Here is a 60,732-nt window from a genome sequence, read left to right on the forward strand (position 1 = left end):
ATGGACATGCTGTACGAGATACAGGAAGCATGTGGGGAGGTGATGGGGTGCAGATTGAAGGGGGAAATATACGAGGTGACAATGAGGTGGGGGGAGGGGAAAGACAGATTGCTGGAGGGGGTGAGGGCACAAGGGGTGTTGTTAAAGGCGGAGGAGCTGATGGCAAACGAAGTGATGGTGTCGTTTCTGTACATGCCCATATACATCGGAGACAATCAGATATTAAAAAAGCTGAGTGACTGGGGGGTAAAGGCGGTATCTCCAATAAAGAGGAGATACATGAAGAACACAAGGGAGGGGATGAGGGTGGCAGACGGGACACGCTTCTTGAAGGTAGCCTTCAATGATAAGGTCACATCGCTGCCCTACTCAACACAGTTCAAGGTGGAGGGGGGTGCGGAATACGTAAGGGTGATACATGATAGACAGGTGGCGGTGTGCAGGAACTGCTTGAGGTCGGGGCACATCTTCAGGGAGTGTCCGGAAATAAAATGTTATAGGTGTGATGAGACGGGGCATTTTGCCAGAGACTGTACGCAAAGGAGACAGTGGGGGGGGGAGAGGTATGGGGGGCAAGGGAAGCAAAGGCCAGAGGAGAGGGAGGGAGAGGGGGGAAAAGAGGATGAGGGGGAAAAGAAGGAAGAGGAAGGAGAGGGGAATAAAGAAGAGGGGGGGGGGAATGGGAAATAAAGGAGAGGAACAGAGGGATACGGGGAAGAAAAGACAACATGAAGGGGGGAATGGGGAAGGAGGGAATGGTAAAGAGGGAAATGATGGGGGAGGGAGGAAAGAAGCGAGAATGGAGGGGGGAGGGGATGAGGGTGGAAAAGGAGGTGAAGGAGAATCCAGCAAAAGTGGGACGGAAGGGGAAGCGATGATGGAAGAAAAAGGAACTGAAGATGAGGTGGGAGAGAAGGAGAAGAAGGAAGAAGGGAAACGACTGGAGGCGGCGAAGGAAATGGAGGAAGTGATCGAGGATGAGGAGGAGAAAATGAATGAGAAGGAGGAAGGAGATGAGAAGACAGCAAAAGAGAAAGAAGAGGGAAAGGAATGGTCGGTGGAAGAAGAGGGAAAGGAATGGTCGGTGGAAGAAGAGAAAGAAAAGAAGAACGAGAGCCCTGCTGGAGTAGAGAATAAGAGGACAACGCGGTCAGGAACGAGAGGCGAGAAGGGAGCAGGCAGACAGACAGAGTCTCCTGCGCCGTTGCCAAGGAGAGAGAGGACGGAGTCTCCCAGGGAGAGGAAGAGGGGAGGTTCTGCTGGAGGAGTGGATAATCCTGTGCTGACGGAGGGATCGGGACGAGCAGCGAAAAGGACAGAACATCAAGTATGAAGGTCAGGAAAGTAAAACATTATGCACAATAAGCTAAGATGATGGTGTGGATATGCTCCTTTAATGGGCGAGGGTTCAAAGGAAAAGACAGAAGGGAAAGGGGCTTGTTGATGTGTGAAGCAGATGTAATATGTTTACAGGAAACTTACGGGGATACTAAATGTGTAGAGGATGTGGTGAAGGGTTGGGTGGGAGATGTGTTTGTATGGAGGGGAAAAGTGATGCTATTGGTGGGGGAATGTGCGGTGGTGTGAAATGGGAATGTGAAATGTGATTGGGACTACATGTTTTATTGATTCATGATTGGATCTAATAGTGATTTTTGAGACTGGAGTGGTCATTTATGTTTGTTTTTATTTATTGATTTGGGTGGATGCCTGGGGGTTTCTCCTATTGTTTGGGGACCTGTAAGGAGGGAAAATGCTATGTGAGGGGAAAATTGTTGTGATTTGGGTGAAAATGGAATGCAAAAGGTGATGGGGATTATATGCTTTTTTTATGCATGATTGGATATGGAAATGATAGTTGAGAATGGAGTGGTTATTGATATTTGTTTTTTATTTTGATTGAGTTGTGTGGAAGCCTCGGGGTCCTTCCTTTTTTGGGGATTGGTGAGGTGGACTAAAATGTTTTTAAAAATGTAACTTTGTTTATGTTTTTGATATATTAAAAAAAAAAAAAAAAAAAAAAGCGCGTCCGATCTCGGAAGCTAAGCAGGGTCGGGCCGGGTCAGTACTTGGATGGGAGACCGCCTGGGAAAACCCGGTGCTGTAAGCTTTTTGTTGTTAAATACAGGCACATCAATGGTGATAAGATACCATTTATAACCGAAAATAGCATGCTAAACGTGGGTAGATTAGTTTCAAAGGGCGTGGGGACTGTTTTAATTCAGTTTACAATCAAAATGGGTCATTCAGAATGTGATATTTATGAATAAATAGAACATTCTGAACAACATATGACAAACAGAGATTCCTATTAAAAGTTATCAATTGATAGCAAGATTTGACGAGAGTCAGATGAAGTTAAAGTTAACTTTTGGAAGAACCAGATAAAGGGATTAAAATGGATCAAATGGATCCCAAAATAGTGCCTCATAATGCAGGTAGAGTCCCCTGATAACTACCCTTGCATTCCTCCACAGGCTAAATAACTATAAGTGTTGGAAGAACCAGATAAAGGAGTTAAAATGTATCCCAAAATAGTGCCTCAAAATGCAGGTAGTCCCCTGATAACTACACTTGCATTGCTCCACAGGCTAAATAACTATAAGTGTTGGAAGAACCAGATAAAGGGGTTAAAATGGATCAAATGTATCCCAAAATAGTGCCTCATAATGCAGGTAGAGTCCCCTGATAACTACCCTTGCATTCCTCCACAGGCTAAATAACTATAAGTGTTGGAAGAACCAGATAAAGGAGTTAAAATGTATCCCAAAATAGTGCCTCAAAATGCAGGTAGTCCCCTGATAACTACCCTTGCATTGCTCCACAGGCTAAATAACTATAAGTGTTGGAAGAACCAGATAAAGGGATTAAAATGGATCAAATGTATCCCAAAATAGTGCCTCATAATGCAGGTAGAGTCCCCTGATAACTACCCTTGCATTCCTCCACAGGCTAAATAACTATAAGTGTTGGAAGAACCAGATAAAGGAGTTAAAATGTATCCCAAAATAGTGCCTCAAAATGCAGGTAGTCCCCTGATAACTACACTTGCATTGCTCCACAGGCTAAATAACTATAAGTGTTGGAAGAACCAGATAAAGGGGTTAAAATGGATCAAATGTATCCCAAAATAGTGCCTCAAAATGCAGGTAGTCCCCTGATAACTACCCTTGCATTCCTCCACAGGCTAAATAACTATAAGTGTTGGAAGAACCAGATAAAGGGGTTAAAATGGATCAAATGTGTCCCAAAATAGTGCCTCAAAATGCAGGTAGTCCCCTGATAACTACCCTTGCATTCCTCCACAGGCTAAATAACTATAAGTGTTGGAAGAACCAGATAAAGGGGTTAAAATGGATAAAATGTATCCCAAAATAGTGCCTAAAAATGCAGGTAGTCCCCTGATAACTACACTTGCATTCCTCCACAGGCTAAATAACTATAAGTGTTGGAAGAACCAGATAAAGGGGTTAAAATGGATAAAATGTATCCCGAAATAGTGCCTCATAATGCAGGTAGAGTCCCCTGATAACTACCCTTGCATTCCTCCACAGGCTAAATAACTATAAGTGTTGGAAGAACCAGATAAAGGGGTTAAAATGGATAAAATGTATCCCAAAATAGTGCCTCATAATAAGATTTGACATGGGCAAACAGGCTATTTCACAGGACACAGGCTATGTCAGACTTCCATGACATACACCGGGAAAATCACCTCTATGTGGCCGCTCACAGAGCCCCAAAACGCGGACTACAGACCTCCAGCATATCTCCCTGACATAAGTACTTACATAACCTCGAGCACCTTGGGACCCCGGGCCCCCGAACTTAAGCACTCCCCCACGGACTAAACCCAGATGATTACACCCTCAAGAAACTCGTTCCCCTGGTAACCTATAAGGGGGTGTATTTTGCGGTGCTTTACCGTCCGCACATCGGACTCCATAGTCGGCCTTATTCACAGCAGCACCCACCCTCCTGTACCGGATGTTCTCATGGCCCTGGTAATCTATAAGGGGGTGTATTTTGCGGTGCTTTACCGTCCGCACATCGGACTCCATAGTCGGCCTTATTCACAGCAGCACCCACCCTCCTGTACCGGATGTTCTCATGGCCCTGGTAATCTATAAGGGGGTGTATTTTGCGGTGCTTTACCGTCCGCACATCGGACTCCATAGTCGGCCTTATTCACAGCAGCACCCACCCTCCTGTACCGGATGTTCTCATGGCCCTGGTAACCTATAAGGGGGTGTATTTTGCGGTGCTTTACCGTCCGCACATCGGACTCCATAGTCGGCCTTATTCACAGCAGCACCCATCCTCCTGTACCGGATGTTCTCATGGCCCTGGTAACCTATAAGGGGGTGTATTTTGCGGTGCTTTACCGTCCGCACATTGGACTCCATAGTCGGCCTTATTCACAGCAGCACCCACCCTCCTGTACCGGATGTTCTCATGGCCCTGGTTACCTACAAGGGGGGGTATTTTGCGGTGCTTTACAGTCCGCACATCGGACTCCATAGTCGGACTTATTCACAGCACTCTGACCATAGTCGGCCTTATTCACAGCACTTTAACTAAACACATAAGGACATCCAAGTAAGACCTTACTTAGTGCCCCGGCAGAGGTGGGGAGGTTCCAGTCCAGTGCCCCTGGTAATATATGTGGTTAAACGAAGCTCCGTAATGTTCTGGACAACATCACATGGGCATTAATGAGCTTCTGCTTCAAACACATTTGGTGTATTTCCAAAAAGCAGTGAAAATACACCTACCAATCAAGTCCTGTAAAATAGCTGTCTGTGTTTATTTCCATCATTCATGCAAATGGGACCCCTGAGGATTCGGCTCTGTAACGCTTCGGTTCGGAAAGGCATCAGAATCAAAACCGCTGTTTGGAGAAACCGACCGCCAGGCCACCGACACTAGGCCGGGCCGGCAGAGGCACTCCAATGGCGGGTCAAATTCGTTGATAGACAGCTGACCCGTGGTGGGAACCGTGGTGGGACCCCGGCTCTGTAACGCTTCGGTTCGGAAAGGCATAAGAGGACGGAGCACCCGGCATGAGCCTCCAGCAGACCCCCCCGCGCGGTTCCCTCGTCCCTGTGGCTCTGTTTACGCAGGATCATACAGGTAGCCTGTGATGAAGTAGGGTCAACCCTATATCATGTGAAGCCACCCGAACGTTGATCCCCGGGGGAACCGGTGCCCGGAGCAAGGCCAATTGCTGAATGCCGCAGCCGACGAAGGCCGCTATGCAACAGTGGAGGGTTCGAGAAACGACAGTGTTTGCCGGGCGCACCGCGGCGGAGGTGAGGAGGTTCCAGCCCGGAACCTCCGTCCCGCCGCGGGACCCGTGGTGGGACCCCTGAGTCAGACGGTTCGTCTCGGCCACGCTTCATATCGGGCGGACCGGGAGGGAAGAGACACGCAGGGTTACCCCCCCCCCCCCACACAGCACACCCTCCCGGCCATCAGAGTCGAACCCGCAGTTCGGAGGAACCGACCGCCAGAGCACCGGCACGAGGCCGGGCCGGCGGAGGCCCTCCGATGGTGGGTCGCGTTTGCCATTCGATCAGTGAGAAATCAGGAAAAAAGTCTGACTTAACTTTTTGGAGAACCGTAGAAAAGGGGTGAAAATGGATAAAATGTGTCCGGGAATAGTGCCTCCTAAGAGTCCCCTGACAACTCACCCTACATTCCTCCAGAGTCAGAAAAAGTTAAAGTTAACTTTTGGAAGAACCGCAGAAAAGGGGTGAAAATGGTGAAAATGTGTCCGGGAATAGTGCCTCATAATGCAGGTAGAGTCCCCTGGCAACTCCCCTTGCATTCCTCCAGAGGCAAAATAAGTTAAAGTTAACTTTTGGAAGAACCAGAGAAAGAGGTTAAAATGGATAAAATGTGTCCGAAAATAGTGTCTCGTTATTCCGTGGAAACTCCCCTTGCATTCCTCCAGAGGCCAGTTCAAAAATTTCAAGTTTTGTAAGAACCGTGATTGGGGGTCCTCCGGGCAACAATTGTATCCGATCCAAAGTGCACATGCAGCGGATGCATTCCTCCATGATTTCCCCATCATGAGAAATAGGCCGTTTTTTTCTAAGTGCTCTCAAAAACCGGGTTTCCGATTTCGTGCAGAAGGTAGCTTGGAAAAGATGAATGAAAATTGTTAACGGAGGAGGGGAGGTCTGAATTCCCCTCTACGTTGAAAAGTGCAACGGGTCAGTGGAAATGTCTCCGGGGCTTCCGCCCGAAGCGCCAAAGGGTTGCTCCCCTCACCCGTTGGCACTTAGCCGTTTTTCGAGAATTTTTAAAAACGTAGTTTTTGATGAATTTAAGATATAATTGACCGTTTTATTTACTTTTTTTTGCTTTCCACGGGTGGGGGTGCACGGCAGGCCGCATATGAGCTCCCAAATTCGGCCCGGAACATCCGGGAATTGGGTCCATTTCATCCACATGTGACTCCCCCATCAAATGTACATGAAATGGACACGAGGAAATGTACATGAAATGGACACGAGGAAATGTACATGAAATGGACAGGAACTTCATTGTTGATTATTTTAACATGTAATTGACCGTTTTATTTACTTTTTTTTGCTTTCCACGGCTGGGGGTGCTATGCAAGGCCGCCGATGAGCTCCCAAATTCGGCCCAGAACCTCCGGGAATTGTGGGCTAAGCTCCATAAACTGACAAAGTCACCCAGAAATGTCACTTTAATAGCCAAAACATATATAATACAAATACATTTAAATAGTAAAAGGTACAATTGTGCTCCTAATTACCCGCAATTTGATTTATATAGCCCCATGATAGTGAATAGTGTTGAAATGCCTGATTAATATGTTTGTCATGCAGGTTCACTGCTGTAAGCAGGGTCCCACACTCACAGGCAGAGATCCAGGGTGATGCACATGGCTTTCTTACCCAGGAATTAGTGTGTGAATGCTGGGTAAAAGGGACTAGGAGGACCAGCAGGCTGTCACCCAGGCAGAGAGCTCTCTCCAGCACCTCACATGCTGTGAAGCAGCACTTGCAAGGAGAGGAGAGCTGGATCCAGGGCGATGCACATGGCTAAATCACCCCGTAATTAGTGTCTGGAAGCTGGGTAAAAGTGATGTGAGAGGACCAGCAGGCTGTCACCCAGGCAGAGAGCTCTCTCCAGCACCTCACATGCTGTGAAGCAGCACTTGCAAGCAGAGGAGCTGGATCCAGGGTGATGCACATGGCTAAATCACCCCGTAATTAGTAGCAGGCTGTCACCCAGGCAGAGAGCGCTCTCCAGCACCTCACATGCTGTGAAGCAATACTTGCAAGGAGATGAGCTGGATCCAGGGCGATGCACATGGCTAAATCACCCCGTAATTAGTGTCTGGAAGCTGGGTAAAAGTCATGTGAGAGGACCAGCAGGCTGTCACCCAGGCAGAGAGCTCTCTCCAGCACCTCACATGCTGTGAAGCAGCACTTGCAAGGAGAGGAGAGCTGGATCCAGGGCGATGCACATGGCTAAATCACCCCGTAATTAGTGTCTGGAAGCTGGGTAAAAGTGATGTGAGAGGACCAGCAGGCTGTCACCCAGGCAGAGAGCTCTCTCCAGCACCTCAGGGACGAGGAGGACCAGCAGGCTGTCACCCAGAATCCGCTAATCCCACTATATCCACGCACCTTCCTTGAAGCTGACATACCAATTCCATTGTGAGGAAGTGTGTCAAATGGCAGGAAGCATTCCACGTTATGCATCTCCAAACACAGAACCTAACCCTAACCCTAACCTTAACCCTAAACCCTATCCTTTCCTCCTGAAGAAGATACATTGTATTGAAACGTCGAGGAGACTACTTCCACTCACCTCCACTGAACGGTACTCTGTTTTAAAAATGTTACCAGTGCTTTTAAATACAAGCTTTTTAAACCTCTTTTAAATTCGTGCTAATTAAAGTTTTGAGCTTTTAACTGTTGTGTTGGGCTCTGCCCCATATGGAAGCTGTACTCTACAAAACAGACACTTCCTCTCAACTGTTGGGACCTTACACATTCCCAAAATCACCGCCTGGAAATCCAAAAAGGAGACTCCTACAACCATCCTACTTGGACCTGCAATAAGAAAATTACAAAGACTTCCAACCACAACCACCCGGAACGTCTTCACCAGGCCCCACTACAAAACCTACCCAGGTAAGAGCCCACACGGTTTTTAATGTTCAATTCCAGAACCCAGTATGTGCAGTTGAGTGGACGTGGAGAGTATGCACAGCCAACACATACTGATATAAACCACTACACACATAGAACACACACTGATATTATTAACTACACACATAGACCATACACTGATATTAACAACGACACACATAGAACACCATACCAGCCACTGGAACCAGCCACCAGAAATCTGGCCAAACATTACTTCACACTCATCCAGGCCACACATCATAAATACACCACAGACCAAGCCATAGCCACACATACCTTCCCCCCAGGTATGCTCAGACAAGTCACCATACTCTCTGCATTCATTAAACCATCTACCCCAACTGAGTACACACACACACAGATACATGCCAACACCATAAACTGGATGCATACCAACATGATCATACTGCAACAACACTACAAGAACACACTACATACACCCACACCCTCCCCATTTAACCCTCTAGCGTTCCAGATCGCCATAGGGTGGGCCAGAAAACGCTATGGCCCCAGGCTGACCCAGAGAACGGTAACCACTATACACAATTATTTGAACCCCTCCCCCTCTCACCTCCCCATCCCTTCTCCGTATCCTAAGACCCCCCACCCCACCCAGGGTATTTACCCCAACCTCATCCCCTACCCTGACCCCAAGACATTCTGCCCTCCTCAGGGCTCCTACTCTAACCTTGTCCTCAACCCCAAACCCCTCCAGGCCTCTCGGCAGCCATTGAGAGACCCTCCCCTTACCCCTTATCCTAAGCCTAAGGGACCCAGGTCTCCCAGCCCTAAACCTAAGGACCCCTCCCTTATTACTCCCACCCAGGAGTCTCCTCCCCTCCCCTTTCCACCCCTTCCCTCCCCTTCCCTTCCCTCCCATCCCCTCCTCAGCCCACTAGAAAGATACACCTCTTTCCTAAAAATCCTCTTCCTGACCCCCCCTCTCACTCCCTGATCACTCCCATCCAGGAGCATCCACCCCTTCCCTCTCCTCCCTTCCCATCCCCTCCTCAGCCCACTAGCAAGATACACCTCCTGTCCAAAAAGTTCCTTCCTAACCACCCCTCTCCTCTGTGTCTCCCCCCTACAGGCGATGCTGGTCTCCGGTCGGACTCGGCCGGTCAACGGGTCCCTTCAGACCACACCCAAAATCAGGGAGGGTTCGTGATGAAAGGGACTAAGAGGGTCACATGTACCCATCCAATAACCCACTCTGATCCCTCCCGTGGTCCGTCTCCTGGGCTCCCGTTGCCCGGCCAGCCATCTCCGGAGCTCAGCTCGCCGCAAAAACATGTTTACTGTCTAAATGACAATCCCCCAGGATCCCCTCAGCCTAACAGTCACAAGCACACAAGCTATCCCCTGGTTCCCCCTTTGCTTCCCCCTACCAGGACCAGCTCACCCCTGGAGCCTGGTTCTGGCTCCAGCAATGCATCATATTGGGAACCAGAGTCCTTGATTTCAGCTGACTTTTTGGAAAATCAGACCCCCATGATCCCCTCTCAACATTCACATTTTCCAGAATTGGTCCAAACACCTTAAAACCTCATATTTGAACCTATGTCGAATAACACTTGCATACACCCATCCACAGATCCTCAGGCCCGTGCACCCACTCTCAACCGAGAATCCAAAACCCTATCCCTAACCAAAACCTAACCAAAACCTAACCTTAACCCTACACCCTATCCTTAACCCTAACCCTAAACCCAAGATTTGGCACCCTCTCCTGGGCAACAGATAGTATATATATGTCCCTTTAACTGAAAAATGCTCCAATTTGCATCAAACTCGGTGGGCACCTGCAAGGGGGCGGGTGCAACGCACACACAAAGTGGGCTACAGTTGCCCACCCGCTGGAACGACTTATGGCCGTTTTAAGTTTTAAAACTCCAATTGCAGTAACAAGGAAGACCGCCGCCGGGCCCAAATCTCTCACACATTATAGCCGTGGGCCTAAACTATCACCCAGAGCAGGTCCCGTACAGATGCCCACCTCGTAGCCCCAGATATACACATTGTAAACGACACGGCTGGTGGTAATTAGCCCCTTAACCTAACCCTAACCCTAACCCTAACCCTGTAGTGTATTGATTTTTTAACCAGCTGTTCTTTGGGGGAAAGATTTGGCGCCCTCTGGAGGGAAACAGAGAGTATTTATTCCACTTCCACATTTAAAGGTCCCTTTAACTGAAAAATGCTCCAATTTGCCTCAAACTCGGTGGGCACCTGCAAGGGGGCGGGTGCAACGCACACACAAAGTGGGCTACAGTTGCCCACCCGCTGGAACGACTTATGGCCGTTTTAAGTTTTAAAACTCCAATTGCAGTAACAGGGAAGACGGCCGCCAGCCCCAAATGTCTCACACATTATAGCCGTGGGCCTAAACTATCACCCAGAGCAGGTCCCGTACAGTTGCCCACCTCGTAGCCCCAGATATGCACATTGTAAACGATACGGATGGTGGTAAATAGCCCCTTATCCTAACCCTAACCCTAACCCAGGGGTGCCCAACCAGTCGAGGGGAGATTCCCAGTCGATCGCGAGATGTGTCTAAAAATAGAACAACAATATTCAGTTTTATCGTTAATGTCCTATAACATAATCTTCCTGTGCCAGAATAATGCACTTGAACGCACCAAAGCTTTGTGATTGGCCGGCGTGACCCCATGTGTCGGGGCGTGGCTTGTGGCTTGTGGGCAGTGGGCTGACGTGACGTGACGTGGCAGTGGGCAACGTTCGCTGACGTTGTCCGTGTCAACAGGAGTGACAGTCCGCACACACACAAGACCGCAATGTCAGAAGCAAGAAAGCCCAAAATATATCATTTTCACTCCGAGTGGGAGGATGATTATTTGTGTATCTATTCCAATTCAAAGTCCATCTGTCTCATCTGCAATGCGAGCGTGGCTTTATCGAAGAAGGGTAATTTAGGAGCGGCATTTCAAAACAGTGCACAAACGCTACGAGACGGAATTCCCTCCTGATTCTGCCCTACGCTCCAAAAGGGGAGGGGCCTGAAAGGACAGCTAAATGCACAGCAGTCCATTTCCACCAGGCCCAACAACAAGAGCAAGGCTGCTACCAGAGCATCTTATCGTGTCAGTCACGTTCTGGAGAAACACATGAAGTCTTTCAAAGACGGCGAAGTTGTGTAAGAAGCATTCCTGGAGGCTGCTGACGCGCTTTTGGGGGACAGTAAAAATAACAGTAGAATTTCAACAGGTTTTTGATATAATAAAAACTCAAGTTAGATATCGTTATTAATCAGCTGTAAGTTTTAGTTTGTTTGAACTTATTCATTACAATTATTGTACAAAGTGGTATAAGAATGCAAACATTAAGATCTGTTCTGTTTAAATTGATTATAGTCTATTATCAATTCAGGTTAAGAAACTAGTGTTGCTTGCATCCTATTTTAAAGGCATTTATTTTTATACTCGACTAAAATGCAACAAAAAAAAGGTTTTGATTCTATTAATGTTGTCTTTTTTATTGCACTTTGGCTGCAGATTCCTGTGTAGCTTCAGATCTGAGTCGTCTTATTAGGAAGCCTCATTTATACTTTTGTAGCAACACTATTTTTATATAATGGCAAAGAAAGGGTTCAGAGTCTTTTCTTTCTTCCTGAGTCATATGAGGCAGCACTGTTCAATGCTTCTTGAAAACATGACCCACTGTAGTGACGTGTGAATAAACTCCAACTCTGTATCAACAACACTGTTGTGTAACTTCAGTTAAATACTTGTATGTGTGTAGATTACAAAGAGGTGAGATAAAGCATCTGCAGTATTTTATGAAGTGTTAATCGTACAAAGGTCAGTTTTATACAAGTAGAAGTGTGTATTTACCTGGTAGGAGGCTGTCAGTAATGGCTACGCCTCTCTATTTGGACTGGTAGATCTCGGCAGACTGGCAACTTTAAAAGTAGCTCTCGGTTCAAAAAAGGTTGGGCACCCCTGCTCTAACCCTAACCCTACACTAACCCTGTCTGGACTGATGCGATGTGTTACTGGCGCTGAGAGGTATTTTCTTTCTTTTCCCTAAAATACATCTCCACAAAGAGCTATCAGATAATCACAATTCTCTGATTATTTTATTCGAAAAAGAATCCTCCATTTCATTCAACAATACATTTAGCACCTGACCTTTAATCTGACCCCTAATCTTAACCACTCTGGCTCCTTGCCTAATCCTAAAACCACATTCTCTCCCCACTTTTTCATTCTGACCTTTCTTTCAACCCCTTTCTGGTCGGGCCTCTCTGAGGAAGACGAAAGGAAACGGGCCATAAACAGATACAGCCATTGCGGCAAGGGGAAGGTGTCCGCCGTCTTTACAGCTAGTCTACTTGTCTCTGTCCTTCAAGCTTAAATTACTCTGTCTACTTCACCTTTACATATTTAAGAGTCGTGAAGCCAAAGCTAGGGCATGAGCCGACACGTCATCTAGTGCGAGTGCCTCTCCTTGTATCTCTGTATAACCATGAAGTCGTCGGGCGACATGGGGAGATCTGGTGGCTTTTACATAACTTAACCCTAACCCTAAAACCAAGGTAATTCTCTTTTCAAAAGCTAAAAAGACACCAGAGCCTGTTTTGGATATTGTAACTGCGCAAGGAATAAAACTTGAAGTGGTTGCCTGTTATAAATACCTGGGTATCTGGCTTGATGATTGTCTCACTTTTAAACTTCAGGTCAATAACCTGCTTAAAAAGCTGAGGGTTAGGCTAGGTTTCTTTTTCAGAAACAAGTCCTGTTTCTCGCTTGAGGCCAGGAAAAGTCTCTGTGACCTTTGACCTGTGCTGGACTCTGGTGATCTGATCTATATGAATGCACCTGCCCATTGCCTGGTCAAGTTAGATGCTGCGTATCACAGTGCACTGAGATTTGTTACTAATTGTAAAGCACTCACTCATCACTGTACCCTGTATTCCAGGCAGGTCTGCCTTCACTAACTGTACGGAGGCTCAGTCATTGGTACACGTTCATTTATAAAGCTTTGCTGGGTAAACTCCCATATTCTATCTGCTCTCTGATCACACAGAGAGTTGCAAGCAGCTATTGTCTGAGATGGCATGATGTAGTATGGTTAGATGTGCCAAGAGCAAGGACTGTCTTAGGTTAGACAGCTTTTATGTGCAGCTCCACTTGCTTGGAACAGTCTACAGATAAAATTGAAACTGAGCAATTTTATTCCTCTGCATGTTTTTAAAGCAAGTCTAAGTGAAATGCTCTTTGAAACTATGGGTATTTGTAAATGTTGATAAGTATGTAAATGTAGCTTGTAAATATGTTTATGTTATCCTCTATTGTTTTATGTTGTTTTATGTTTCATGTGGAACCTAATTGCTGCAGCTCTCAATGGGACCAATCTGGATAAATAAAGGTTTGAAATGAACAGTCGGACACAGATTCTTGGTTAATAATAAGCTAATAGAAAACACACAACCTGCTGCAGACTGGTTATTACTGTTGGAATAAAAAACCATCGGGAGAACCAGCCTCCATCTTTAATAAATATATATTTATTTATTTACATTTCATCAGAGTCTTTGCTTTGTCTTTATTAATGAAACTATATTATCAAATACATTTAGGACATTTTGGGAATGAAGACACAGCCAAATACAAATAAAATATAGTACTTAAAAACTGTGAGAACTTTATTAACAGGCAGTCATTTCCCTTATTATCATTATTATTATAACTATTATTACATTTTTTTAGCTTTTTTAATGTTAATATAAATATTACTCACTACTGTGTAATCTGTTACAGACCCATGTGAGGCACAGAAACGGACTAGTTCAGTGTTAATGAGAGGGAGTAAAACTAGCCTAGTCCATGAAGTTGAGGGTTAGGGTGTGTGTGTGTGTGTGTGTGTGTGTGTGTGTGTGTGTGTGTGTGTGTGTGTGTGTGTGTGTGTGTGTGTGTTGATGCGCCGGGCAGACAGGCGAGTCTCAGCTTGTGTGTTTATTTCTTCGCAGCCTTCTTCTGTCGGTCCAGAAACTTTTGTCGTCTGTCAGGAGGAATCTCATCCAAGCTGATCCCATGGTTACTGGCTCTGAGAGATAGACAGACAGACAGACAAGTGAGAGACAGGCAGGATCTAACCACATCAGAGGTCATGGGACTCACAGAGATCACCTCCAAGACATTTTGGTGTGTGTGTGTGTGTGTGTGTGTGTGTGTGTGTGTGTGTGTGTGTGTGTGTGTGTGTGTGTGTGTGTGTGTGTGTGTGTGTGTGTGTGTTCCTACCCTCCAATGAGGTCTGGAGGAACAGGAAGTGGTTTATCGAAACCATCTCGACCCATCAGCCAGTACGTGTCCACCGTGCCCTTCACCTGCACAAACACACATTTGGTATGAGAGTAAAAACCCTGACATGTGGAATCAGCTTCCAGTTTGTGTTCGGGCGGCAGACAGCCTAGCCGTTTTTAAGAGTACACTTAAGACCTTCCTTTTTGATAAAGCTTATAGCTTTGTTTTTTTTTTAAATATATTTTTATTTTTCAGTTATAAAATAAATAGACATTGCTCCAGATAACAGAACATACAACAAAACATGTAACAACAAACAACTAAACAAAACATAACGGGGGATGACTTCCTAAGACAACTGGTTGTGACATACACAGGACATTACATACACAATAGGGTTAGGGTCAGGAGATGCCATATTGACAGGGTCAGATAGGAGAGCCGCGGACAGTGAACCGCAATCCTCCTGTCTCCCCTCAAAATCCCCCAGCAGAGAAGCTGCACGCTCCATGTTCAGTAGGTCCAGATACTCCCTCAGCCATGAGTCCCTAGTAAAGCAGGCTGGTTTGCGTTCCTTCCAGTTTAGTAGGATGAGTCTTTTTGTGGCTAAACAGCCCAATGTCCAGAGCCGATCGGCAGTCCTTGCAACATTGCCATCTGGCTTGAGACCCAGTAGGCATGCAATGGGACATGTAGGGAAATTAACTTTTAAAGATTCAGACATTAAGGATATTACTTCTAACCAAAGTTTGTTTACCGCTGGGCATTCCCAGAGTAGGTGCAACAATGTACATCGCTTGCCACATTCATGCCAGCATAAGTCTCTGTGTTTGTTGTCCATCTTGGATTTTGTAACAGGGGTGATGTAAGCCCTATTGAGAATTTTGAACTGTATGATCCTGAATCTTACACATTTAGAAGAGAACATAGCTGACCTCCAAATGGAGTTCCATTGCAAAGCAGACAGAGAGATATTCAAGGCATGCTCCCAGGACAGTTGGACAGGAGAATAGGTATTCGGGGCAGCCCTAGATAATAACTTATAAATGTTAGAGACCACACCTGATGATAGGATCGCTTTCTTGAGGCACTGGTCCTCTTCCATACATGAAGCAGGCATGGCTCCCTCCTTACATTTTGGACTAATAATAGATGCTAGTTGTGCATATGATAGAAAAGATGAGTCTGAGAGACCATACTAATTTTTGAGTTGTTGAAATGGAAGGGTTTGGTCTCTATATATCTGTCCAATTGTAGTAATACCAGCCCTCTGCCAGATATTATTACTTAAGGTGCCTCCTCCTGCAGAAAGACAGGGGTTACTCCAAATGGGGCAAGATGGTAAAGAGAGCCCCTCTATGTTGAGTCTCCTGTGCAGTTGCTTTACAATAGAGCATGAAAAGCGGATGATGGTATTATCCATTGAGGGTGGTGGTTTTGGGCAGTACCACATTGATGCCAGAGATATGTTTTGGTTTACAGACATGATGGATTGCTCCAGACATTGCCAACTGCCTACCGGAGAGGCACTTTTGTACGCCCACGATAATCGATACTTTGCATTGAAGGACAGATAATACTGGAATACATCCGGGACTCCCAAACCTCCCATTGATCTTGGAATGATCAACTTATTATGTGCGATTCTGGGTTTTTTATTATTCCAAAGGAACTGAGTGAATAGGGATTTGATATCTTTAAACCATTTTAGTGGGAATTCAAGAGGGATAGAGGAGATCATATGAGAAAGCCTTGGGAGAACATTCATTTTCAAGGTTTCTGCTCTGCCCCATAGAGAAAGTGGTATGGCCATCCATCTGTTGATGTCCTCTTTAATGGACTGGAAAATAGCAGGGCCGTTAAGGCTAAAGATTTTAGAGATGGGAGAGACGATGTTAGTTCCCAAATACCTCATTCAATTTGTTTTCCAAATAAAGGGGGTGTTCATTAGGTTGTGCTTATATGTATATGAGTTAAGTGGGATTGCTTCACTCTTGTTCCAATGTATCTTATATCCAGAGAAGCTAACAAATAAATGTATCATATCAAGAACTGCGGGTATAGAGAGTGCTGGCTTGCTCAAAGTAAGAAGTATATCGTCAGCATACAGATTTAATTTGAAATCGTGTCCATGAATGTTCACACCATGTATGTCACCATTAGAGCGAATTGCACAGGCTAATGGTTCTAGGGCCATAATAAAAAGTAGGGGACTAACAGGACACCCTTGCTTCACGCCACGGTGTAAGGGGAAAGGTTTTGAGATTAATCCATTAGTTCTAACAGAAGAGAAGGGAGCGTTATACAAAGCCTTTACCCAGCTAATCAACTTGGGCCCAAAGCCACATTTTTTGAGATTGTAAAATAGATATACCCATTCTATTTGGTCAAAAGCTTTCTCAGCATCTAGTGATGCTGCAATCATTGGCAAATTGCTGGAGCTTGCTTCTAGGATAATCTGAAAAACCCTCCTCATGTTATTTGAGGACTGGCGGCCTGGAATGAAACCTACTTGGTCCAGATGCACTATAGATGGAACCACCTTCTCCAAACGGAGTGCCAGTATCTTGGCTAGAATCTTGTAGTCACAGTTTAAAAGGCTTAAAGGGCGGTGGTTACCCATCAAAAAAGGATCTTTGCCCAGTTTAGGCAACAATGAAATAATGGCCCTGCTCATGGAGGGAGGCATGGCTTCAGATTCTAATATTTCATTGAATAACAACAGTAAATATGGTGAAAGCTGTTCTTTAAAACATTTATAGAACCAAAACCGTCGTCCCCTGGAGTTTTTCCTGATGCCATCTTCATGATTGCGTTTTCTATTTCATTTTGGGAAACAGGTGCCTCCATAGCAGATCTGTCAGCCAAGCTGACGCTATGGAGGTTAAAACCTCCGAAAAAGCTATCTAAGGCTTCTTCATTCAAGTTATTTTTTGTGCTATATAATTTAGAATAATAATTCTTGAAAGATTCATTGATTTTGGCTGCATCACACTGTAGCCTGGCATGCTCATCTCTGATCGCTGGAATAATCTGTCTGTTTTCTATTTGTTTCAATCTGTTTCGATAAAGCTTATAGTTGATAAAATAATCGAATAAGAGTGCAAATAGACAAGTTGTGCCTCTTCACCTATACATTTTAGTTCTTACTCTTTTTCCTTACTGATGGTATGTCATTTGGTTGTGTGTGTAGACGGTGGAAGCAGGGAGAGGCATAAATATATGTGCCTTGATCCCTGCCGAGTCGATGCACAACTCTTGATTGGTGTCAGTGCCAAAAAACTTTTAAGGAGCAATGCGGTCATGGTATAGATGTGGCGCATACATCTTAATTCCTACTCTTTTCCCTCACCCTATCCTAAGGGAGTGAATGTACGTAGACATGTTGTGCCTCTCCACCTCTGTTCTTTACTTCTTACTTGCTACCCTTTTCCCTCAACCTATCCTAAGGGAGTGCATGTACGTAGACATGTTGTGCCTCTCCACCTCTGTTCTTTACTTCTTACTTGCTACCCTTTTCCCTCAACCTATCCTAAGGGAGTGCATGTACGTAGACATGTTGTGCCTCTCCACCTCTGTTCTTTACTTCTTACTTGCTACCCTTTTCCCTCAACCTATCCTAAGGGAGTGCATGTACTGCTTTCATGTACGTAGACACGTTAGTTTAGCTGCTATAGGCTTAGACTGTCGGGGGACACCTTACTTCTTCCTTCTGTCTCTCTGTACCTGTGTACTCTCATGTTCCGATTAACCCAGCTTCCCCCAAATGTATTTTTGCTGTCTATATCTACGCCGGGATCCTGAGTCGTGGCTGATCCTGTTGCTGTGGTCCTGTGTCCTCTATTCTGAGTTCTGGATCTGAGTCCTGGACTTCGAGGCGTGGCTGAACCTGTCTCTGTGGTCCTGCCTGACTCTCACCATACTAATTCCCTGATGGCTCCCACAGGATTGTTGACATCCTCGTGGATTAATCTTCTTATTACAGACACATGCATTTCCAAACATTTGGACTACCTATGCTGTAAATGTATTATCTTTACAATTTACACACGGCATCTATTGCACGTCTGTCCGTCCTGGGAGAGGGATCCCTCCTCTGTTGCTCTCCCTGAGGTTTCTCCCATGTTCCCTTTAAACTGTGGGTTTTCTCTGGAAGCATTTCCTTGTACGATGTGAGGGTCTAAGGACAGAGGGTCTAAGGACAGAGGGTCTGAGGACAGAGGGTCTAAGGACAGAGGGTCTAAGGCTAGAGGGTCTAAGGATAGAGGTTCTAAGGACAGAGGGTCTGAGGACAGAGGGTCTGAGGACAGAGGGTCTGAGGACAGAGGGTCTGAGGACAGAGGGTCTAAGGACAGAGGGTCTAAGGCTAGAGGGTCTAAGGCTAGAGGGTCTAAGGACAGAGGGTCTGAGGACAGAGGGTCTGAGGACAGAGGGTCTAAGGACAGAGGGTCTGAGGACAGAGGGTCTGAGGACAGAGGGTCTAAGGACAGAGGGTCTAAGGACAGAGGGTCTGAGGACAGAGGGTCTAAGGACAGAGGGTCTGAGGACAGAGGGTCTAAGGACAGAGGGTCTGAGGACAGAGGGTCTGAGGACAGAGGGTCTAAGGACAGAGGGTGTCGTATTGTCATACTGATATTCTGTACAAACTGTGAAGTCCACTGAGACAAATGTAACATTTGTGATATTGGGCTATAAATAAACACTGATTGATTGATTGACATGAATCAGTATTACGAGTCCTAAACCCTGACATGAGTCAGCATTATGAGTCCTAAACCCTGACATGAGTCATCATTATGAGTCCTAAACCCTGACATGAGTCATCATTATGAGTCCTAAACCCTGACATGAGTCATCATTATGAGTCCTAAACCCTGACATGAGTCATCATTATGAGACCTAAACCCTGACATGAGTCAGCATTATGAGTCCTGACATGAGTCAGCATTATGAGTCCTAAACCCTGACATGAGTCATCATTATGAGTCCTAAACCCTGACATGAGTCATCATTATGAGTCCTAAACCCTGACATGAGTCATCATTATGAGTCCTAAACCCTGACATGAGTCAGCATTATGAGTCCTAAACCCTGACATGAGTCATCATTATGAGTCCTAAACCCTGACAAGAGTCACCATTACGAGTCCTAAACCCTGACATGAGTCATCATTATGAGTCCTAAACCCTGACATGAGTCAGCATTATGAGTCCTGAACCCTGACATGAGTCATCATTATGAGTCCTAAACCCTGACATGAGTCAGCATTATGAGTCCTAAACCCTGACATGAGTCATCATTATGAGTCCTAAACCCTGACATGAGTCATCATTATGAGTCCTAAACCCTGACATGAGTCATCATTATGAGTCCTAAACCCTGACATGAGTCAGCATTATGAGTCCTAAACCCTGACATGAGTCATCATTATGAGTCCTAAACCCTGACAAGAGTCACCATTATGAGTCCTAAACCCTGACATGAGTCATCATTATGAGTCCTGAACCCTGACATGAGTCATCATTATGAGTCCTAAACCCTGACATGAGTCAGCATTATGAGTCCTGAACCCTGACATGAGTCATCATTATGAGTCCTAAACCCTGACATGAGTCATCATTATGAGTCCTAAACCCTGACATGAGTCATCATTATGAGTCCTAAACCCTGATATGAGTCAGCATTATGAGTCCTAAACCCTGACATGAGTCATCATTATGAGTCCTGAACCCTGACATGAGTCATCATTATGAGTCCTAAACCCTGACATGAGTCATCATTATGAGTCCTAAACCCTGACATGAGTCAGCATTATGAGTCCTAAACCCTGACATGAGTCATCATTATGAGTCCTAAACCCTGACAAGAGTCACCATTATGAGTCCTAAACCCTGACATGAGTCAGCATTATGAGTCCTGAACCCTGACATGAGTCATCATTATGAGTCCTAAACCCTGACATGAGTCATCATTATGAGTCCTAAACCCTGACAAGAGTCAGCATTAAGAGTCCTAAACCCTGACAAGAGTCACCATTATGAGTCCTAAACCCTGACATGAGTCAGCATTAAGAGTCCTAAACCCTGACATGAGTCATCATTATGAGTCCTAAACCCTGACATGAGTCATCATTATGAGTCCTAAACCCTGACATGAGTCAGCATTAAGAGTCCTAAACCCTGACATGAGTCATCATTATGAGTCCTAAACCCTGACATGAGTCATCATTATGAGTCCTAAACCCTGACAAGAGTCACCATTAAGAGTCCTAAACCCTGACATGAGTCAGCATTAAGAGTCCTAAACCCTGACATGAGTCAGCATTATGAGTCCTAACCCCTGACATGAGTCAGCATTATGAGTCCTGACATGAGTCAGCATTATGGGTCCTAAACCCTGACATGAGTCAGCATTAAGAGTCATAAACCCTGACATGAGTCAGCATTATGAGTCCTAAACCCTGACATGAGTCAGCATTATGAGTCCTAACCCCTGACATGAGTCAGCATTATGAGTCCTAAACCCTGACATGAGTCAGCATTATGAGTCCTAACCCCTGACATGAGTCAGCATTATGAGTCCTAAACCCTGACATGAGTCAGCATTAAGAGTCCTGACATGGGTCAGCATTATTACATTACATTGCATTTAGCTGAGGCTTTTATCCAGAGCGACTTACAATAAGTGCGTTCGACCAACAAGATACAACCTTGAAGAAAACAGAATCATAAAGTACATCAGGCTTCATAGAGCCAAACATTTCAAGTGCTACTCAACTGGCTTTAGGTAAGCCAGTCCTTTATTAGTATATAAGTGCTTCGTTAATAGTTCTATCGCTGGAAGTGGAGTCGAAAGAGATGAGTTTTCAGTCTGGAAGGTGTGTAAGCTATCTGCTGTCCTGATGTCAATGGGGAGCTCATTCCACCATCTTGGAGCCAGGACAGCAAACCCACGTGTTTCTGCTGATGGGAACTTGGGTCCCCCTCGCAGCGAGGGTGCAGTGAGCCGTTTGGCTGATGCAGAGCGTAGTGCACGTGCTGGGGTGTACGGTTTAACCATGTCCTGGATGTGAGATTATGAGTCCTAAACCCTGACATGAGTCATCATTATGAGTCCTAAACCCTGACATGAGTCATCATTATGAGTCCTAAACCCTGACATGAGTCATCATTATGAGTCCTGAACCCTGACATGAGTCATCATTATGAGTCCTGAACCCTGACATGAGTCATCATTATGAGTCCTAAACCCTGACATGAGTCAGCATTATGAGTCCTAAACCCTGACATGAGTCATCATTATGAGTCCTGAACCCTGACATGAGTCATCATTATGAGTCCTGAACCCTGACATGAGTCAGCATTATGAGTCCTAAACCCTGACATGAGTCAGCATTATGAGTCCTGAACCCTGACATGAGTCATCATTATGAGTCCTAAACCCTGACATGAGTCATCATTATGAGTCCTAAACCCTGACATGAGTCATCATTATGAGTCCTAAACCCTGACATGAGTCAGCATTATGAGTCCTAAACCCTGACATGAGTCATCATTATGAGTCCTAAACCCTGACAAGAGTCACCATTATGAGTCCTAAACCCTGACAAGAGTCAGCATTATGAGTCCTAACCCCTGACATGAGTCATCATTATGAGTCCTAAACCCTGACATGAGTCAGCATTATGAGTCCTGAACCCTGACATGAGTCATCATTATGAGTCCTAAACCCTGACATGAGTCATCATTATGAGTCCTAAACCCTGACAAGAGTCAGCATTAAGAGTCCTAAACCCTGACAAGAGTCACCATTATGAGTCCTAAACCCTGACATGAGTCAGCATTAAGAGTCCTAAACCCTGACATGAGTCATCATTATGAGTCCTAAACCCTGACATGAGTCATCATTATGAGTCCTAAACCCTGACATGAGTCAGCATTAAGAGTCCTAAACCCTGACATGAGTCATCATTATGAGTCCTAAACCCTGACATGAGTCATCATTATGAGTCCTAAACCCTGACAAGAGTCACCATTAAGAGTCCTAAACCCTGACATGAGTCAGCATTAAGAGTCCTAAACCCTGACATGAGTCAGCATTATGAGTCCTAACCCCTGACATGAGTCAGCATTATGAGTCCTGACATGAGTCAGCATTATGGGTCCTAAACCCTGACATGAGTCAGCATTAAGAGTCCTAAACCCTGACATGAGTCAGCATTATGAGTCCTAAACCCTGACATGAGTCAGCATTATGAGTCCTAACCCCTGACATGAGTCAGCATTATGAGTCCTAAACCCTGACATGAGTCAGCATTATGAGTCCTAACCCCTGACATGAGTCAGCATTATGAGTCCTAAACCCTGACATGAGTCATCATTATGAGTCCTAACCCCTGACATGAGTCATCATTATGAGTCCTAACCCCTGACATGAGTCAGCATTATGAGTCCTAAACCCTGACATGAGTCAGCATTAAGAGTCCTGACATGGGTCAGCATTATTACATTACATTGCATTTAGCTGAGGCTTTTATCCAGAGCGACTTACAATAAGTGCGTTCGACCAACAAGATACAACCTTGAAGAAAACAGAATCATAAAGTACATCAGGCTTCATAGAGCCAAACATTTCAAGTGCTACTCAACTGGCTTTAGGTAAGCCAGTCCTTTATTAGTATATAAGTGCTTCGTTAATAGTTCTATCGCTGGAAGTGGAGTCGAAAGAGATGAGTTTTCAGTCTGGAAGGTGTGTAAGCTATCTGCTGTCCTGATGTCAATGGGGAGCTCATTCCACCATCTTGGAGCCAGGACAGCAAACCCACGTGTTTCTGCTGATGGGAACTTGGGTCCCCCTCGCAGCGAGGGTGCAGTGAGCCGTTTGGCTGATGCAGAGCGTAGTGCACGTGCTGGGGTGTACGGTTTAACCATGTCCTGGATGTGAGATTATGAGACCTACACCCTGACATGAGTCAGCATTACGAGACCTACACCCTGAAATAAGTCAGCATTATGAGACCTGAACCCTGACATGAGTCAGCATTATGAGTCCTAACATGAGTCAGCATTATGAGACCTGAACCCTGACATGAGTCAGCATTATGAGTCCTAAACCCTGACATGAGTCAGCATTATGAGTCCTAAACCCTGACATGAGTCAGCATTATGAGTCCTAAACCCTGACATGAGTCAGCATTATGAGTCCTAAACCCTGACATGAGTCAGCATTATGAGTCCTAAACCCTGACATGAGTCGGCATTATGAGTCCTAAACCCTGACATGAGTCAGCATTATGAGTCCTGACATGAGTCAGCATTATGAGTCCTGACATGAGTCAGCATTATGAGACCTGAACCCTGACATGAGTCAGCATTATGAGTCCTGACATGAGTCAGCATTATGAGTCAGCATTATGAGACCTGAACCCTGACATGTCAGCATTATGAGACCTGAACCCTGACATGAGTCAGCAATATGAGTCCTAAACCCTGACATGAGTCAGCACAATGAGTGCCATCACAGACATCACCGCAGGTGATTGATGAGGTGCTGCAGGTTGGGGGTACCTGAGCCTTTCTGGTGTCGATGTGGTATCCCACTTTGAGGCTGGTCAGGACCTTCACTGTGCTCAGACTGATGTGGATCCTGTAGGCTAGACACCAAACACTGCATGTTAGAAGAACATCTCTTTAAATAATCACTGATGCTTCTGTTCTGTACGTACGCAGTCCAGATGACTCCATTATTGAAGCTGTGGTCACGGTGTCTCCAAACAGACAGTACCTGGGCATCGTCAGGCCGACCACACCTGCCACAAGCGCACCTGAGGAGAGGGTCACCATCAAACACTGAGGAGGGGGTCACCATCAAACACTGAGGAGAGGGTCACCATCAAACACTGAGGAGAGGGTCACCATCAAACACTGAGGAGAGGGTCACCATCAAACACTGAGGAGTGTGTGTGTGTGTGTGTGTGTGTGTGTGTGTACCTGAGTGCAGTCCAATGCGGATCTTGACCTTGATCTCCGGCATGTGTTTGATCTTGAACGCACCGATGGAGTGCAGGATGTCCAGAGACATGTTGGCCACCTCGCCTGCGTGTAGATTCCCGTTCCTGTTGGGGACGCCTGAAGCCACCATGTAGGCGTCTCCGATGGTCTCTACCTGCGAGGACACATGTACTACTGGTCTCAGGAGTGTGTGTACTGATGTACGGCAGGATCAGACCAGTGTGTTTTATTGAGAGCTAGCATTAGCTCCACATTGCCCTGTAGCTCCTGAAGGTTTAACAACGTTCAAATGAATCTGAAGAGCCTCACTTATTCACGCGCCTCCACTTTTTGTTAACTCGTTAAGGTTTCCAGATTAATTGTGAGTGTTAACTGTAAACTGTAAGAGCTGGCAATAAAATATGTATTAATTTAAACTGTTTCATACCTTGTACACATCGTGCAAGCCAATGATGGCATCAAACATCGTGTAGAGGTCATTGAGCAGGTCCACCACCTACACACACACAGTGTTAGTTTTACTGACACACATATACACACACCAACACACGTACACACACTCAGTACCTCGATGGGTTCACTGAGAGCGGAGATGGTAGTAAACCCCACGATGTCGCTGAAGTACAGCGTGCAGTCGGAGTAATGCTCGGGCTGCACCGGCTTCCCCTTCTTCAGAGATTGAGCCACGGACCTGTGACACGTTTACCAAGAGTTAGATCTTTATAATATTAATAACATTAATATGAGTTAAACTGTGGCTCTCCACTGGAGGAGCATCATGAGAGTTGTAGTGCTCACTTTGGCAGAAGCTGTCCAATCAGCTTGTCCGTCTTGCTGCGCTCCACCTCCAGCTCATCGGTGCGCTCCCTGATCAGATCCTCCAGGTTGGAGCTGTACTGCTCCAGCATCCGCAGCATGGAGTCGATGATGTTCGCACGCTTCCCCTTGTTGATGCCCCGGAACTACAGAAAACACCTGATAAGAGACCGCTTCCTGTTTACAAAGCGTCCGGAACACGCCACAGCACACCTCAGAGCCTCACCTGTTTGAAGATCTCGTCAAAGGTGGGCCTCTTGCCCGGCTCTTCGCTCCAGCACTCGTTCATCAGACTGAGACACTCGGTCGGAGCCTCGTCCACCGACACCTGGGGCCGGCAGAGGGGGGGGGGGCTGCCTCAGACGCTGCAGGATCTCTGAGAGACAGACAGGTGGAGAAAAATACAGGCGCTCAGACAGGTAGAGGGAGGCTGCAGGGCCTCTGAGAGACAGACAGGTGTGATAGTCTCACCCTCTGGAGGCATGTCCATCATGGCGTACGGCGGCGAGCGTGAGATCACTTCCTGTATGATGATAGAGAAACTGAAAACGTCTCCAGAGAAAGAACCGCCTCTAACCGGATTCCTCAGGAGCTCAGGGGCCGTCCACAGCAGCTCTGAGAGACAGACAGGTTGAGACAGACAGGTGAGACAGACAGGTAGAGACAGACAGGTGAGACAGACAGGTGAGACAGACAGGTGAGATAGACAGGTGAGAGACTGACAGGTGAGACATACAGGTGAGATAGACAGGTGAGAGACAGACAGGTGAGAGACAGACAGGTTGAGACAGACAGGTGAGACAGACAGGTAGAGACAGACAGGTGAGACAGACAGGTGAGACAGACAGGTGAGATAGACAGGTGAGATAGACAGGTGAGAGACGGACAGGTTGAGACAGACAGGTGAGACAGACAGGTAGAGACAGACAGGTGAGACAGACAGGTGAGACAGACAGGTCAGATAGACAGGTGAGAGACTGACAGGTGAGACAGACAGGTGAGATAGACAGGTGAGAGACTGACAGGTGAGACAGACAGGTGAGATAGACAGGTGAGAGACAGACAGGTGAGAGACAGACAGGTTGAGACAGACAGGTAGAGACAGACAGGTGAGAGACAGACAGGTTGAGACAGACAGGTAGAGACAGACAGGTGAGAGACAGACAGGTTGAGACAGACAGGTAGAGACAGACAGGTGAGACAGACAGGTGAGACAGACAGGTAGAGACAGACAGGTGAGACAGACAGGTGAGATAGACAGGTGAGAGACTGACAGGTGAGATAGACAGGTGAGACACACAGGTGAGACAGACAGGTGAGACACACAGGTGATACAGACAGGTGAGACACACAGGTGATACAGACAGGTGAGACACACAGATGAGAAACAGACAGGTGAGACAGACAGGTGAGACACACAGGTGAGACAGACAGGTGAGATACAGACAGGTGAAACAGACAGGTGAGATACAGACAGGTGAGACACACAGGTGAGACAGACAGGTGAGACACACAGGTGAGACAGACAGGTGAGACACACAGGTGAGACAGACAGTTGAGATACAGACAGGTGAGACAGACAGGTGAGACACACAGGTGAGACAGACAGGTGAGATACAGACAGGTGAGATACAGACAGGTGAGACACACAGGTGAGACAGACAGGTGAGACACACAGGTGAGACAGACAGGTGAGATACAGACAGGTGAGACACACAGGTGAGACACACAGGTGAGACGGACAGGTAGAGACAGACAGGTGAGACAGACAGGTGAGATACAGACAGGTGAGACACACAGGTGAGACACACAGGTGAGACAGACAGTTGAGATACAGACAGGTGAGACAGACAGGTGAGATACACAGGTGAGACAGACAGGTGAGACACACAGGTGAGACAGACAGGTGAGATACAGACAGGTGAGATACAGACAGGTGAGACACACAGGTGAGACAGACAGGTGAGACACACAGGTGAGACACACAGGTGAGACAGACAGGTGAGATACAGACAGGTGAGACAGACAGGTGAGATACAGACAGGTGAGACACACAGGTGAGACACACAGGTGAGACGGACAGGTAGAGACAGACAGGTGAGACAGACAGGTGAGATACAGACAGGTGAGACACACAGGTGAGACACACAGGTGAGACGGACAGGTAGAGACAGACAGGTGAGACAGACAGGTGAGATACAGACAGGTGAGACACACAGGTGAGACAGACAGGTGAGACAGACAGGTGAGACAGACCGTTGAGACGGACAGGTAGAGACAGACAGGTGAGACATACAGGTGAGATACAGACAGGTGAGACAGACAGGTGAGACAGACAGGTGAGATAGACAGGTGAGACAGACAGGTGAGATACAGACAGGTGAGACAGACAGGTGAGACAGACAGGTGAGATAGACAGGTGAGTAGAGACAGACAGGTTAGCAGTAATACTCAGTCAGGGTTAGCAGTAACACACCTTGCGGGTCTTCTTGAAGGCTGAGGCCCTGAGAGTGAAGGATTATGGGAAGTCCGTAGTCTGTGATTTTCAGGACGAATCGTCCGTCCACTAAACAGTTAGTGGACTTCAGACGGCCGTGACTCAAACCTCGAAGATGAAGGTACTTCATACCCTGTAACAGGAAAGTTTGTTTATTAAAATTCCAGCAGTAATATCTTACCTTTACTCTGAAATGGAGAGCAAGTTCCTGTGTGATAGACGATGATAATATTATCATCATTAGAACCTTAATCAGGTCCATGAGCAACGAGGACTTGAACATCCAGTCCAGCCTGATGTCTCCGTCAGCCAGCAGGTCGGACAGGCTGCCCCGGGGACAGTGCTCCACCACCAGGGAGAAGAGCCCCACGTCCACGAACAGACCCACGTACAGGTTTATGTTCTCATGCCGCATCTCCCGCAGCTTGAGGGAGTACCAATACACACACACCGTCAGACTGTCAACATATACACCCTCAAAATCATAATGTATATACTGTCAGAACATAAACATTTATATATATACACCGTCACAATCATAATGTATTGACAATGTAGTTCATGTAATTACAGTGTAGTTTATGTATTGAGAGTGTAGTTAATACAGTGTAGTTAATGTATTAACAGTGTAGTTCATGTATTTACAATTAAGTTCATGTAGTTACAGTGTAGTTTATGTATTGACAGTGTAGTTCATGTATTTACATTAAAGTTGATACAGTGTAGTTACTGTTTTCTCTGAGCGTCGTACCTGACTGAACAGACTCTCTGTGCTTTTATTGACAGATGTCAATGTATGTCCAACAGGAATCTTTTTCAGCCAAACAAAGTCACCCTGGTAACAAGGCACAGAGTTAAAACCAGCATAAGCAATCAGAGCACAGATAGATAGAGTGAAACAGACAGACAGACAGACAGAGTGAGACAGACAGACAGACAGACAGAATGAGACAGACAGACAGACAGACAGAGTGAGACAGACAGACAGACAGACAGACAGACAGACGGGTAGAGTGACACAGACAGACAGAGTGAGTGAGACAGACAGGCAGACAGATGGGTAGAGTGACACAGACAGACAGACAGACAGACAGACAGACAGACAGACAGACAGACAAACAGACAGACAGACAGACAGACAGACAGACAGACAGACAGACAGACAGAGAGAGTGAGACAGACAGACAGACAGAGTGAGACAGACAGACAGACAGACAGACGGGTAGAGTGACACAGACAGACAGACAGAGTGAGTGAGACGGACAGGCAGACAGATGGGTAGAGTGACACAGACAGACAGACAGACAGACAGACGGGTAGAGTGACACAGACAGACAGACCGAGTGAGACAGACAGGCAGACAGATGGGTAGAGTGACACAGACAGACAGACAGACAGACAGACAGACAGACAGACAGACAGACAGACAGACAGACAGACAGACAGACAGACAGACAGACAGACAGACAGACAGACAGAAAGAAAGAAAGACAGACGGGTAGAGGGGTGCAGGTGTACCTCCAGAATTCCAATGTTAGAGTTTTCAGGTGAGGACAGGATGTAACTCCGTGCAATCGAGCGGAGAGGAGTTTTGAAATCCAGGAGACTCCGCATGATCGACTCATCATTCATTTTCTACACAAATAAAATCAGCGACTTAATCAACAATGTAAAAAAAACACCTCCTTAACTTTATTTACAACGTCAACTACTATATTAATAGCCAGCTGTCTGTGGTACCTGGTACTGTCTGTGGTACCTGGTTCTGTCTGTGGTACCTGGTTCTGTCTATGGTACCTGGTTCTGTCTATGGTACCTGGTTATGTCTGTGGTACCTGGTACTGTCTCTTGTATCTGGTACTGTCTGTGGTACCTGGTAGTGTCTCTTGTATCTGGTACTGTCTGTGGTACCTGGTAGTGTCTCTTCTATCTGGTACTGTCTGTGGTACCTGGTAGTGTCTCTTGTACCTGGTAGTGTCTCTTGTATCTGGTACTGTCTGTGGTACCTGGTAGTGTCTCTTCTATCTGGTACTGTCTGTGGTACCTGGTAGTGTCTCTTGTACCTGGTAGTGTCTCTTGTACCTGGTACTGTCTGTGGTACCTGGTTCTGTCTGTGGTACCTGGTTATGTCTGTGGTACCTGGTTCTGTCTATGGTACCTGGTTCTGTCTATGGTACCTGGTTATGTCTGTGGTACCTGGTAGTGTCTCTTGTATCTGGTACTGTCTGTGGTACCTGGTAGTGTCTCTTCTATCTGGTACTGTCTGTGGTACCTGGTAGTGTCTCTTGTACCTGGTAGTGTCTCTTGTATCTGGTACTGTCTGTGGTACCTGGTAGTGTCTCTCATATATGGTACTGTCTGTCGTACCTGGTAGTGTCTCTTGTATCTGGTACCGTCTGTGGTACCTGGTAGTGTCTCTTGTATCTGGTACTGTCTGTGGTACCTGGTAGTGTCTCTTCTATCTGGTACTGTCTGTGGTACCTGGTAGTGTCTCTTGTACCTGGTAGTGTCTCTTGTATCTGGTACTGTCTGTGGTACCTGGTAGTGTCTCTTATATATGGTACTGTCTGTGGTACCTGGTAGTGTCTCTTGTACCTGGTAGTGTCTCTTGTATCTGGTACTGTCTCTTGTATCTGGTACTGTCTGTGGTACCTGGTAGTGTCTCTTGTATCTGGTATGGTCTCTTGTATCTGGTACTGTCTGTGGTACCTGGTACTGTCTCTTGTATCTGGTATGGTCTCTTGTATCTGGTACTGTCTGTTGTACCTGGTACTGTCTCTTGTATCCGGTACTGTCTGTGGTACCTGGTACTGTCTCTTGTATCTGGTAGTGTCTCTTGTATCTGGTACTGTCTGTGGTACCTGGTACTGTCTCTTGTATCTGGTACTGTCTGTGGTACCTGGTAGTGTCTCTTGTATCTGGTACTGTCTGTGGTACCTGGTAGTGTCTCTTATATCTGGTACTGTCTGTGGTACCTGGTAGTGTCTCTTGTACCTGGTAGTGTCTCTTGTATCTGGTACTGTCTCTTGTACCTGGTACTGTCTCTTCTATCTGGTACTGTCTGTGGTACCTGGTAGTGTCTCTTGTATCTGGTAGTGTCTCTTGTATCCGGTACTGTCTGTGGCACCTGGTACTGTCTCTTGAATCTGGTACTGTTTGTGGTACCTGGTACTGTCTCTTGTATCTGGTACTGTATGTGGTACCTGGTACTGTCTCTTGTATCTGGTATGGTCTCTTGTATCTGGTACTGTCTGTGGTACCTGGTACTGTCTCTTGTATCTGGTATGGTCTCTTGTATCTGGTACTGTCTGTTGTACCTGGTACTGTCTCTTGTATCCGGTACTGTCTGTGGTACCTGGTAGTATCTCTTGTACCTGGTAGTGTCTCTTATATCTGGTACTGTCTGTGGTACCTGGTAGTGTCTCTTGTACCTGGTAGTGTCTCTTGTATCTGGTACTGTCTCTTGTACCTGGTACTATCTCTTCTATCTGGTACTGTCTGTGGTACCTGGTAGTGTCTCTTGTATCTGGTAGTGTCTCTTGTATCCGGTACTGTCTGTGGTACCTGGTACTGTCTCTTGAATCTGGTACTGTTTGTGGTACCTGGTACTGTCTCTTGTATCTGGTACTGTCTGTGGTACCTGGTACTGTCTCTTGTATCTGGTATGGTCTCTTGTACCTGGTACTGTCTCTTGTATCCGGTACTGTCTGTGGTACCTGGTACTGTCTCTGGAATCTGGTACTGTTTGTGGTACCTGGTACTGTCTGTGGTACATGATACTGTCTCTTGTATCTGGTATGGTCTCTTGTATCTGATACTGTCTGTGGTACCTGGTACTGTCTCTTGTATCTGGTATGGTCTCTTGTATCTGGTATGGTCTCTTGTATCTGGTACTGTCTTTTGTACCTGGTACTGTCTCTTGTATCTGGTACTGTCTGTGGTACCTGGTCCTGTCTCTTGTACCTGGTACTGTCTCTTGTATCTGGTAATGTCTGTGGTACCTGGTACTGTCTCTTGTACCTGTTGTGCACCGTCAAAAGTGCTATTCAATCATGTTTCATGTTTATTTTGTATTGTTTTTCACTTCCTGTTTTGTTTTTGTCACGTCTCATTTTAGGTCCCTTGACTCCCTTTCCTCATGTGTTCTTCCACCCTCATCAGTATCAGCCCCGCCCCTGATTGTGTTCACCTGTGTCTTGTTGTTGAGTGTTTAAATTCCCCAGTCTCCCAGCGTTCAGTGTCAGTTCATCTTGTCCTGTCCTCATGACAGAGCTATGCTCTTCAGCTCGTGTTGATTCAAAGCCTATGTTGACTCCTGAAACTTAGAAGTTTAGTTCCTCACGTTGTGAGTGATTTTCTGTTTTGCCTTGCTCAAACCTTTTTTGTCATCTCTTAAGAGTGATCTTCTTTTGTTACCTTTTTTGTGCAAATAAAGTATCTTAATTGTACTTTACCTTTGGCTCCCGGGTCGTGCATTTGAGTCCTTATCCTTGTGTAACCAAGTTCATAACAGAACTGACCACAATGGACTCAGCCGACCCAAAAGCTCTTCTGTCAGCCCAAGGCGCGAGGATTTTTTATCACGAGGAACAGCTGGGATTAATCAGCCAAGGAGTGCAGACACTGGTAGGAAACCAGGCCGAACTTCAAGTTTCCGTCTCTGCACAGATACGACAGCTGACGAATCAGATGCAACAGTTCATCACTCACCTTCAGACTGCTGCGCCGATGACGTCAGTCACAGCTGACAGCCTGCATGTCGCGGATCCTGTTGATGCTGTCAATCCAAGCCAGGCTGTGTCTTCCTCACTACGGCTGGCTCTCCCGGAGAGGTTTTCCGGTGATTCCATCAATTGCAGAGCTTTCCTGGTGCAGTGCGACCTGCATTTCCAACACAACCCAGGCACTTTTTCATCAGACCATGGTAAAGTGGCGTTCATTGTGTCCCATTTAACGGGAAGAGCTGCAGCCTGGGCTACTGCAGAATGGTCCAGAGACACGGAACTATGTTACTCATTACCCGACTTCACAGACACTATGAGTCGTATTTTTGACCATTCATCACCTGCAACAGAAGCCAGCCGAAGACTACTTCAGATGCGGCAGTATAAGCGCCAGGTGGTGGATTATGCTATCGAGTTTCGCACAGCAGCAGCGGACAGCGGGTGGAATATTCCGGCTTTTCGCGACGCTTTTCTGACTGGATTATCAGATCCAATCAAGGACCAGCTGGCTCCCCTGGAGGTACCCCGGGACCTGGAATCTCTCATCGCCGTTTCCATCCGGATCGACAACCGTCTTCGGGAAAGAGAGAGAGAACGTCGACGCAGCCGTGATGGACATCCCAGTTTCCAGGGCTTTTCTCCACAAGCCTTTCCACCAGAGGAGGTTTTCCAGCCAGCGGATTCGGTCCGTTAGAGGACAGCACCTCCGCCTGATGCAGATAAACCCATGCAGTTGGGAAGGACCAGGCTTTCCATGGAGGAGAGACAGCGCCGGCTACGAGAAGGGTGTTGTTTCTACTGTGGCCAGCCGGGTCACCAACTCGCGTCATGTCCGGGAAAAGAGCAAGCTTACCAGCCAAGAGGAGGGCGCTGGTGAGCAAGTTTCCCACAGACTTTCCTCCTCGTCCAGTTACCAAGGTAAACATTTGTATTAATGATCAGGTCATTACCCAAGGAGTGCTAATAGACTCAGGAGCGGACGAAAGTCTTATGGATTGGGGCATAGTCAAACAGCTTGGTATAAAGACTGTTCCTCTATCTTCCCCCATTAACGCCAGTGCTTTAGACGGACGTTTGTTGTTTACAGTCACCCACTGCACAGAACCTATCCAGATCACTGTAAATAATGACCACACTGAAGTTATGCAGTTTCACATTTTTTAATCGGCTCAGCATCCGATTATTTTTGGTTTTCCGTGGTTAAAAATCCACAACCCACACATTGACTGGCGCTCAGGAAAGGTTAAGGAGTGGGGAGAGGATTGCATTAACAGGTGTAAACATTCAAGCTCTGTTAAAGCACCAACAGACCCTAGTAGGATCGTCATAGATCACCCAGACTATCCTGACCTACAGAAAGTACCGTCATGTTATCATGATCTAAAGGAAGCCTTTAACAAATCAAAAGCCATGTCGTTACCTCCTCACCGACCTTTTGATTGCTCCATTAATCTCTTACCGGGGGCTCCCATTCCCAAGGGAAAACTGTATTCGATCTCAAGGCCAGAGAGAGCGGCAATGGACATTTCCTCTTCTCTTAAATCAGGGATTATCCGTCCTTCATCTTCCCCAGCTGGATCGGGGTTTTTCTTCGTAGGAAAAAAGGACGGTTCTCTGAGACCTTGCATAGACTACAGCCCTCTTAATGACATTACGGTGAAAAACCGCTATCCTCTGCCACTCATGTCCTCTGCTTTCGAGCTACTGCAGACTGCCAAGATTTTTACCAAGCTGGACTTAAGAAATGCTTATCACTTGGTTAGAATAAGGGAAGGGGATGAGTGGAAAACAGGGTTTAACACTCAGAGCGGTCACTATGAATACCTTGTGATGCCTTTTGGACTGTGTAATGCACCGGCTGTGTTTCAGGGTTTTGTGAATGAGGTTTTGCGGGAATTTTTGAATGTTTCTGTGTTTGTGTACCTTGATGACATTTTGATTTTCTCACCAGACTCTAAGTCCCATGTTCACCATGTCTGTCAGGTTCTGCAGAAACTACTCGAAAATCAATTATATGTCAAGGCAGAGAAGTGTGAGTTTCACGTAGAAAAGGTGGCCTTTCTAGGATATATAATCTCACCAAACCAGATGCAGATGGAACCTGCTAAAGTCAGTGCAGTTTCCAAGTGGTCAACACCAGACTCCAGGAAGAAGGTTCAGCAGTTCATAGGGTTTGCAAACTTCTACAGAAAGTGTATAAGAAACTTCAGTTCTGTAGCTGCTCCTCTGCATGTTCTGACTTCTTCCAAAGTTCCCTTCAAGTGGACTCCCCAGGCTGACTGCGCTTTCCAGCTCCTCAGGGAGAGGTTCACCACAGCTCCCATTCTCACCATTCCGGATCCCCAGCGCCAGTTTGTGTTCGAGGTCGATGCTTCCAATGAGGGAATTGGAGGCATTTTGTCCCAAAAATCCTTGAAGGACAACAGGATACACCCAAGTGCCTTCCTGTCGCGGAAGCTGACGACGGCAGAGAAGAACTACGATGTGGGAAATAAGGAACTGTTAGCTGTAAAAGCTGCTCTTGAGGAATGGAGACACTGGTTGGAGGGGGCAGAACAGCCGTTCTTAGTTTGGACAGACCATAAGAACCTGGAGTATATCAGAAAGGCTAAACGCCTCAACTCTCGGCAGGCCAGGTGGACTCTATTTTTCAGTAGGTTCAACTTCACTCTCTCTTTCCGCCCCGGATCTCAGAATCAGAAGCCTGATGCCTTGTCTCGCCTTTTCGAACCAGAACCCTTTTCTGTAGAGCCCAAGACCATCCTTCCATTAAACCGTATGGTCGGAGCTTTTTCCTGGCAACTAGAGTTGGACGTTAAACAGGCTAACACATTAAACCCAGTACCTAGCAAGTGTCCAAACCACCTGCTCTTTGTTCCTGTGTCTCTCCACTCCAAGGTCATCCACTGGGTCCACACGTCGGTGATCTCGTGCCACCCTGGAGTTAAAAGGACTATGTACAGGATTAAGCAGCGTTTCTGGTGGCCAGCCATGAAGAAGGATGTGCAGGAGTACGTAGCGGCTTGTCCGGTGTGTGCCTGCAATAAAACCTCGTCCCAGGTCAAGATGGATTTGCTCCAACCACTGCCGATTCCTCAACGTCCCTGGTCACATATATCTATGGACTTTGTGACAGGTCTCCCCTCGTCCAGAGGCAAAACTACGGTTCTGACAGTGGTGGACCGGTTCTCCAAGATGGTTCATTTCATTCCGATAACCAAGATCCCCTCTGCCAAGAGTACCGCAGAGGTCATGATGAACCAGATATTCAGGATCCACGGATTTCCAAATGACATCGTTTCCGACAGGGGTCCACAATTCATTTCAGCCTTCTGGAAGGAGTTTTGCAGACTCATAGGCGCTACTGTCAGCTTGTCTTCAGGTTACCATCCTCAATCAAATGGACAGTCGGAGCGCCTGAATCAGGAACTGGAGACTACACTACGCTGTCTCGTTTTCCAGAACCAGACCAACTGGAGCGACCACCTCACTTGGGTGGAGTTTGCCCACAATACTCTTCCCACGGCGGCCACAGGTCTCTCGCCTTTCCATTGTGCCAATGGTTATCAACCGCCGCTGTTCTCAACCGACGAAGGGGAAATTACGGTACCATCAGCTCATGCCTTGATTAGACGCTGTCGCCGAGTTTGGGCTGGAGCTCGCCAATCTCTGCTTCGAAGTTCGACTCGGATGAAGGCTGTAGCAGACGTCCACCGCAGGGCCGCTCCCCTCTACAAACCGGGTCAAAAGGTGTGGCTTTCCACCAAGGACCTACCACTTCAGGTGGCTTCCAAGAAGTTGACTCCAAGGTTTGTGGGGCCTTTTCCGGTGTCAAGAGTCATCAATCCGGTGTCTGTGCGCCTAAGACTTCCCAGACCCATGGGGGTACATCCTACATTCCACGTCAGCAAGATAAAGCCAGTTCATGAGAGCACGCTTATTCCTGCTTCCAAGCCCCCTCCACCACCCCAGTTCTTCGAAGGTGGCCTAACGTACAAGGTCCGCAAGTTGCTGGAGGTCCGCAATAGGGGTCGAGGAAAACAATTCCTGGTGGATTGGGTGGGTTATGGTCTCGAGGCAAGATGCTGGGTCCCTGCAAGGTTTATTGTGGATAAAACCCTGATTCAGGATTGTTATGATGGGCCTGGGCCGTCAGGAGTCGGCCCTAGAGGGGGGGGGGGGGGGGTACTGTTGTGCACCGTCTAAAGTGCTAGTCAATCATGTTTCATGTTTATTTTGTATTGTTTTTCACTTCCTGTTTTGTTTTTGTCACGTCTCATTTCAGGTCCCTTGACTCCCTTTCCTCATGTGTTCTCCCGCCCTCATCAGTATCAACCCCGCCCCTGATTGTGTTCACCTGTGTCTTGTTGTTGAGTGTTTAAATTCCCCAGTCTCCCAGCATTCAGTGTCAGTTCGTCTTGTCCTGTCCTCATGACAGAGCTATGCTCTTCAGCTCGCTTTGATTCAAAGCCGATGTTGACTCCTGAAACTTAGAAGTTTAGTTCCTCACGTCGTGAGTGATTTTCTGTTTTGCCTTGCTCTCTCTCTTTGTCTCTCTCTCTCTCTCTCTCTCTCTCTCTCTCTCTCTCTCTCTCTCTCTCTCTCTCTCTCCTTCTCTCTCTCTCTCTCTCTCTCTCACGTTGTGAGTGATTTTCTGTTTTGCCTTGCTCAAACCTTTTTTGTCATCTCTTAAGAGTGATATTCTTTTGTTACCTTTTTTGTGCAAATAAAGTATCTTAATTGTACTTTATCTTTGGCTCCCGGGTCGTGCATTTGAGTCCTTATCCTTGTGTAACCAAGTTCATAACAGTACCTGGCACTGTCTCTTGTACCTGGTACTGTTTGTGGTACCGGGCCCCTGTAGAAGGAATGGGTTTCTGACCTTTTTGCTGACTTGAGTGTCGATGAAGACGATGTCGTCCAGAGTCAGGATGAGTTTGGTGATGCTTGATTTTCTTTTGTACTTCCTGCACACACATATTATTATTATTATTATTATTATTACTATTACTATTATTATTATTGTGTGTGTGTGCGCTCACTTTATCCAGTAGATAAAAGCTCCAATCAAAGCGCAGAACAGCAGGAAGGCAAAGAACATGGACACCGTTTCCAGACCTGCAGATAAAACTGGATTAATTAAACTACACCAGCTTGATCTGGACGGACCACAAACAAACCAGGGACATGTCCACTTAGGGACCGATTCAAAGAGAAGGAGCCCCATTTTTACTTATCAGAGAAAGTTATCCCTTCCTCCCTGCAGGTCAGTGAACTCACCCCCACTGCAGGCCTCCTCTGGACTGAACCAACAGAAGCTGGCGGAGGGGGGTTTTCCTCCAGGGAAGATGAAGGTGTGACTCAGAGGTTTCAGGCTTCCGACCGGCCCGTGTGTGTGTGTCGGAGCGAGAGTGTGTGTCGGCACAAATCTGTCTCCATCGCTGTCCAATACCACGTACTTGGCCTGCATGCCCCGCCCCTCTTTACCTCCGTACACCACCTGAGAGATGAAGACGGAGGTAATCATGACACTGAAATACTTCAAGAGCAGACGGTGGGAAACTGTAAGACACCCGCATAAAGCAAGATGAAGATGTAACCCGGATTACTACAATTAAGTCTTCAGTCTGAACAATTCCTTCAATTTTAGACTTTAGTTACTATTTCCCATACCATCAATTTACGGCAACGAAATTATAATTAGTGAAATATCAAATCAAGTTTTATTTATATAGCACATTTTTAAACGATTTTTGGTCAAGCCAAACTGCTGTACATATAATAAAAATAAAAACCTACAGTAAAGACACTTTACAGCAAATACAAATATATAGTTATTTAGAATAAATTATAACATTTTATTTGATGTTTAATGGATAGACCTGATTGAAGCCCTGGAAATCAAAGCCTCCATCTGATTGGATGAGCTGGTTGCCTGTCACCCAATGCCCGCCCCCTGCCTGACGACGCTCCTCCACCGCCTTAGCAACAAAGTACACCATGTTAAAGATGGTGCCGAAGATTGGAGACACCTGCAAACAAGATGCATGGCAGAGTTAACACACACATTAATATTCATATATGTGTGTGTTTATTTGGTGATCTGCGCCTGTCTGAAAGCTTCGTAGTGGTGTGAACAGTGTGTGTGTGTGTGTGTGTGTGTGTGTGTGTGTGTGTGTGTGTGTGTGTGTGTGTGTGTGTGTGTGTGTGTGTGTGTGTGTGTGTGTGTGTGTGTGTGTGTGTGTGTGTGTGTGTGTGTGTGTGTGTGTGTGTGTGTGTGTGTGTGGCCTAGCATTACTATACTTGTGGGGACTGTAGAGTTATATTTGTATTTATTCATGTTAGCAAACTATGGATAAGCTTAAAATGGGAATAATTTGGGTAAAACTGTGAGCTGCATTTGGGGCCTGTTGACATGTGTTTTTGAGGACAAAGGAAGATGGGGGGAAGGTGAGGAGCATGTCCTGATTTGCATTCAACTTAGATCTAGCTACAGTGGTTGTGATATTAAGAGAGGTCCCTTGGGTTTCTCTGGTGCTTATCAACAGTAGCAGTTAAGTGAATACTGTTCAAACAATACCTGTGTTTGTGTTTTATATTGATTTCTCTGTTTTATCCTTTCATAAATGTAAGGACTACAAATGGCTATAAACATTCTGGGCTGGTTGGAGTAAACAGGGTTTTATTGCTCTGTGGGGGAGGTGTAGGTATGCAGGCCTTGAGACCTTTTGTTGGAAAGTGAGCCTGTTTGGTTTCCTGCTTGGCCAGCGTTGCGTCTCCCAATGAGATGACCTGAAAAGATGACCAGCTGACCTAACACCAAACCCCTCCTTCTTACTCTGGTATATATCCGGTGGATCCCTGGCGTTCGGCCTCTTCTTCACATGCTGCCCTCGGGTGAAAGTAGCTCTGCAGTATGCGAACCGGGGCAGGAGTAAGCCGGCATTACTCCTTAAGCATTGCAATATAACTGTAATATATCATGTTGTATTGTAATGATTGTATTGCATTGTCATATTGCCATTAAAGTAGATTATTGTTAACGGTTACTTTGTAGATATGGATTCCTTCCTGTATTATAACCAGCTTCATAGGAACGCGCGGAGATTTGAAAAGCGGACCAGTTATCCCTCCAAATCTCCAACAAAATGGTGACCCGACGTCTATAACGAAGCTGAGGAAGAATTCAGACGCTTTCAAACATCTCAGACAGGACTCTGCAACTTTGCAAATAAGGTAAGCAGACGATGAAAGTCGCCTGTCTGTAATTGGATACGCTAAAACTTTAGGATTGTCTGTAGGCGTTTCACAGTGTTTTTATAGTTTAAATGGAATATACAATGCATATTTTACTATGTTAGGAAAGTTATATACAAAACGTAAACGTTGATCGACAGGTAGACGAAAGTCCTGCGTGACGTAAAATAGAGCAGTTTGGCGTGGATCTGCAGGTAGTTTATTCCTGAGTGGCGTAGAAATGGTGCAGTTTGTGTGAATGCGAGGTTTGAATCCTGCACGGCAAAACCTGGAAACTCGATAAATCAGATCGAGTCGCCGTTTAAAACTGGGGTTTAAATAACAGACCAATGCTAAAAGCTTAAAGCCAGAGGTCTGTTATATATTAAACCAAGGTAGAGCGTTTCCCTTTGTCTGGAAACTTCTGCTGCTGCCATCTAGTGGCTGAAAGGGGGTATCACACCCTTGAAACTTCTGCTGCTGCCATCTAGTGGCTGAAAGGGGGTATCACACCCTTGAAACTTATGCGAGCTTAGAGTTTAATCATTACATTGCTGGCCGGTATTGAAGACGGGAAGCACGTTCCCAGTATATTATAACTGATTTTGGTAAACTGGTACAAAACAATAAGGGATTGAACATTTTTTACAACGACAGCACCAGGAGATGAGTAAACTCAAGAATCTGTAGAGTGTAAATACATTGTGCAAAACACATTTTACACTCGAACTGTTTGCAAATGTAGACAATATAAATAAATGTTCAGAAAGAAGACATAGGCCTACACTTGATTCAAATTTCATTACTGTGATCCGATTGGTGTGCTCTGCAGGTTTACTATTGTTCGAAGTAACAGTGGGATTTAAAATGAGAGAAGATATGGAGATGTTCTTTCATAGTGTGTGGAATATGTGATGCTGGAAACATGTAAGTATTTCAGAGTTGTGTTGGGTAAATATGTAACAATGGATGAAACAATTTTTGGAGTGAGTTTTTGTAATATCATAAGTAGACATTAATTATGTTGTTTAGATGGCATTTAACAACTAAGACAGATAGTATGATTAGAAAGAGACAGAGTGGAAAGGGTTGGATTTATTTAACATCAGTGTGCTAGACTTCTTATAGGTAATGTGTACCGGGACCTGGACTCCCCCTCTGAGTTAGAAAGGCTTTGATCCCGACCCTCCAAGCAGACAACGAGACCTAACCCAACAGGAGACTCCTCCTTCTCCATCGTACAGACAGAGAACCAGAGCTGAACCAACAACGACCTGAGGCATCCAGAAACAAACCAGCATGCTGACAAAGAGGCAAACTCTCATCGGTCCCTCAAACAGGACATGAAGTTCCAAACTGCGCTGCGAGATTTGGCACAATAGACATGAGAGCAGAATCCGCCCTCCATAAAAACAGCAGAGAGACTGTAAAGGAGGAGTGCAACAACAGTGGCATGATGGGGCTGCAGATGTGACTGGGCCAATGGCGGCCTACAAAAGTTACAGTGGATGGATTCAACAGCTGATGGACTGAAGAGAAGACAGAATCAGAGGAGTTGGCATGGTCGATTAGAAGTGAGGAGGCCGGGGTCACGGCTTGAGAAAACCAGGGGAGGAGGAAAGGAGAACGGGAATGAGTGAGTTACACATAAACACACTTATTCACGAAACGCACATTTAAATAACTTGAATTAACTTCATAAATACGTAAAGACAGAAAGATTTATTAATCATTTGGTAAATTAAAAATAGCAGTAAAGAGGAAACTATTAAAGTAAAATGATAATCATCCTAAAACACACTGACAGAGTAGAACCATATTCTTCAATATTTTCATCATGTTAACAATTCATTCTTTAAGACATTTTTATTCACGTGTGAATAAAGTAGTGATCTCATTGGTTACAATATTGATCACCATTAAAAGGATAGTTTTAGGAACCACTCTATAGGACAAATCTTTGTTTGTATTAATGGCTAGTGCCAAGCCACATATTAAATTCCAATCTAAAGTGTTTTCACCATTGTGGCATAGTTATTACCAGACTTCGGTTTTAAATCCTTGATAAAGGAGGGAGTAATTGTTGCATGTTCGGACACCCAAGGTTCCACACACTGCTAAAGAGTTTAACATTGTTTTTTTAAGTAGACCAGAATTATAATGAGCTATGAAATGCAGAGCGACACGGATCCTAGTAATGTTTTGACTCAAGATAATAGTTATTGTACAAAAGTTTCTGAAATAGATCATTAGACATTTTAATACTAATTAGGTGTAATTGGATTGCAGTAGTAGTAGTACTCGAAGGAAGTGAGTTTTGTACCAAGTTTCAGGAAAAGTGGGAGGCGGAAGTCCCAATGACAAGTGAGAATCATCTTGAAAATTATAGTTGAAATCGTGACATATTTTTGTAGACAAAGGATACTGGCCTATGCTGAAATGTCAAAGTCTCTGCAGAGCACGACACATGGCCAAAAAAGACGGAGACCAACTGACCTTTGACCCTGACCGACAGTGTAACTTGACAAGGCACTGTGGATGACTGACTCTGGGGTGAACCTGACCAAACTTGACATGACAACCAGACAGTGTGAGTGTGAATGAATGCCGGCATGTGATCAGTGTAACTGCATGATTCTAAAACAATAACTAACCAAGCATGTTTTTGGACTAACATATTATTTTGGAGCTCCAAGGGAAACGAGAGGTTTCCTAAAAATTCCACAAAAAGGGGAAACCGCACATGTGATATTTTCCTCTCACATGAGTTGGCGGTTTGCAAATGTAAAACTACAATCTGAAGATTCTGTTTCTTTTAGGCCTGAAGGACGGAGAGGAACACTTCTTTTCACTGAAGTGTTCGCTGTGGAAATAATGATAATGGATGTCAAATTGTAAATAATGTTCGTTATGTCCCTAACCAATTACCTGACAGTTTTTGTTCCCCTCCCATTACAGGCTTTTGTTACACATGATTTCATGTGTAAAAGGGGGAGTGAGTATAATGTATAAATGTCAACATGGCTGTAAAATTCACAATTTACATTTTTCTTTTAAGGATTGACAGAAACCTTCCGCCCCAACCCAGATGTTCAAACTGAGCATTGAATGTAATTAACCTGCTCCATATCTGGGGATAAAATACTGTTTGATGAATGTTGAGATGTTTCTAAATATTGATTTGAATTATAACAGGTAACAAAGAAGCAGTGGCCAAGGGGCTACTGTGAAACCAAAGAAGTTGACCTGTGATAGTTAAACAATTTTGTAATAGTTTAACAGACATTAGAGTAACTGAGGTTTGAAATGTAGAAAGAACATATTACAGTTAAGTTAAGCTAAAACATAGTAATGTATTGAGACATAATTTAATTTAGACAACATCATGTAACTAGCCTGGTAAAGAAGTAAAAGCCATATACTTTATTGTTTAGGTCATTATGGGGATATACATTTCATCTAAAGTTATAATAGAAAGACATTTGATGACAGTTTGTTGGAATTCTGTATTCATTTTTTCAGCGTGATAATATCTAAGCACTGACAGGTAGAAGCAGTATCACCAGGAAATCATTCACTTTGTTAGCATCGTGATTTTGGTTGTTTTTGAATCCATAACATTAGTGTGTTTCTTTGCCAGAAACATTAGCAGTTCATATTAGATTTAGATTTTAAATAGGATTTCATTTAAAAATAAACACGGATGCTTGTCAGAAATTCAGAGCTATTGAAATATGTTATTTAGTTTACCTAAAGATGTTGAGGTTCTTATTTAGTTGGCACAGTCCAAGTATTAAGATTCTGAAGCTGTACTGGCAGATAGGAGGGCTACAATTAATTTGGAAAACCTGTTCACAGACGGCTGTTGTTTCAAGACACCCCACCAACAGGCTCCAAGTGGGTCAAAACAGCTGAGCGTAGGCTTGAGGGAGTTGTATCAGATTTCTCCACACAGGTCACTGGCGCCAAAAGGGGGACCCGAGAAGCACGAGGACAAAGTGGCTCAACCCCAGGCTCTCCGACCCCGACCGAGTGACCCAGCGGACCTCTTATGCCGTCTGCCTGGGAGAAAAGGGGGACAGCTCGTACCACGGGAGCCAGTGTGCGGCGGGGAAACCACCTACTAGGACCAGGGGACGACATCAGGACGGACGTGGCCCTGGCAGACGTGGACTACTCGGAAGCAGCAGACTGGAGGACCAGGACCCTGGAGACATCCTTACAGCAGACGACCCGGGAGGCATCATCAGCGGGCCGGAGAAGGAGGATCGGGAGACATCTCTACAGCATCGACCCGGAAGCCGCCATCAGCGGGCCGGAGGACGAGGAGGAGGAAGACATCTCTCTAGCAGGCAGCCCAGAAGCTGCTGTCAGCGGATTTGGGGGGACAAAGACACGGCAAGCCGGGACGGCGCAGGGAACTTGTCGAGGCAGCAGAGGAGTCTACTTCGCTCTGATCAGTTCTACCCGTGAAGGGCAAGCTGCATCTCCCCCTCCCTATTAGCTGTCCTTGTGGGCTATTCCTCTGAGGGGGGGGGGGGGGTGATGATTCTAGCACTCAGCTACCCCCTCATGGTTCCTTCACTGCCATGGAAAGTGGTGTTCGGTCTCCATGAAGGTTTCAAGTACTCTAAATACCAGCTTCGGATGGATTTACGGACACAGTAGAAAATAATGACAGTGGGTATATTTCAAAATGCCTTGTCTAAGTTTATCTCTGGAGAAGGAGATAAAAAGGGGGATTTGTAGTTATATTTGTATTTATTCATGTTAGCAAACTATGGATAAGCTTAAAATGGGAATAATTTGGGTAAAACTGTGAGCTGCATTTGGGGCCTGTTGACATGTGTTTTTGAGGACAAAGGAAGATGGGGGAAGGTGAGAGCATGTCCTGATTTGCATTCAACTTAGATCTAGCTGCAGTGTTTGTGATGTTAAGAGAGGTCCCTTGGGTTTCTCTGGTGCTTATCAACAGTAGCAGTTAAGTGAATACTGTTCAAACAATACCTGTGTTTGTGTTTTATATTGATTTCTCTGTTTTATCCTTTCATAAATGTAAGGACTACAAATGGCTATAAACATTCTGGGCTGGTTGGAGTAAACAGGGTTTTATTGCTCTGTGGGGGAGGTGTAGGTATGCAGGCCTTGAGACCTTTTGTTGGAAAGTGAGCCTGTTTGGTTTCCTGCTGCGTTTCCTGCTGCGTTGCGTCTCCCAATGAGATGACCTGAAAAGATGACCAGCTGACCTAACACCAAACCCCTCCTTCTTACTCTGGTATATATCCGGTGGATCCCTGGCGTTCGGCCTCTTCTTCACATGCTGCCCTCGGGTGAAAGTAGCTCTGCAGTATGCGAACCGGGGCAGGAGTAAGCCGGCATTACTCCTTAAGCATTGCAATATAACTGTAATATATCATGTTGTATTGTAATGATTGTATTGCATTGTCATATTGCCATTAAAGTAGATTATTGTTAACGGTTACTTTGTAGATATGGATTCCTTCCTGTATTATAACCAGCTTCATAGGAACGCGCGGAGATTTGAAAAGCGGACCAGTTATCCCTCTAAATCTCCAACAGGACCTACATCTGTTTACACAGTCACGTGTGGGGACTCGCCTCCCTTATGGGGACAAAATGGAGTTCCCCATGAGGAGAATCATTAATTTTAGGGTGAAGACTTGGTTAAGGTTAGGGTTAGGGTTAGGCATGTGTTGGTTATGGTTAAGGTTAGGATAAGTCTCCAGGAAATGCATGTAAGTCAATGTAATGTCCCCTGAAGTGATGTATGCATGGTATGTGTGTGTGTGTGTGTGTGTGTGTGTGTGTGGTGTGTGTGTGTGTGTGTGTGTGTGTGTGTGTGTGTGTGTGTGTGTGTGTGTGTGTGTGTGTGTGTGTGTGTGTACAGTGTGTGTACAGTGTGTGTTGTAACCTCGGTGGCAGATACAGCTGTCCTGATCTCACGGTTGATCTGCGCCTGTCTGAAGGCTTCATAGAAGCTCTGGTCGGACGCCATGGTAACGGTGAGGACTGAGCTGTAGGCGTGGCGGAGCTTCGTGCTATTGGTCAGCTGAGGAAATGCTATGTCCTGATTGGACGAGGATAGAGAGATTTACCTGCACATGAACTTCTTCTAGGTATTTAAATGTATAAATATACAGTGATGTGTTACCTGGTACGGCATGGCGTACAGCAGCGCGTCGTACGGGATGAACACGTAACCGTCGGCAACCATCCCCATGTCCAGAGCCGTCAGCAGGAGCTCCCGCTGATCCTCTCCACCAATCAGAACAGAGCTCATGCACATGATGACCACTGGAATTAAAACGTTAAAATAATTACATAACATAATGTAACATTAAACCTCCAGTAAATTACAGCTCTGTGTTTTCAGTGCTGACCTTTGACCTTGTCCGCCACTCTGATCGCTCGCAGAGCCTCCTGAGCACCGCCGTTTTGATTGGTTTCCATGGTAACTACCGGACCAATGGGCAGCCCTAGTGCTCGGAGAGCTGAGGCCACTTCCTGTCCGGTACTCTCCCAAAGGTCTGTTGGAGCTGATGACCAAACAGGAAGAGGTAGTGTTTACATAGTGCTTGACCACGCCTCCAAAGTGTCATCATGACAGACCACGCCCCAACAGTGTCGTCATGACAGACCACGCCCCCACAGTGACATCACAGACTCACCTGAGATGACGCCCACGTGCGCCCAGCGGAAGAACCGCAGCACGCTGAAGAGCACCCTGCTGGGCTGGGGGAGGGGCGGCAGGTTGGGCCAATCAGCACCCAGACAGCCTGGAGAGGCAAGCCCCACCTCCCAGTGCTGAGCCAATAAAGAGGCAGCATGACAGAGAGCGGGGCTAAAGGGGCCGATGTAAGCGTGTCCATAACCCTCCATGTCCCCGAGTTCTGTCAGTGCTGGAAAAAACAAGAGAAGAAAGAGAAATTATTAAAAACAGAACGACTGACTCAGACAGGCTCTGATTGGTGACCGAACCTTTGGAGGCGGAGCAGTCCTCGTCCAGTAGCTTCACGTCGTACCAGTAGCCTCTGCTCAGCCCGGTGTCACTCCGTAACCGTGACAATGCCAGGTTGGCAGCCGCCGTCGGCATGGCGCGGGAGAAAAGGGGGTCACATGACCATGGTCCAATCAGAGCCAGCTTAAAGGTCGCCGTCCACACCTCTGTGGAGCATAGCAACCATAAACATGCTCCTAGCAAACCACCGGGGACGCTGCATCCTGGTTCCTGTGGAGACCAAAACTAATATTATTACAGGACCTCTAATCCTGACGCATTGTGATGACATCACTTCCTGGAACTCTAAACAGAATTATCCGAGAGAGAACAGACTGTCAGCCAGGACCCTGAACGCACCACCTTTAAACCTGACTCACTGTGATGACATCACTTCCTGGAACTCTAACAGAATTATCCGAGAGAGTGACAAACGATGTTTGTGTCGGTGGGCCCTACTCACTTCGGTTAAATTGATTCCTTCCTTGCGTCCTTTCCCTGCGTCTAGTCCCTCCCTCCAGAGAAGCAAGGAGAGACGCAAGGAAACCACGAGAAGCAGGAAATGAGTTTTAAGAGCAATGGGACGTCCTTTCCTCCGGAGCGTCACGTGAAGCGACGTCCGTTTGTGATGACGCTGCACAGCTGATCGTCTGACAGCAGCTCTGTCCCCGTTGTGTTCACAAACACCCCGCCTCTGTTAGCACACATTTACTGACACAAACATTTGTATCATCTGTTGTAGACCCCAATACATGAAATAAAATAAGAACTCTTTCTCAAAAAAGATAAACGCCATTCTTAAAATGTATAAACGAAAAAAGCGATCATGAACATTTTTCCAATAAATGAATAAAATGATTTTTGACCACTTAGTTGTTCAGATATATGTTTGTAACTAAATGAAACATGAATTGAAACAAAACACGGTATAAACTGAGGAGTGACTCCCGTGAGGTTCATGTGTTTTCTTCACTCTGCTGGGAAACTGCTCTCATGTCAAGAAGCATCAGATCAGTGCATGCACTGCCTCGTCCAATCAGTGAGCGATACACAGTAAGGGGGCGGGGCGAGTGTCTGAAGATTTCATCGGAGGATGGTCTGGTGGTTCCTCGGTTATAGCTCCTCCATTATCGCTCCTCGCTCCTCCGGCAGAAATAAGGCCATTGGGACGCTACTCAAGATGGAGCAGACAAATCAACTTCCGGTGAGACCGAGACCGAGGAGCGAGGAAATGAAAAATAAGAGAAGTGAGAAGGGCCCGGTGTCTCAGACCGACTGAGGACAGATCGAACCCAACTGACTGCTGTGACCTCCGACCTTTCAAACACTATTGCGATAAGCATGTTGTAACTTCCGGTTGTTGTTGTTGTTGTTGTTGTCATCTCCGGGTATCCCGTGTGCCTGTTCTGTTGCTGATAGCTTATTATCTTAACTTAATCGATCGTTTTAAAACTCTTGATCACGGCAACTGCCTGACGTTGTGTAATCACACGTTCTACAGCTTAAGCACTCACAACTCTCCTTCTCTTAGCGACTGTAACTCCACAGATGCCTAAACTCTTTTCGGGTTTGCTAACGGTAGCTACTTTAGCTTGATAGCTAGCCATGGCTCTTTCCCCACCCTCGGGTGCTATTTCCTGCTCTAACTGTCTCATGTTTGGTTACTTCCCTGCCTCCTTTACTGGTACCGATACATGTGTTTAAATGTAGTATAGTTGTTAGGTTGGAGGCGGGAATCATAGCCATAGAAGCCCGGGCTCCACATCTTAGAAAGTAACTCAGCTACAGTAAAGCCCCATGTTAGCCGGTGCGGACCGGCAAAAGGTAGCTCCTATTAGCCGTCCCCCGGCAACTCCCGAGCAGCAGGGAGACTGGGGTGACTGTTCAGAAGGGGCATAACCGCGAAACCCGCAGGTCCCCACCAACCCGTTCACGTATCTAACAGATATTCCCCACTCAGCGAGACACCCGCTGAGAAGCCAACTCTGGTTATTGGTAGCTCTATTATGAGACACGTGAAATTAGAGACCGAAGCCTCCACAGTCACATGCATTCCGGGGGCCAGAGTCAATATTACATGGTGACATCACCAATCTATTAGTCAATATTACATGGTGCATCACTCTCTATTAGTCAATATTACATGGTGACATCACCATCTATTAGTCACATGACATGGTGACATCACCAATCTATTAGTCAATATTACATGGTGACATCACCAATCTATTAGTCAATATTACATGGTGACATCACCAATCTATTAGTCAATTACATGGTGACATCATCAATCTATTAGTCAATATGACATGGTGACATCATCAATCTATTAGTCAATATTACATGGTGACATCACAATCTATTAGTCAATATTACATGGTGACATCACCAATCTATTAGTCAATATGACATGGTGACATCACCAATCTATTAGTCAATATTACATGGTGACATCACCAATCTATTAGTCAATATTACATGGTGACATCACCAATCTATTAGTCATATTACATGGTGACATCACAATCTATTAGTCAATATGACATGGTGACATCACCAATCTATTAGTCAATATGACATGGTGACATCACCAATCTATTAGTCAATATTACATGGTGACATCACCAATCTATTAGTCAATATTACATGGTGACATCACCAATCTATTAGTCAATATGACATGGTGACATCACCAATCTATTAGTCAATATACATGGTGACATCACAATCTATTAGTCAATATTACATGGTGACATCACCAATCTATTAGTCAATATTACATGGTGACATCACAATCTATTAGTCAATATTACATGGTGACATCACCAATCTATTAGTCAATATGACATGGTGACATCACCAATCTATTAGTCAATATTACATGGTGACATCATCAATCTATTAGTCAATATTACATGGTGACATCACAATCTATTAGTCAATATGACATGGTGACATCACCAATCTATTAGTCAATATGACATGGTGACATCACCAATCTATTAGTCAATATTACATGGTGACATCACCAATCTATTAGTCAATATGACATGGTGACATCACCAATCTATTAGTCAATATTACATGGTGACATCACCAATCTATTAGTCAATATTACATGGTGACATCACAATCTATTAGTCAATATGACATGGTGACATCACAATCTATTAGTCAATATTACATGGTGACATCATCAATCTATTAGTCAATATGACATGGTGACATCACCAATCTATTAGTCAATATGACATGGTGACATCACCAATCTATTAGTCAATATGACATGGTGACATCATCAATCTATTAGTCAATATTACATGGTGACATCACCAATCTATTAGTCAATATGACATGGTGACATCACCAATCTATTAGTCAATATGACATGGTGACATCACCAATCTATTAGTCAATATTACATGGTGACATCACAATCTATTAGTCAATATTACATGGTGACATCACCAATCTATTAGTCAATATTACATGGTGACATCACCAATCTATTAGTCAATATTACATGGTGACATCACCAATCTATTAGTCAATATGACATGGTGACATCACCAATCTATAGTCAATATGACATGGTGACATCACCAATCTATTAGTCAATATGACATGGTGACATCACAATCTATTAGTCAATATTACATGGTGACATCACCAATCTATTAGTCAATATTCATGGTGACATCATCAATCTATTAGTCAATATGACATGGTGACATCACCAATCTATTAGTCAATATGACATGGTGACATCACCAATCTATTAGTCAATGACATGGTGACATCACCAATCTATTAGTCAATATTACATGGTGACATCATCAATCTATTAGTCAATATTACATGGTGACATCACCAATCTATTAGTCAATATCATGGTGACATCACAATCTATTAGTCAATATGACATGGTGACATCATCAATCTATTAGTCAATATGACATGGTGACATCATCAATCTATTAGTCAATATTACATGGTGACATCATCAATCTATTAGTCAATATTACATGGTGACATCACCAATCTATTAGTCAATATTACATGGTGACATCATCAATCTATTAGTCAATAACATGGTGACATCACCAATCTATTAGTCAATACATGGTGACATCACCAATCTATTAGTCAATATTACATGGTGACATCACAATCTATTAGTCAATATTACATGGTGACATCACCAATCTATTAGTCATATTACATGGTGACATCACCAATCTATTAGTCAATATTACATGGTGACATCACCAATCTATTAGTCAATATTACATGGTGACATCACAATCTATTAGTCAATATGACATGGTGACATCACCAATCTATTAGTCAATATGACATGGTGACATCACCAATCTATTAGTCAATTTACATGGTGACATCACAATCTATTAGTCAATATTACATGGTGACATCACCAATCTATTAGTCAATATTACATGGTGACATCACCAATCTATTAGTCAATATGACATGGTGACATCATCAATCTATTAGTCAATATTACATGGTGACATCACCAATCTATTAGTCAATATTACATGGTGACATCACCAATCTATTAGTCAATATTACATGGTGACATCATCAATCTATTAGTCAATATGACATGGTGACATCATCAATCTATTAGTCAATATTACATGGTGACATCACCAATCTATTAGTCAATTACATGGTGACATCAATCTATTAGTCAATATTACATGGTGACATCACAATCTATTAGTCAATATGACATGGTGACATCACCAATCTATTAGTCAATATTACATGGTGACATCACAAATCTATTAGTCAATATTACATGGTGACATCACCAATCTATTAGTCAATATTACATGGTGACATCACCAATCTATTAGTCAATATGACATGGTGACATCATCAATCTATTAGTCAATATTACATGGTGACATCACCAATCTATTAGTCAATATGACATGGTGACATCATCAATCTATTAGTCAATATTACATGGTGACATCACCAATCTATTAGTCAATATTACATGGTGACATCACAATCTATTAGTCATATTACATGGTGACATCACCAATCTATTAGTCAATATTACATGGTGACATCACCAATCTATTAGTCAATATGACATGGTGACATCACCAATCTATTAGTCAATATTACATGGTGACATCACCAATCTATTAGTCAATATTACATGGTGACATCACCAATCTATTAGTCAATATTACATGGTGACATCATCAATCTATTAGTCAATATTACATGGTGACATCACCAATCTATTAGTCAATATGACATGGTGACATCACCAATCTATTAGTCAATATGACATGGTGACATCACCAATCTATTAGTCAATATTACATGGTGACATCACCAATCTATTAGTCAATATTACATGGTGACATCACCAATCTATTAGTCAATATGACATGGTGACATCACCAATCTATTAGTCAATATGACATGGTGACATCACCAATCTATTAGTCAATATTACATGGTGACATCATCAATCTATTAGTCAATATTACATGGTGACATCACCAATCTATTAGTCAATATTACATGGTGACATCACCAATCTATTAGTCAATATGACATGGTGACATCATCAATCTATTAGTCAATATTACATGGTGACATCACCAATCTATTAGTCAATATTACATGGTGACATCACCAATCTATTAGTCAATATGACATGGTGACATCATCAATCTATTAGTCAATATGACATGGTGACATCACCAATCTATTAGTCAATATGACATGGTGACATCACCAATCTATTAGTCAATATTACATGGTGACATCACCAATCTATTAGTCAATATGACATGGTGACATCACCAATCTATTAGTCAATATGACATGGTGACATCACCAATCTATTAGTCAATATACATGGTGACATCATCAATCTATTAGTCAATATTACATGGTGACATCACCAATCTATTAGTCAATATTACATGGTGACATCACCAATCTATTAGTCAATATACATGGTGACATCATCAATCTATTAGTCAATATTACATGGTGACATCACCAATCTATTAGTCAATATGACATGGTGACATCACCAATCTATTAGTCAATATGACATGGTGACATCATCAATCTATTAGTCAATATGACATGGTGACATCACCAATCTATTAGTCAATATGACATGGTGACATCACCAATCTATTAGTCAATATGACATGGTGACATCACCAATCTATTAGTCAATATTACATGGTGACATCACCAATCTATTAGTCAATATGACATGGTGACATCACCAATCTATTAGTCAATATGACATGGTGACATCACCATCTATTAGTCAATATGACATGGTGACATCACCAATCTATTAGTCAATATGACATGGTGACATCACCAATCTATTAGTCAATATTACATGGTGACATCATCAATCTATTAGTCAATATTACATGGTGACATCATCAATCTATTAGTCAATATTACATGGTGACATCATCAATCTATTAGTCAATATTACATGGTGACATCACCAATCTATTAGTCAATATTACATGGTGACATCACCAATCTATTAGTCAATATTACATGGTGACATCACCAATCTATTAGTCAATATTACATGGTGACATCACCAATCTATTAGTCAATACATGGTGACATCATCAATCTATTAGTCAATATTACATGGTGACATCATCAATCTATTAGTCAATATTACATGGTGACATCACCAATCTATTAGTCAATATTACATGGTGACATCACCAATCTATTAGTCAATATTACATGGTGACATCATCAATCTATTAGTCAATATTACATGGTGACATCACCAATCTATTAGTCAATATTACATGGTGACATCATCAATCTATTAGTCAATATTACATGGTGACATCACCAATCTATTAGTCAATATTACATGGTGACATCATCAATCTATTAGTCAATATGACATGGTGACATCATCAATCTATTAGTCAATATTACATGGTGACATCATCCAATCTATTAGTCAATATTACATGGTGACATCACCAATCTATTAGTCAATATGACATGGTGACATCACCAATCTATTAGTCAATATGACATGGTGACATCACCAATCTATTAGTCAATATTACATGGTGACATCATCAATCTATTAGTCAATATTACATGGTGACATCATCAATCTATTAGTCAATATTACATGGTGACATCATCAATCTATTAGTCAATATTACATGGTGACATCACCAATCTATTAGTCAATATGACATGGTGACATCATCAATCTATTAGTCAATATGACATGGTGACATCATCAATCTATTAGTCAATATTACATGGTGACATCATCAATCTATTAGTCAATATTACATGGTGACATCATCAATCTATTAGTCAATATTACATGGTGACATCACCAATCTATTAGTCAATATGACATGGTGACATCACCAATCTATTAGTCAATATTACATGGTGACATCACCAATCTATTAGTCAATATTACATGGTGACATCACCAATCTATTAGTCAATATTACATGGTGACATCACCAATCTATTAGTCAATATTACATGGTGACATCATCAATCTATTAGTCAATATGACATGGTGACATCACCAATCTATTAGTCAATATTACATGGTGACATCATCAATCTATTAGTCAATATTACATGGTGACATCATCAATCTATTAGTCAATATTACATGGTGACATCACCAATCTATTAGTCAATATGACATGGTGACATCATCAATCTATTAGTCAATATTACATGGTGACATCACCAATCTATTAGTCAATATTACATGGTGACATCATCAATCTATTAGTCAATATTACATGGTGACATCACCAATCTATTAGTCAATATGACATGGTGACATCACCAATCTATTAGTCAATATGACATGGTGACATCACCAATCTATTAGTCAATATGACATGGTGACATCACCAATCTATTAGTCAATATGACATGGTGACATCACCAATCTATTAGTCATATGAACATGGTGACATCATCAATCTATTAGTCAATATTACATGGTGACATCATCAATCTATTAGTCAATATTACATGGTGACATCATCAATCTATTAGTCAATATTACATGGTGACATCACCAATCTATTAGTCAATATGACATGGTGACATCATCAATCTATTAGTCAATATTACATGGTGACATCACCAATCTATTAGTCAATATTACATGGTGACATCATCAATCTATTAGTCAATATGACATGGTGACATCACCAATCTATTAGTCAATATTACATGGTGACATCACCAATCTATTAGTCAATATTACATGGTGACATCATCAATCTATTAGTCAATATTACATGGTGACATCACCAATCTATTAGTCAATATGACATGGTGACATCACCAATCTATTAGTCAATATACATGGTGACATCACCAATCTATTAGTCAATATGACATGGTGACATCACCAATCTATTAGTCAATATGACATGGTGACATCACCAATCTATTAGTCAATATGACATGGTGACATCACCAATCTATTAGTCAATATGACATGGTGACATCATCAATCTATTAGTCAATATTACATGGTGACATCACCAATCTATTAGTCAATATTACATGGTGACATCATCAATCTATTAGTCAATATGACATGGTGACATCACCAATCTATTAGTCAATATGACATGGTGACATCATCAATCTATTAGTCAATATTACATGGTGACATCACCAATCTATTAGTCAATATTACATGGTGACATCATCAATCTATTAGTCAATATGACATGGTGACATCACCAATCTATTAGTCAATATTACATGGTGACATCACCAATCTATTAGTCAATAGACATGGTGACATCACAATCTATTAGTCAATATTACATGGTGACATCACCAATCTATTAGTCAATATGACATGGTGACATCACAATCTATTAGTCAATATGACATGGGACATCACCAATCTATTAGTCAATATGACATGGTGACATCATCAATCTATTAGTCAATATACATGGTGACATCAATCTATTAGTCAATATTACATGGTGACATCACCAATCTATTAGTCAATATGACATGGTGACATCACCAATCTATTAGTCAATATTACATGGTGACATCCCAATCTATTAGTCAATATGACATGGTGACATCACCAATCTATTAGTCAATATTACATGGTGACATCACCAATCTATTAGTCAATATTACATGGTGACATCACCAATCTATTAGTCAATATGACATGGTGACATCACCAATCTATTAGTCAATATGACATGGTGACATCACCAATCTATTAGTCAATATGACATGGTGACATCACCAATCTATTAGTCAATATGACATGGTGACATCACCAATCTATTAGTCAATATTACATGGTGACATCATCAATCTATTAGTCAATATTACATGGTGACATCACCAATCTATTAGTCAAATTACATGGTGACATCATCAATCTATAGTCAATATTACATGGTGACATCACCAATCTATTAGTCAATATGACATGGTGACATCACAATCTATTAGTCAATATGACATGGTGACATCACCAATCTATTAGTCAATATGACATGGTGACATCACCAATCTATTAGTCAATAGACATGGTGACATCACCAATCTATTAGTCATATGACATGGTGACATCATCAATCTATTAGTCAATATTACATGGTGACATCACCAATCTATTAGTCAATATTACATGGTGACATCACCAATCTATTAGTCAATATTACATGGTGACATCATCAATCTATTAGTCAATATGACATGGTGACATCACCAATCTATTAGTCAATATGACATGGTGACATCACCAATCTATTAGTCAATATGACATGGTGACATCACCAATCTATTAGTCAATATGACATGGTGACATCATCAATCTATTAGTCAATATTACATGGTGACATCACCAATCTATTAGTCAATATTCATGGTGACATCACCAATCTATTAGTCAATATGACATGGTGACATCACCAATCTATTAGTCAATATGACTGGTGACATCACCAATCTATTAGTCAATATTACATGGTGACATCACCAATCTATTAGTCAATATTACATGGTGACATCACCAATCTATTAGTCAACATTACATGGTGACATCACCAATCTATTAGTCAATATTACATGGTGACATCACCAATCTATTAGTCAATATGACATGTGACATCACAATCTATTAGTCAATATGACATGGTGACATCACCAATCTATTAGTCAATATGACATGGTGACATCACCAATCTATTAGTCAATATTACATGGTGACATCATCAATCTATTAGTCAATATTACATGGTGAGATCACCAATCTATTAGTCAATATGACATGGTGACATCACCAATCTATTAGTCAATATGACATGGTGACATCACCAATCTATTAGTCAATATGACATGGTGACATCACCAATCTATTAGTCAATATTACATGGTGACATCATCAATCTATTAGTCAATATTACATGGTGACATCACCAATCTATTAGTCAATATGACATGGTGACATCACCAATCTATTAGTCAATATTACATGGTGACATCATCAATCTATTAGTCAATATTACATGGTGACATCATCAATCTATTAGTCAATATGACATGGTGACATCACCAATCTATAGTTCAATATTACATGGTGACATCACATCTATTAGTCAACATTACATGGTGACATCACCAATCTATTAGTCAATATTACATGGTGACTCACCAATCTATTAGTCAATATTACATGGTGACATCATCAATCTATTAGTCAATATTACATGGTGACATCACCAATCTATTAGTCAATATGACATGGTGACATCATCAATCTATTAGTCAATATTACATGGTGACATCACCAATCTATTAGTCAATATTACATGGTGACATCATCAATCTATTAGTCAATAGACATGGTGACATCACCAATCTATTAGTCAATATGACATGGTGACATCACCAATCTATTAGTCAATATGACATGGTGACATCACCAATCTATTAGTCAATATGACATGGTGACATCACCAATCTATTAGTCAATATGACATGGTGACATCACCAATCTATTGTCAATATGACATGGTGACATCATCAATCTATTAGTCAATATTACATGTGACATCACCAATCTATTAGTCAATATTACATGGTGACATCATCATCTATAGTCAATATGAATGGTGACATCACCAATCTATTAGTCAATATGACATGGTGACATCATCAATCTATTAGTCAATATTACATGGTGACATCACCAATCTATTAGTCAATATTACATGGTGACATCATCAATCTATTAGTCAATATGACATGGTGACATCACCAATCTATTAGTCAATATTACATGGTGACATCACCAATCTATTAGTCAATATTACATGGTGACATCATCAATCTATTAGTCAATATTACATGGTGACATCACCAATCTATTAGTCAATATGACATGGTGACATCACCAATCTATTAGTCAATATGACATGGTGACATCACCAATCTATTAGTCAATATGACATGGTGACATCACCAATCTATTAGTCAATATGACATGGTGACATCACCAATCTATTAGTCAATATGACATGGTGACATCACCAATCTATTAGTCAATATGACATGGTGACATCATCATCTATTAGTCAATATTACATGGTGACATCACCAATCTATTAGTCAATATTACATGGTGACATCATCAATCTATTAGTCAATATGACATGGTGACATCACCAATCTATTAGTCATATGACCTGGTGACATCATCAATCTATTAGTCATATTACATGGTGACATCACCAACTATTAGTCAATATTACATGGTGACATCAATCAATCTATTAGTCAATATGACATGGTGAATCACCAATCTATTAGTCAATATTACATGGTGACATCACCAATCTATTAGTCAATATTACATGGTGACATCATCAATCTATTAGTCATATTACATGGTGACATCACCAATCTATTAGTCATATGACATGGTGACATCACCAATCTATTAGTCCAATATGACATGGTGACATCACCAATCTATTAGTCAATATGACATGGTGGACATCATCAACTATTAGTCAATATTACATGGTGACATCACCAATCTATTAGTCAATATTACATGGTGACATCATCAATCTATTAGTCAATATACATGGTGACATCACCAATCTATTAGTCAATAGACATGGTGACATCACCAATCTATTAGTCAATATGACATGGTGACATCACCAATCTATTGTCAATATGACATGGTGACATCACCAATCTATTAGTCAATATTACATGGTGACATCACCAATCTATTAGTCAATATTACATGGTGACATCACCAATCTATTAGTCAATATGACATGGTGACATCACCAATCTATTAGTCAATATGACATGGTGACATCACCAATCTATTAGTCAATATGACATGGTGACATCACCAATCTATTAGTCAATATGACATGGTGACATCACCAATCTATTAGTCAATATTACATGGTGACATCATCAATCTATTAGTCAATATTACATGGTGACATCACCAATCTATTAGTCAATATTACATGGTGACATCATCAATCTATTAGTCAATATGACATGGTGACATCACCAATCTATTAGTCAATATTACATGGTGACATCATCAATCTATTAGTCAATATTACATGGTGACATCACCAATCTATTAGTCAATATGACATGGTGATATCATCAATCTATTAGTCAATATGACATGGTGACATCACCAATCTATTAGTCAATATTACATGGTGACATCATCAATCTATTAGTCAATATTACATGGTGACATCATCAATCTATTAGTCAATATTACATGGTGACATCATCAATCTATTAGTCAATATGACATGGTGACATCACCAATCTATTAGTCAATATTACATGGTGACATCATCAATCTATTAGTCAATATTACATGGTGACATCACCAATATATTAGTCAATATGACATGGTGATATCATCAATCTATTAGTCAATATTACATGGTGACATCACCAATCTATTAGTCAATATTACATGGTGACATCACCAATCTATTAGTCAATATTACATGGTGACATCATCAATCTATTAGTCATATTACATGGTGACATCACCCATCTATTAGTCAATATTACATGGTGACATCACCAATCTATTAGTCAATATGACATGGTGACATCACCAATCTATTAGTCAATATTACATGGGTGACATCACCAATCTATTAGTCAATATGACATGGTGACATCACCAATCTATTAGTCAATAGACATGGTGACATCATCAATCTATTAGTCAATATGAACATGGTGACATCACCAATCTATTAGTCAATATGACATGGTGACATCATCAATCTATTAGTCCAATATGACATGGTGACATCATCAATCTATTAGTCAATATGACATGGGTGACATCATAATCTATTAGTCAATATTACATGGTGACATCATCAATCTATTAGTCAATATTACATGGTGACATCATCAATCTATTAGTCATATTACATGGTGACATCATCAATCTATTAGTCAATATTACATGGTGACATACCACTATTAGTCAATATTACATGGTGACATCACCAATCTATTAGTCAATATGACATGGTGACATCACCAATCTATTAGTCAATATTACATGGTGGACATCACCAATCTATTAGTCAATATTACATGGTGACATCACCAATCTATTAGTCAATATTACATGGTGACATCACCAATCTATTAGTCAATATGACATGGTGACATCACCAATCTATTAGTCAATATGACATGGTGACATCACCAATCTATTAGTCAATATTACATGGTGACATCACCAATCTATTAGTCAATATTACATGGTGACATCATCAATCTATTAGTCAATATTACATGGTGACATCACCAATCTATTAGTCAATATGACATGGTGACATCAC

At 43.4% G+C, this 60,732-nt stretch overlaps 1 protein-coding gene across 1 annotated transcript; it reads right to left on the bottom strand.

Moving 5' to 3' along the window:
* Positions 1–13,690: 13,690 nt before the first annotated feature.
* On the bottom strand, positions 13,691–47,515 carry LOC117537501 (retinal guanylyl cyclase 2-like). Its single transcript, XM_034202736.1, is given in 25 exon segments — positions 13,691–14,261; positions 14,456–14,541; positions 24,025–24,110; positions 24,183–24,281; positions 24,448–24,622; positions 24,896–24,964; positions 25,036–25,159; positions 25,267–25,430; positions 25,511–25,636; positions 25,638–25,660; positions 25,756–25,899; positions 27,761–27,914; positions 28,029–28,205; positions 28,533–28,616; positions 29,300–29,416; positions 37,388–37,472; positions 37,548–37,623; positions 37,786–38,005; positions 38,388–38,537; positions 45,674–45,829; positions 45,914–46,056; positions 46,143–46,298; positions 46,431–46,661; positions 46,741–46,990; positions 47,223–47,515. Coding segments are annotated over 24 exon segments (3,051 nt in total). The 5' UTR covers positions 46,856–46,990; positions 47,223–47,515; the 3' UTR covers positions 13,691–14,170.
* Positions 47,516–60,732: the final 13,217 nt, after the last annotated feature.

This window comes from Gymnodraco acuticeps, unplaced genomic scaffold, assembly GCF_902827175.1.
Source record: "Gymnodraco acuticeps unplaced genomic scaffold, fGymAcu1.1, whole genome shotgun sequence".
Classification (NCBI taxonomy): Eukaryota; Metazoa; Chordata; class Actinopteri; order Perciformes; family Bathydraconidae; genus Gymnodraco; species Gymnodraco acuticeps.